General features: G+C 35.5%; 3 protein-coding genes across 9 annotated transcripts in view; 1 reads left to right on the forward strand and 2 right to left on the reverse strand.

The window, feature by feature from the left end:
• The window catches only part of LOC121417213 (inactive phospholipase C-like protein 2), an 82,729-nt gene extending 70,675 nt beyond the window's left edge, over positions 1–12,054 (reverse strand). For both annotated transcript variants that reach the window (XM_041610834.1, XM_041610833.1), the window contains exons 1-4: positions 11,347–12,054; positions 3,501–3,650; positions 2,578–2,784; positions 1,129–1,168 (exon numbers count right to left, since the gene is read on the reverse strand). In XM_041610834.1, coding sequence (XP_041466768.1) covers positions 1,129–1,168; positions 2,578–2,784; positions 3,501–3,650; positions 11,347–11,611 — 662 coding nt within the window. In that variant the 5' untranslated portion in view covers positions 11,612–12,054. The remainder of the gene's footprint in view (positions 1–1,128; positions 1,169–2,577; positions 2,785–3,500; positions 3,651–11,346) is intronic.
• Positions 12,055–15,159: 3,105 nt separating this feature from the next.
• Positions 15,160–19,758, forward strand: LOC121417214 (integrase/recombinase xerD homolog). The gene is made up of 4 exons (XM_041610835.1): positions 15,160–15,670; positions 16,027–16,090; positions 17,235–17,334; positions 18,294–19,758. Exons 1-4 carry the CDS (start codon positions 15,265–15,267, stop codon positions 19,242–19,244), a joined length of 1,521 nt encoding a protein of 506 aa, XP_041466769.1. The 5' UTR covers positions 15,160–15,264; the 3' UTR covers positions 19,245–19,758.
• Positions 19,759–37,554: 17,796 nt separating this feature from the next.
• Positions 37,555–58,178, reverse strand: LOC121417215 (zinc finger protein 107-like). 6 transcript variants are annotated; one of them, XM_041610839.1, is made up of 6 exons: positions 58,037–58,178; positions 52,283–52,384; positions 50,629–50,708; positions 48,270–48,735; positions 40,352–40,837; positions 37,555–40,093 (listed from the first exon to the last, which is right to left on the reverse strand). In XM_041610839.1, the coding sequence occupies exons 1-6, from the start codon at positions 58,044–58,046 to the stop codon at positions 37,752–37,754; spliced, it is 3,486 nt and encodes a 1,161-aa protein (XP_041466773.1). In that variant the 5' UTR covers positions 58,047–58,178; the 3' UTR covers positions 37,555–37,751. The 6 variants fall into 6 exon arrangements, with proteins under 6 accessions (XP_041466773.1, XP_041466772.1, XP_041466774.1 ...); XM_041610838.1 differs by having other exon boundaries at positions 37,555–40,837; positions 48,270–48,329; positions 48,420–48,735; positions 58,037–58,177; XM_041610840.1 differs by having other exon boundaries at positions 37,555–37,792; positions 38,921–40,837; positions 58,037–58,177.
• Between the last annotated feature and the right edge of the window lie 840 nt (positions 58,179–59,018).

The raw sequence follows: 59,018 nt of genomic DNA on the forward strand, positions 1-59,018 counted from the left end.
CCGGCACAAACAGCCGATACCAACACCGTCACTATTACATGTACTTTATAGTAACACCAATGCCAGCACAAACACCTGACACCAACACCATCACTATTACATTGTACTTAGTAACACCAATGCCAACACCAGCACAAACACCTGACACCAACACCATCACTACTACATGTATAACACCAATGCCAGCAATGAAAGAGTGCACCATTAAAGGAGGTAGGGCAGGGGTAGTCTGCAGGCACAGACCCTGATTACAAATTTGATCAACAAGTGGGTTTCCACAGAAAGACTAGCACACTTGCTGTTTCAATTGAGCGAGAGAGCCATCAGTACACAAGGCATGAGTAGGCTGCACATTCAGACCCTTTAACCTCAAGTGAAGGGTTCACACAGCAGACTAGGGCAGGGGGGTGCTTTACGGTCTGGGGCCTGTTTCACAAAGAGTTGCAACTGTTGTAACTTTGCCATTCTGCCAAACAAACCTTGATTATGATTGGCTGCTGAGCCCTGTTGCCATGGTAGCTGCCATTATGGCAAAGATACAAGTTGTAACTCATTATGAAATGGGCAGTGTGGCCCAGTGGATTAGTCTTCGGACTTTGAAACAGAGGGTCGTGGGTGCGAATCCCAGCCATGGCGTAATTTCCTTCAGCAAGAAACTGATCAACATTGTGCTGCACTCAACCCAGGTGAGGTAAATGGGTACCGGTAGGAAGTAATTCCTTAAAAAGCTGTGTGCGCTATGAACGCCTAGCTTAGCCGGGTAATATAGGAGCGCCTTGAGCACCTAACAAGGTGGATATGTGCGCAATATGAATACCCTATATTATTATTATGAAACTGGCCTCTGATGAATCTCTTAAAATTGTGACAAAAACTACATGCATAAAGTCCAGAAAATCAATGTAATTTTCAACATCGAAGTCTTCACTCGGATTATTCAATTCAATCATCCATTCAAGAGCAGCACCACAAATGAAACCACCAGCCACCCCTCCCCCCCTCCCCCCTCCCTTCTCCCCCTCCCTCCCAAAAGGCAGAAAATCTGGACTGAATATGTACACTGTATGTCAATCAAATATGTGATACCAATATATTGTACACCTACAATGATGAAAATGAAAAGGATATGAATCTCGTAATTCTTGATTCCTTTCTATAGCTTCCGGTGCTGAAATGAATGAAAGTGAAATAAGGAGAATAATTCAAGTTGCAATATTTAATTTTAATCAGTGGGGGGAAAATGGAAAGTCACTTTAAAAACTTGGTCAATTGTAGCTACCAGCGGTAATACTGCATACTGAGCTTCTATATTACAATCAAAGGATTCCATTTCCATATAAGTTTGAAAGACACACATCTGAATATCAATAAACCACACAGAAATATCAATAGTGAGAATTACATGTGCTAGGTACTTTTGGCCCACTTTAACACCAGCAAACGTTTAAACATTTTCAAAGGTAATGTGTAAAAATAATTTCCAAGAAAAATTAAGTGTATCAGCGGATCAGTGTTATTTGACACCCCGCCCTCACCTCAAACCCCATGACTGGTCAATAACTACCGGTCAGTCATTGGTAATTTTTTTATACAATGCCTACCAAGCTTGTTGAACATACACAAGCAAATGAGAGGCTGAATATTAAACATTCACACCGTTGCACAGCTACATGTACCATAAACATTGTAACGTTGCACTGTCTGAACATCATAATGTATACATGTACATACTAAACCATGCTTGGTAAATTGTTGTTGCAGATCAGATGCGTGTATATGTGGGATTTTGCATTTTGCTTTAAACATTTTTTTTCTCATTTTCACAAAAACTGGAAAAACAACCAATTATTGTTTGTATTTCCAAGATATTGTACAAACAAATTGCGAATGTATTCGTATTTGTGCAATGGAGCAACATTTTGTATTCGGTGAAAGAAAGAGACACTCTATTCAACCTTGTGTAAAAAAAACCTTGTACCATCAAACTCATGCCCATTCCCTATTTGCATACTGTTTATACATGTAGCTAAAATAAATTGCTTGTTCAGCATAACATTTGATGAGGATCCAAATCACCATTTTATAATGGTAGGTGGTTTCAGACCGCCTTCAAGTTCGTCAGTTGCAGGTATTTTCTGATCGGGAAATCTACCCCGATCAGAAAATACCAGGTAATATTGGCAATGTGAAAGCAAATTTCGCATAATCTCCCCGAAAAAAACAACCACTAAATTACGAGAACTTTCGTGGAGATTTTTCCAAGGTCGCAGATATTTTGGCAATGTGAAAGCAATTTATGGGAACTTTTAGCCCAGCATGTAATTAGGCACGGGCGCCATGGGTGGCTGCTGAGCTAGTGATTTTGAATCTCGCGCCTTGCCTGCTTATCAGACCATAACGCACATGCTCCTAACTTCAGGAACTTATCCCAAGGGTATGTTTCGGGGCGGTGTCGCCGGTGTGAATGCAGGAATAATTAATGGGTATTTTTTAGCCTAAAAAAAGTTCTAATTTAACAGGAATTCTTATGTTTGAGGCGGTTTGAAACCACCTAGTGACTCAATAGCAGATACTTACTTGTATTTCCTCCTATAAGATAAGACAAACCAGTCACCCATATATTGGCTTCGTCTGGTGTGGCAGCTACTAGATCCAGAGTCTCATATGATTCACCAAATATCACAGAGAACGCGCAATCTTCAGGGAAATCCATTGCCATGTTTTGAGACCTGAACATCTCGGTCGTCTTCCCCAGTCGTACTTCCTTTATACTCTCAACAGAAACTGAAATGAAGACGGAATAAAATAAATTGATTAGAGTAATTTGATTTTTAATAATGATAATAAAAATCAAAATAATCACAATAATGAAAATCAAAATGGTGATAATGATTTATAATAATAAAAATGATAATATGGGGGTGTTGTGGTCAGGTGGCTTATGACTCTCGTCTTTCAAGGTGAGGGACGTGGGTTCAATTCCCAGCCATGGCATGTTTTCTTTCAGCAAGAAATTAATCTAACTTGAGCTGCATTCAACCCAAGTGAGGTGAATGGGTAACCTATACAGGAGGAAATTCCTTGAATGCTTCAACGCATAAATAGAAGAACAGCTAAAGCCAGGCTAATAATAGTAACGCTTGGTATCCTCAGGCAAAAAGCGCTTAATAAACCCATCAGTTTTAATATCAATAATAATAATAACAGTAATAATAGACAAAATAGTAATTATTAAGACTTCACTTGGGTGGAGTAGTTTTTTTAATCAAAACTGTTTTGGTTCCTTTATCCCTCCTCCCCCCAAAAATAATAATGATAATAAAATAACTAAATGAATACATAAACAAACAAATAAATAAAGAAATAAATAATAAATAATAAATTAATTAATAAATAAATAAATATATTACAAATTTGAACTCTGCCATTTTTTGATGGTGGGGACCTTTTAAAAAATACTGGAGTCTCATGAAAAGCTCAGGTTTTAAGACATGACTTACTTCTTGCTTTTTCCGGTTTCTTTGAAGATGAATGCCACCGAAGCTCGGACCGGTCTTCACTTAGAGCAAAGAAACGATTGTATTGTCTCGAGGGAGACCTTACTTTCACCAATTCACTTCCAGCTTCCATTATTGACAGACAATCAGAGGCTGTAAGACACAACACATGTAGAAACATGAATTACAGCAATGTGGCAATAATATCAAAATTAAAGCAATGTGGCAATGGTAAAAAAGTGAAATATAAACCCAATAAAGGCTTTAGACCATTTTTTTTTATTCCACATCTGCTTTTAGTAGAATTTATTCTGTGCAATACATGATGAATAAATTATGGTTGGCCTGTTTAAAGATCTGAGCAAATATTTTGATACGATTGACAATTTTATTTTATTAGAAAAACGAAATTCTTATGAATTAGAGCAATCACATTGGATCTTTTCAAAAGTTATTTAGGTAATTGCAAACAGTTTGTAGCTATAGGTAGTGATACATGTAAGTCTGATCTTTATTGTAAAATGCGGAATTCCGCAGGGTTCAATACTTGGCCCTCTGTTGTTTTTATTGTACATAAATGATTTCTATAAGGCTTCTGATCTTTTAAAATGTATTCTATTTGCTGATGACACTAGCACTTCTATTTCTCAACAAAAAATTCAGTGCTTGAGGTTGTTTTTAATTGAGAAGTTGAATTAATTACTCATTGGTTAAAAGTAAATACATGTAAATTGTCTATTTACGAGAAGAAAACACATTTCATGGTTTTTACAAAAAAGAATTTGATTGACAAAATTAATATTGAAGTGAATGGCTATGTTATTGAACAAGTACCAAATTTGAAATTTCTTGGTGTCACTATACATGTACATGTAGATGACAAATTATTATGAAGAAATCACATTAGGGAAGTGTGCAATAAATTAGCAAAAACAAATGTTGGTGTTATGTTTAAAGGTAAACATGCTAGTTTTTGGTAATGATATCAAAATGAATTTGTACAGAATCCAATGAAATGACCACCAACATGTCTGTTTGTATAACACATGTGCCAAAGGATTCTGGAAGCAATTGTGTAATTGCGGAGAAATCAGCAAATAAGCACAGGATTCGGGTCAAGCGTCGGGCCCGACATTCAAAGCAATAATTATACTGTCCCATGTGCGCTTATCTGTGTTGGGAATTTTCAGTCTGAACATTTTTCAGAGTAGATTTCAAGATTTCATAAAGTTCAGTTTATGTGACCTTACCAGATCTACATGTAGATCCTCGATGATATACTGACAATTAAGCCTTGTTTTACAGACTTTCTCATGAAATCAGTGTTTACTGCAACTACTGGAATTTCTCTTTAAACTTGAATTCCTCCCAAAACAAGTTCTGAGAGTTATAATTCCATTTTTAATCCATACTTGCATATTGTATCATAGCATGGGGAAATGCATCTTCAAACCATACATGTACATGTAGATAAGATCGTCAAATTACAAAAACATGCCTGAATTTTGAATCATTCATCTTTTCTTTCACACAGTGGCCCTATTTTTCACTCCCTTAAAATTTTACCTTTTAAAGATCTGTATTTATTTCAAGTTGGAATATCTAATATGTAATAAACCATGATCTCATTCCTACATGTACAATGTACATCTCCTTCCAATCTTTATATTCAATTATTGGGTAAATGGGAATAAAACAAAATTTATGGATAATTTTAAATTTATGGATAATTTTAAATTTACCACATGTCCACACATTATTATTTAAAAAATCTATTATCTACCAAGGTCCATTTATATGGAACTCCATCCCTTCTGAAATAAAAATTTCTAAGTCATAAAATATTTTCAACATAGGGGGACATTGTAAATACTGTTGGAATTTGATTTCAATGGTTCCTAGGTACAGGCTATTTTCTTTGTTTTATCAATTTTTTTATACATGTGTTTGTTCTTCTTTGTCTTAATATTTACAATTATCTTGAGAATATCATATTTCATAATAATATTTTGAGTCTGCCTATAGATTCATAAGGGCAGTTCCTCTCTGGACGCAACCCACATACATGGATCCTTTCTTTTTAGTTTCTATTTTTTTATTGTAAAGTTTAATCAATTTGAATTGAAAATAATAATCATAATGACTGGAATAACAATTTGCTTACAGGTTCTCAGCTTTCTGACTATCAATCAATTAACAGGATTGTAAAAAAAAGTAATTAATAAATGAATTGAAAATGAAGGAAAACAGGAATATGGAAATTAATAACAGCAATATACATGTAGGCCTACTACTGAATCATGGAAAACATGCACAGGTCTGGTTATAATCATATTGTAACTGCCAACTCGATAACAGCCAAGTAATGGGAACAAAATACTACAACAAATCTGTGAAATAGGATCATTCCTAAATTTCCTACAGTAAAGACAATTTAGTACAAAATATCATTTTCACAGAATATAGGAACACATGGGGTAGAATGATAATCTTCTTTTCACATAGCTGTAAATTGGAATATTCCAAATATAGGAATATATGTACTTGGCAGCTACATGTATATGTTTACGCTGAACATTGCAGAAATAGATCAAGAAAAACATGTACCAGTATAATACAGGGATGTACATGCCCTGTTTTAATTGTGCACAGATCAAGGAAGACAAACATTACAGCAATGTAGAAATAAATTATACAGCAATAGAAAGTAGATTAGTATATCAATCAAGGAAATTGTGTAATAAAGCAAAATAAGTGTAGGCCTGAGATAAGATAATGAAAATGTACAGCAATATATGATAGAGTCATGTTCGTATTATGAGTACATCTTGGCGGACTTTTTTTATCAAAAAAGGAGATAATCATTAGGCCAATGAAAATTATGCTCAAACTTATTATTTGATGGTTAATGAGCAATTATGGGGATAATGAAAATTAAATCATTACTGCCATAATACATTTACATAGGATATCATAAAATTATGAATTTATTTTCTAAACTTTGTTTTTTTTATGTTTTTTGGGGGTGGGGCATATCTTGGGGTGACTACAGTCTACAGTACAATTTGAGGAATTGTAGTGTGGTTAAGGGGCAAACCGCCTGCTGTCCTCATGTGTATGTACATGTAACAGACCAAAAGCTTTGGTCTCTGTTGTATTGGTTGTTCCACTGTCAACCTCCGTAGGCTCCACTCACCAATTCCAGAGAGTGAAGTTCTACATGTATCTCGATCTGTACAGGGACTCAATGGCCATATATTTAGTTTAGATAAACCAGGGAAGTGGGAGTTGCGTGACAGCTGCAGTAAGTCACTTTTTTTTCTTTTATAAAAGTTTTTTTTCTTCCTGTTTTAGTGTATTTCTGGCCAGAACAAATTAATAATCTGTATTTTGGTCCAGTTCTTTTTATATATTTTTGTGAAATAAAGACAAAAGTCAATGAGCCCCGTCGAGGGGATTTTGCATTGTTAACCCCCTAATGGTGGCTGCACAATCGCAACCCATCTGCGTACAAGGAGAAAAACAAATTAAAATGTTAAAAACTCCTATAAGAACAGACGGCTGCCAGCTGTCTAGGATTTTATATGCTGCTTACATGTACTGTACATACTATAAAAAAACAATTTTTAATAAATTTTGTTTGCCTGTTATTTTTGGACTAAACTGTCATGGTAAAAGAAAATGCTACATGTACACACAATCTGAGTGCAAAAATACAGCTGGCAAGCTGTGTCAATTTTTCTAACTGCCTCATTTTTTTTAATTCATCAATGTTTTATTCATATTTTATATGCAACATGACTCGCCTTTCTTTTATAATTATATTTTTTTTGCATTTTGTACAATTTACACTATAATTTTTGAATTATTCAATCAGATCTTGTAAGTTGTATAATGGGTTTATTTTATTGATTTCAAATCCAAACATAAATAATTACAATCAAAGAAAATAACATTTTTTTAAACAATCAAAGAAATACATTGTAAAAGAACATTTCTTCTAACAATGTAAAAAATCGTAAATTAAACAAAACAAATAAGAAATTTGATGATTTGATTTATAACATCCCCCCAAAAAATAATAATAATCATAATATTATATTATGGGTGTTATTTATTCCCTAGATGCAAACTGTCAACATGTTACAAAATCCTAGTATTAATATAGAAATCAAGAAAGAGACAATACTTTTGACTTTGTAGTTTGTACTAACAATTTTTAATGAATGAAATTTAAATTTCATTAAAAGGAAAACAATGTTGCTAAAACAGAAAGCTTTTTTGGTGAATGAATCCAGAAACTGAGAAAGGATGACACAACACTGTTGGGTGTACTCCAATTAGTCTGCAGGGACAGACCCTGATTGAAACTTTGATCAGCAAGTGTGTCTCCACGCAAAGACTAGCACATACAAAACTTGCTGAGGGCCTCCAGGGGCCTGTTGCAGAAAGAGTTGCAATCAACCGCAAGTTCGTAACTCAAAATCATGCGCAACTTGATTTTCAACCAATCAACAGCTCCATTTGGGACTTGCGATTGATGTTTTGGCTTGCGTTTAAACGCAACTCTTTCTGCAACAGGCCCCAGTACACAAGGATAGGCTGCACATTCAGACCCTTAACTTGAATGAAGGGTTTGCACAGCTGACTACATGTACACTCCAGTTGCACAGTGAGTTCACGGCAACAAGTACTCATATCTTAATACTTTTAGCATATAATTTTTACAAATACTGTAACATTATGTAGGCTAATTCTGTGTTTTAGGGGGATGGTTCTGTCTGTTGCCTCTCATTCACTGTGTGCTACATGTCTTGAAATATTTTTATGTGAATAAAAAATTACAATGAATGAATTATCCTACAATTTCATTGGTTTAGAGAAACTTCATTGTTTTGAGAGGAAAAGTACTTGTTTATAATATAAATAAGTACTTTTCCTCTCAAAACAATAACGTATTGTGAGTTGTAAACAGGGAATTTGGGCCTAAATACACTGCTCAGGATGTATGGGTTTAGCAACGTGGTCAGATTTGGGTAGTCATACTAGACGTGACATGGCTGCTTAAAGAAAATGCCAGTTGTGGTAACGATCTAAAAGCTCGCATGTCATAAGGTGGTCCAATTTCGCGAACAGGGTAAAAATGGTCAAAAATTTTATTTTTTGATATGTTATAGCTATTACCATTCTCTAAATAACGAAAAAGTTTTAAGTCTCGAATACCTTTATTTTTCCTTAAAATGACTAATTAACAGCTAATTATTACATAGATGTCAATGTAAGTGAATTTTGAAATGTGTTTTTCTCAAATTGGACCTGCTGCACATAAAATGGTGTCAAAAGTTAATGCAACATTGGATCACCCTAGTATTTTGCAGTTATAATCTTGAAACTTCAATAATTAAATCTGTACCCAAAATCGAATAATTATTTATTATTGTATGAATATTAATTATACTAATTAATTACCAGTATTTAATTTCACATTTTTGCCCCCAAAATACCTGTCACTGTATTTATATGCTTGGCAAAATGACAATATCATGGGTAGAAATGTTTGTTGCAATGATACACAACATTTGTACTAAAAATTAAGATTACAAGTTAGATAATTAACCAAATCTCTCCGGTTTACTAATTGATTAAGTTGCAGATCAGAGCTGACATACACATGCATTCCATTGCTGCATATTTTCAAAATTGTCAAATTTTTATGACATTTAGTTCTTCCCTGCTTTAAAACACCCAGAAATATGATGATAACAGTCATATTACACATTATAGAAAGTTGTTAATTAGGTTTAATTAATATTTTATCATTTACCGCATCCACCGGCTCCGCCACCCCTGTTACTTCAAACTTAATGTCCTATAGATTTTGTTCCTGATATTGTATTGATCTAATTCATAGTAATATATTTAGCCTATAGTTCTAGCTTCAAAATGAGATATTACTCAATAAATTTGGTCAAGATGCTGTGATGTAGCAACAATTTATCCATGGCACCGTGTGGAAAATTGTTCATACGCCACCCTTTTTGCATACCCAACTTATGAAATGCGACCTAAAATGTCTTTTTACAGAATCCAATATTATGACCACCCAAGTGTCTGTTAAATATGGATAAAAAATATGTGCCAAAGGATTCTGGAAGAAATTGTGTAATTGCTGAGAAAAAAGCAAAATAAGCACGGATTCTGGCACTTCCGTCAGGTCCTTATTCCAGCAATATAATATACTGTACACTGTCCCACGTGTGCCTATCTGTGTTGGCGACCTTCTCTGTGATTGTTTCTCAGCTTAGATTTTATGATTTCACAAAGTTCACTTCATGTTTACAACTGTACCAGATCTAGATGATATAGTAATACTTAACCTTGGTTTTACAGACTTTCTCATGAGTCAGTGTTTTACTGCAACATTTAGCTTTAATTAAGACTAGCTATTAGTCAATGAAAGACTACAGATACATGTAGTACAGTATTGGTCATCCCCCCCCCCCCCCATAACATTTCAAATTGTTTGATACCTGGGCCCCATCTTACAAAGAGTTACCATTGATCCATTCAATGAATCTAAAATCTATGGAAATCCATCAGTGTCATAATTTTTTCTACAGGAAATTTGCAAACTGTACTATGTAAACAAAGGCGAACACACCAAATTGTAAAGAAAACGATTAATTTATGAATATACATTATATCTGAAAAACATTTTGAAATAGCATACATTTTTAGATCTTGATGTTGCTGGCCGTCCATAGTTGTGGTTGATTGGATCAATTGCAACTCTTTGTATTAAGACGGGGCCCTGGTGTGATTGCATCATAAATTACTCATCAACGCGAGTTCTAGTATCTAATGTGGTTCAAGAGGATGACTGCAGTGTGATCCAATAAACTTAATTCTGTTTACTGATCATAAAACACAGGTATTTTGCTGCCTAATGTAGAGGAATGTCTTTTTTTTATACAGTCACTGTAGTACATGTTGTACAGGGGAACCTTGGTAATGAATGATATTAAAAGGCAAGTCCATGATATTGCCCTTCCTATGGCATTCAGAAATTTTCAACCTCTGAAAAATGATTAAGAAGTATTCAGATTTTGCTGTCATAGTATGACTTTGAAAAGAATATTGTTCTCAAGTTTGATGACATTTTGAAAGATTTGAAAGATAATGAGGAAAATCTGAAAATTTGTGTACAAGACAAATGGAGTTGTCCACAAAATCAGCCATTTTGAAGCACGTTCGCCAATTTAAGGATCCCCGTAAACCTCAACAAGAGTTTTTGAACTTGCTTTAACATTTCATAACCAATTTTGATGAAACTGTTTTAAATTGTTCCTCTCATTTTACTCTTTCCATTTTCCAAAAAGATTGTTTCTCAATCTTGGTTTTGGTTTCCTTTCATGGCACCACATCATGTCATCAACCACATCTGACAATGTTTACTTATTCTGTGCAGTGTAGTCTTGTAATATAGGCCCACTTTAATGATAACACGCTATGTTAAATGTTTCTTACATGTACACTGCAGAATGTAAGTAGTGCAGAAACAATTCAAAACTGAACTGAAAAAACAAAGTTCCAACAAAAATAGATCTTTCTAGAAAAAAACATGTTTAAGTTTTAACAATAAAAAAATTCACCCACCATGGCGCCATCCCGGCCCGTTGCATGCAAGTTCTGCCAAAGAAATCTTTGGCAGAATGTTTAATAATCGCTTTTCAACAGTCTTCGTTTATGGATAATGATGGTGATAAAAAATAAAATTAGCCTAGATCTAGTTTGACACGTTAAGACTTAATATAATCTAGATCTGCCGGTAATTTAAACTTTCATTTACCTTTTGAAATTGGCCTTTCTTCAGGAAAACTCGAGAATGAAACCGTCTTTTTACGTGGCTTTTTCTTTGCTGAATCCTTGATAAGACTGGACCGTCGAGGCAGGATAGAATTATCTGATTCCTCTCCTGCTGGTGACGTCACCTTTTCAGGGAGGAATTCATCTTCTTCTTGATCTTGTTTTCCCTCATCTTCCTTAATTTGATCTGAAGTCTGACTGATGTCAGAGGTTTCTGATCCATTTTCAGCCATTTTATTACCATTCATATGCCTAATGAGTCCACTACAGTGAAGCAGAATTAGTCTAATGTCAGGGCTAAGCCTAAATCTAGTAGTCTAGACCCAGAGTATTAGACCAACAACAGAATGCCTAGGGCGGTAGGATAGGCGCGGGGCGATCTTTCCTCTTAACGATCAATCTCATTAATTTCCTTCACACAGGTCCAGGCAATGATAAAGCGAATACAATACCGCTACCAATAGCACTTGCGTGCAAGTCGTTGACCTGCGCTGCACTGCCAGTTGGCCTTGGCTTGGATGGAAAGTTCAAGATAGGGGTCTATCCTGTTTCCTAACGCCACGACAGTGAAAATACATGATCTCGAGGTTTCAGAATAACCAACAGTGCTAAAAATGTCACAAAAAGACCGCCATTTCCCTTGTTAATTCCATTCTTGAGTAGCCTTGGTTCTTCTTCGTCTTGATCTTCCGCAGCGCAGCGTAAACGTTAAACCGGCTCGTCTTTTTTCTGTGTATGGTATCGGCAATCAGTCATATTGGACTATTTTTGCAAATTTGCTTATAGTCACATTTCCGCTATCTTCCAATTTATTGACTTTTCAAATACTCGGATTTCAATTTCAGTTCAGTTCAGTCAGTTTCGGTTTATTTTGTAGAGCATATTATTGGCCATTGGGTTAATTGCACACTGTTTTAGTACACATTCACAGATTATTTGAAACTTTGATATGAAATTACGATTTTATTAACTGTTTTTAAACTGCAAAATTATTTCAAAACTTCACCACTCATAAAGTTACCATTTTTATCATTATTGTTATTATTTTTATCATTTTGATCATAATTGTTAGTGTTATTAATATCATTATGGTCATCATCATCATGGATTGCCGTCTTTTCTCATCAGTAGTTTCTCGGCAAAACTAGCAGGCAAATTAGTGATGGGGGTATTCCTGCTTAGAAAGGGTAAGCTATTTGGCTCTGCAGTATATGCGGTCGGCCACACACGACTGTGAAGTTCGCGTTTTGCAATTTTAGTCATGAAGTTCACGACTTTTGTTGCAAACTTTACAATTTTAAACCGCGAATTTCACGACTGAAAATTGCAAAATTTGCAACCGTTTCGAATGAAGTCGAAATCCAGTCGAAATAGGCTCATGGTTTGATGGACCGTATATAGGCTAACTATAGGGCCTATAGTTAAAGAATCAAAGTTTAAACCACTGATCTGAAAATTAGTTTAAACTTAAGTCACCCACAAGAAGTTTTATAGTTTGTTTTGGAAAGAAATAAATTTAAGTTGGCAAATATTTGCATCGTGTTGCTAAAACTCGAAGTGAATTTCTCTCATCACTTTGGTTCATGATTTATCTTTTAATAACGTTTTTCTCCATCCAGTGGATATATCTTTCATTCTTTCATTTCATTTCATTCTTTCATATCATCATATCATTCATTTCATTCTTTCATATATATATATATATATATATATATATATATATATATATATATATATATATATGTTTTTAAAGGGGAATGAAACCTTAAGAACAATTAAGTTTTTGTGGAAACAGAAAAATCAAAGAATAAAATCAAAACAAGTTTGAGAAAAATCAGACAAATAATGAGATAGTTATGAGCATTTGATTATTGCAATCACTAATGCTATGGAGATCCTCCCATTGGCAATGCAACAGATATTTGTGATGTCACATGTGCAACTTTATCTTTGATGGACTATAGTACCCCGTTAATGTATATTTTGCTCTTTTTTAGAGTGATACAAACTCTTTATCCATAATTTATTCTTCGAAAAACTTTATTACAAGCCCGCTTATATACAGTGCGTATATTTAAAAAAAAGTTCAGAAAAGTCTGTCAAAATTTTGTTTCAAATTATGTCTTTATTTTGATGTTAATAGATGCTCTGATGTCTTATCTTTCAAATACTTTTTGAAAGTGAGTTTCGTTCATGCTTGAGCGAACACAAGACACTTTTGAGAGGGTTTCAAAAAAGGACTTGCGCCAAATGTCAGAAAATATTGATAATCAGACTTCGTTTGTTTTAATCAATTTCCTGTCATTTCTTTATTTTTACATCAATTATTTTCATAATTTATAAATATCATAATTGGATAATTTAAGATTTCTCTTCATGAGGATGATGAGGTCAAAGGTCGTCTAGAGGTCAAATGATATGTGGTCACGTCCATCCTTTTTTGAAGTTTTTGTTCAACTTGCTCTGATTTCTTTATTTCTGCATCAATCATGTTCATACTTGACACATGATCCTTGGGCAATATGTTTCCATGAGGATGATGGGGTCAAAGGTCTTCTAGGGGTCAAAAGATTGTTATAATCGTTTCACCACTTGAATAGATGAATGTTTAATGGACCATATCGCATGGAATTTTTACCAGTTGTACAAATGCTAATTAACTTACGATAATGATTTGGAAAGTTTTTAATTATAATCTTAGAGGTGTTAAGCATTTTTTGTAAGACTCGCTGTATAATCTTCTCCTCTGTCTGTCTCATGGGCGGAAATCCTGGGGGGAGGGGGCAGGGGACGCGCCCCCTACCGAAAATAATAGGGGGTACAATATCAAACGTCCCCCCTACTATTTTTGGTATTTTATGATGGAACGAAATGCATCATTCAAAATCGAAATAAAACATGCATTTTGGACGAGATGACCTTACATTTTAGACTAGAAACATTTTGGAAAAAGTGGCCTATATAAACTTTAAGAAGCATTTTGGGGTAAAAGTTGGGAACCGGACTGTTTAACACAATTCAAATATGCTGAATCTGATAAGATCGGTTCCCAAGCTGATTTCTCATGTTTTGACCACCTAATTTGCATAAACAAAATGGCTACCAATCTGGCCATTCAAACTATTATTTTTACAGTGTTCTCTAATTATATTCGCTTTCACAGACATGGATACTGCAAAATCTTGCATACATAGCATGTACCATTTGGGAAAATTGGCTATTTCGGTTTGCGGCTAATTAATTATGCAAATTTATGCATAGAATGATGTTTCCTATTGTTGGTTACGTGCTTTGCATTCCAAGTATGCAAATCAGTTGGAGAGGCGGGAAAGTTAAACTGTGTGCAGTCATGTAAGAGTAGTTTGAATCATTGACCGTTTTCAGCACGCAGCGGACGAGTCACGCTTCTATCCTCCTCGCTGGACATGTTTTATTGTAACCTTTCCTAGCTTAGCGACGTCGTATAGCTGTAACTGTACATTGGGTAAGAACCATATTATGGCGGAATCCTCCGACGCATTTGTTTTGGGATCATTACCTTCCTCTGTTAGAAAGCCTGATAATAACTTATCGCCTAATGTGGACTCAGTCCCAGTAACTAACAATTCGGTAAATCATAACCCACAAGGGCAACAGTTTCAAATCATCAGCGCCGATGATATATCGGCCATTATAAAAGAGGCTGTGGGTGGATTTAAGGATTACGTTGACCAAGCAATAGCTTCTCAAAAAGAAGCTACCTCTAGAGTAATTGAATCAGTTAAAGTGAATTTCAAATTCAAAGCTAACAAGCTTCAATTTGAATTTAACAATTCCCAACTTGAGCGTGTCCAAACTGCGACGAAGGCGATCAAGAAGGGAGATAATGCTTCCGCGATTTTAGAGCTTCAGAAAGTAGAAGATGATATCCTCAAGCGTAACAAGCTTATTAGAATTGCAGACAAGTCTGAAGATGGTTGGAAGGTGGTTGATGAGTACCTATCGGAGGAACTCGCAAGTGATTCCGATGACGACAAGAAAATCAGAGCTGCTCAAAACAGAGCAGCTTCAAAACGTAGGAAAGCGAAGATTAACAGGTCCAAGGCTACACCCTACAAATCCCAACGTCGGCCTCAGGAAACTTTCCCTAATCCTGATGCTACTTTTCGTAGCTATATGCAACAAGGTCGACCTCAATTTAACCAGGTTCATACATCGAGACCATTCGACTTATGCTTCGGTTGCGGCAAGTCGGGACATTGGAGGAGGAATTGCCCGAATACCAAACCCACCAAAGAAGGCACAGGCCTCTAAAGATACCGGATTCGGTAAGCATAATTTTGACAATTATAGACATGTTTGAAGCATTTCTCTGGATATAATCCTATAGCATTAGTGTGAGTACGTGGTACCATTGGTGTGAATTAATTGTTTGAATGTAGTGGGTCGAATCGGAATCTCAGATAATCATATGGTAAAACCTATATCTTTCATTTTAAAATGATTATTGGATAGACCTTAAGAAGGCAAATCCTTTACTGAGAAATACTGTCACGTTGTATGGGTCTTATAGTAATCATGAAAATTGTCACTCTTATAAGAATTAAAAACATGCATGCAATGAGCACAATTTATTTTGCTTTCATTGGATATCAGTATGTTTGCTTGGATTCTTGTCTTTCAGCAATACCTGAATTAAGCGAAAGAGTCGAAAGAGATCTGGAATCGGAGAGGGGAGAGATGAATCGGTATGAAATAGAAGATTACAGAATCAACTATTTTGAATACGAACAAGGTAGAGCTGAACCCATAGTTAGAGGAAGAATGAAAGCCAACGTTGACTTCTGGAAATTAATAGGAGCCACAGAAGAAGTAGTGAAAATGATTCAATTTGGTTATAAGATACCCTTTCTTGAGACACCCCCTCCAAAAGTGTTTCAAAATAACAAATCAGCCCTTGAGCACACAGACTTCGTTTCTGAAGCTGTTCTTGAACTATTGAATAAAGATTTGATCTCCGAAGTGAGTTCTGTTCCAGAATACGTCAACCCTCTTACAGTTTCTGTTCAAAATTCTGGCAACAAGCGCCTTATCTTAGATTTAAGATATATTAATCAATACGTTTGGAAACAAAAGGTATGCTTTGAAGACTGGAATGTAGCACTGGAATACTTTCAAAAGGGTGACTACATGGTTTCCTTTGACCTTAAGTCGGGATATCACCATATTGATATATTTGAAGAACATTGTAAAAATTTATGTTTCAGTTGGAACTTCAACGGAATTATTAGATATTTCTCTTTTAATGTACTTCCTTTTGGATTGTCCTCTGCTCCAAATATTTTCACTAAAACAATTAGACCTCTTGTCAAGCATTGGAGAAACAATCATGTTTTTGTAGTTGTATTTCTAGATGATGGATGGATTAGAGCATCCTCCTTTCAAGAATGTGAAGATATTGCCACAGCAGTCAGAAATGACTTATTGAATGCAGGTTTAGTGCCTAACGTAGAGAAGTCAGTATGGATACCTACTCAGAAAATTGATTGGCTTGGTTTAACTTGGGATTCTAAAAGTGGCACTTTACATGCATCAGATCGTAGAATTGTCAATATTTTGGATTGCATAGACGATATGATCACAGAATTACCACACACTACCGCTAGAAAGTTAGCGGCCTTTATAGGTAAAATTATTTCCTTGCTACCTGTAACTGGGCAGATCGCACAGTTGAGAACTAGATTTTCTTCAATTGCTGTTGCCTCATGCAAACACTGGGACAAAGAAATTAATCTATCCACACGAAATGATATCATAAAAGAACTGTTCTTCTGGAGAGATAATGTGAAGTCATTAAATGTACGAAATATCTTGCATTATTCTATACCGCAGATACTTGTCTTTTCAGACGCCAGCCACATCGGGTGTGGAGCTTGGTCAGCAGAGTGTGGCGGACTCAAATTCCAACACATCTGGTCAGAAGAAGAGCAAGGTAAAAGTTCCACTTGGAGAGAACTTAAAGGTGTTGCACTGGCAGTACATGCATTTGGAAAGAGTATAAGAAACCAGACAGTAAATATTTTCACCGATAATACTGGAGTAGAGAAGATCATAAAGAAGGGCAGTATGAAAAATGATCTCCATCAGCTGAGTATTGACTTAGCAGATTACTGTAATCAAATGAATATAGTAATGGAGGTACAGTGGATACCGAGAAAGCAAAATCAAGAGGCAGATGCCTTGAGCAGAGAAATAGATTTTGATGATTGGGGTGTTTCAGAAACCTTTTTATCTTTTATGGATAAACTTTGGGGACCACACACAGTTGATAGATTTGCAGACGATCACAACGCTAAGATTCCGAATTTCAATTCCAAATTTGCATCCCCTATGACTAATAAAGTAGATGCATTTTCAGTGTCCTGGGAACATCACAATAATTGGTTAGTTCCCCCAATCAAATTGGTGCCAAAAGCTATCAGACACACTAAAGCAAGCAGAACAATAGCTACTCTTGTGGTTCCTAATTGGCCTTCTGCACCCTTTTGGCCTTTACTTTTCTCAAGAAATAGTAAATTTTCAAGCATTATCCGTCAGATCATCAAGTTTTCTGATCCAACTAAAATTTTCGTTCAGGGTCGAAATAGAAATACAATTTTCGGATCCGATAAATTCAAAAGTGGAGTAATTTGTCTACGTTTAGACGGTAGATAGAATGAGTGACAGAATCTCACTGGAGATGATTATGAATGACACTGTCTCACTGGAGAATGTGTAAAATTAAACACTGGTTTTCCTTAATTGTGAAGTGTTGTCTGTTTGCATCTGCACTGGCAGTAGCAACATGGATATATATATATTATTAGTGATTGCACTGGCAGTTTTTCATGGAAAACTCATCTTCACAGAGGAGGATGTATCCTCTTTGCTTTCATTTTGTATTTTATACAGGACATTGACTTCAAAGACACACTCACGAGAGTTTTAGAAGCTTCCCGGGCAGAGAGCACGGTCAAGAAATATAAACGTGCAGTAGAAGCAACATGGAATGCGTGGTGTAGAAACAGTGGCACGTCATGTCAAGACTTATGTCAAGAAAGCATTGCAAGGTACTTTATATTTTTGTTCAATGGAGGATCTCCATATAGCAAAATAGAGACAGCTTTTTATGCTTTAAAATGGCAAGTTGATTGTTCAATTAATACAAGGAACAGAAGTAACCCTTGCGAATCTAAGTTCTTGAAATTGATTTTAGAAGGGATCAAGAGGATCCTAGCAAGACCGGTGAATAGGAAAGAACCTATTACCCCTGACATGCTTTTGAGTATCGTTCATAAGTTTGACTCTGGATCTGTGAAAGATCTTCGTAATTGTTCTATGTTATTGTTAGCATATGCAGGTTTTTTAAGATTCGATGAACTTTCCAACATTAAGCTTAGTGACATTGAATTATTTGACTCTCATATGAAAGTTTTCCTTGAGAAAAGTAAAACTGACCAATTTCGAGAAGGAGCCTGGGTAATCGTTTCTACCACTGGAAAAGCGACATGTCCAGTTAATATGATGCGCAGATATTTAGAGAGTACACAATCTGTATCTAGAGATGAAAATGATTTTGTGTTCAGGCCTCTTACCTTTTGTAAATCTCAAAATTGTTACAAACTCAGAAAAGGAAAGATGTCCTATTCGAGATGCAGGGAGATTTTCAAAGAAGTTCTAGAAGCTATCGGGGTAAACTCGAAACAGTTTGGGTTACATAGCCTGAGGGCGGGTGGTGCTACGGCAGCAGCCCAAATCGGAGTACCAGATCGCCTATTTAAAAGGCACGGCAGATGGGCATCAGATTCTTCTAAAGACAGATATGTAAAAGAATCTCTTAAAATAAGATGTTTGTTTCATTAAATTTGGGTATTTGAAATTTATGCAAATCATTGTAATGTTTTAAAGTTGATCTCAACATATCATTCCAGCATTGATACCCCAGTAATAAATTACTGGATAACTTGATAATTTTGTTTAATGATTATCTATATGAATTCAGAATGAATAACTAGCAATATTGATATCCTTTATACAACATACCCGTTCTTTAGTCTTGACTTAGAGAGAGCAGAGAAAATGTCTTGTCCCTGCAGCTGAAGTACGGTGCCTCTCAAGGTAATATAATTCTAATTTATTAATTATATAATGTTTGTTTCTTTTGCAAAGAAAGAGGCTCAATAGGAAAATATTTATTTCCGGTTGAGCTAGCGAATTAGGAAATAATGATGTTTCCTATTGTTGGTTACGTGCTTTGCATTCCAAGTATGCAAATCAGTTGGAGAGGCGGGAAAGTTAAACTGTGTGCAGTCATGTAAGAGTAGTTTGAATCATTGACCGTTTTCAGCACGCAGCGGACAAGTCACGCTTCTAAAAAGTCATTTACAATTTCCCTTCAGTTTTTACACGAAATTCGTAACATTTGAGTGAGTACTGATGAATTGCAGTTACGTGGTTTGTTATTGCTGCCGAGATCAACTTTAAACGTATTTTTCCACAAAGTAGTGGATAAATGAATGAGCCTTAATGTGTAGAATGACTTCTTTAAGGTAACTGGAGATATAATTTTTATGTCAAAGAACATTAATAAACCCATGAATATGAATTAACCAATTTTGATAATCCAGATATATAACTTCCTTTTTTTCTGATTCCTGTTTTATTACAAATGTAAGTCAAAGAAGAGAGAGAGAGCAGAGAAAATGTCTTGTCCCTGCAGCTGAAGTACGGTGCCTCTCAAGGTAATATAATTCTAATTTATTAATTATATAATGTTTGTTTCTTTTGCAAAGAAAGAGGCTCAATAGGAAAATATTTATTTCCGGTTGAGCTAGCGAATTAGGAAATAATAGAGCCATTCTGGAAAAAGAGGCCTATATATAAACTTTAAGAAGAATTTTTGGGTAAAAGTTTGTAACCGGACTATTTCACACAATTCAAATATGCTGAATCTGATAAGATCGGTTCCCAAGCTGATTTCTCATGTTTTGACCCCCTAATTTGCATAAACAAAATGGCTGCCAAATTGACAATTCAGAATACTATTTCGACAATGTTCTCTAATTATGTTTGCTTTCACAGACATAAATACTGCAAAATCCTGCATACATGCGTGTACCTTTCTGGAAAATTTGTTATTTTTGCTTGTGGCTAATAATTATGCAAATTTATGCATATTTTGGATCATTATGCTAGAATTTGATAATTTCAGCTCAAATGTTAATATTTTTGGTACAAATAGCATTTGCATCATTACAAATAATTGTACGACCCTTAGAATATAATATCACAGTGAATAATAATGTATTTTATTGTTTTTTTTTTATTTCTCATGTAATTCTTTGTATTTTGTCCCTTGTTTGTACATGTTTGTTATGGGATCTGTCAAGGTATTGATTATCACTGGAAGAAAATAATCAGCTTCAATGATTTAATTATGTAATCACTTTTTTACATTTTTATTCGTATATATCCATGGGCATAAACAGATGCACCCCCATCTGCAAAGGTAAATTCGTGCAGGGAGTGCCTTCCCGTTAAAAGCACACTGGTGGAGACCCAACGAATTTCAGGAACCGATCAGTATTCAAGCGAGTGTCACTATTATAATTGCTTAAATTTTTCTTATAAAATGGTATCTTGAATTATGATATCAATCAATTTATTCATATTTACAATTTTAGATGATGAAACATTAAATTTGAATTATGACAGTACTGTAATTCTTAACTCCTAATAGTCAATTAGTTGCATTTAATATCCTTTGGAGAAGTTATGTTCCCCTACCAATAGAATCTGATCACACATACATGTATATATATTTAGTGTGTTTTTCTTTAGCAAAATGAAGTGAAAACAGTCTGGTGAAATGAGATGTCCTGTGTGTTTCTCCATTATGCTTGTCAAATAGTCCCGATTTTGAAAAAAAAATTATCAGAACTGAACCCACATATAGTCCATTTAATATCTCATTTTATCATATCAATTAGACCGTTTTCCATGTTTTAAAAGCCAGACTGTGATTTCCTAAAGTTCCACTACGAATTAGTCACTGCATATCCTTTCAATAAAAAAAATTGATCATTGGACTTCATTAACAGATTACTTGTGCATCTCCATAATATATATTTTCCAATGCAGCACTGCACCTGTCCTATCACGGTTTGTCGCTTCATCCAACTTAGAGGCATCCAGCTTCCCCCAGCTTGATATACACCTTTACCTTCGTGGTGTTGAATGATCAATGTCAGCTCCGTCGATTTGGTGTTCCATATTTCATTGATAGGGCAACCTAATATTATTAAAGTCATCTCTAATTGTTGAAATCAAACCAATTTAGTACAAGTATTCTGCGGAGGCAGTTCGTATCGAAGTCATCGTGTTTTTGTTCTTGAGGTATGTCCGATTCTCATGTCACAGATCCATATAGAGAAACATAAACTTTTGTCTTGAGAGAGATCTGCTGTCTGACCAGATCTTGTTTCAGGTGTTAAAATGCTCGGAGTGCACCTTTTTAATACCGCAGTGAATCATGTAATGTCCCTTTGGCCATTTATCAAACTTCTGATATTCACACATCTTCATATCTTCATAAGATAGCCTATTTCTAATTGATAACGAAGATATCTTTCAGAGGATGGTGGGTACCTGACATGTTTGGCGCTCCTGTAGGTTATTATTAATCCACTTCTTTTGATCGGTATTAAACTCAACAGCATCCAATAGCTTACAAAGCTCTGATAGGCATGCGAGTCTGATATTTCACCATCAAAGTCTAGGTCGAGAATTTTCTTCGATTGTAGAGCCAGGATATCTGTTTCTATGAGGAAAACAGTTGCCTAAGTTATTTTTAACTTGACAACCGGTTTTGCATACCACTGAACATGTCATTCTCTTTGGAAGACTGACAGTCTGTTTTGGAATTGATGATTCTGCACTCCAATGGCTTTCCTATTACCTTGCCAACAGAGCTGTATGAAGCTGTATTCATAACTGGCGTGCAGTATCCTCTGACTACCCTTTGCTGTGGAGTTCCTTGAGAGTCTGTCCTTGGTCCCTTACTCTTCAAACTGTACATCACTCCTCTTGGCTCTATAATGTGGCTTCATGGTCTTGGTATAACACTTCTATGCTGATGTCATCCAGCTGTATACCTCACTTTTGATCCAAAAGTTAAAGATACAGAGGTTCGTGCAGCTGCTGTTGTTGGTGCTGCCATTGAGGATTCGATTTTGGATGAAGGTCAACTTCCTGGAGCTTAACGATAAAAAGCGAAGTATCTTGTTCTGTCATCTCCATATATGTGTAATTATTATGACTACAACTCTAGTCTTAATAGTCGAGGAAGCTATATATCTCCAGTATGCAAGGGTAGATCTCTTGGCGTAGTCTCTGATAGAACAATGAGCATGAAGAAATGCACATCAGATGTCTGCCAATCTGCATATTACCAGCTCCACAATATTGCTGAGATCAGACATTGTCTTACATGAGGTGGTGCAGAAAATATCATCCATGACCGGATAACCTCTAGACTGGACTTCTGCAACTGTCTACATGCTGGTTTACCTTCATCAGGCATCCCGAGCACTTTTTAACCATAGGACGCAGTATGAAAATTTGTTCTGCATTGGGCAGTGACTGGGCTGGAAGCCTCCTCGTTTCGCCCATTTTTTTTTTACCATGGAGCTAATCTGTGTTTAGCCAAATGTTTTTATCATTTCCTCTTCTGTATTCAGTATCGTTTGTAAAAGAATCTTCCAAGGCAAGGATAGGATAGAAGCTGTGGTTTTCAGTTATCACTTTGATGGTTGACTTGGGGAAAATGTATCGTCGCCAAATAAATGAATAAATCGGTAATGACCAAACAAATTATAGCAAGTGATCCAGTAATACAGACCCTTTGCATTTGTCACAAATTGTTCTTTGGTTAACTACTTTGATTGTAGTTCTGATGGAGCTGAATCAAATGATATGATGCTACAACGATGTTAACAATGTATTGATACTTATATCAGATTGATAAACTACACTGCTTAAGTCATACATTTATTTGATTATTAGATCTGTTATAAAACATTATATTTCTCTTTCAAGAAATTTAATTTCAGCATGATCGATTTCAGGTTTTCGAACTCCTAATCTGTTTTTTCTTACTGGTTCATTGAATTGGTAATTGACATGATTATAGGATAATAGGCATCAAAGTGTTTTTATATTGGGCATGTCTACTATACCTTGCAAGTATAGTACTTTCTATATACAGGTGTGGGTGTGGGAGCATGTGTGTGTATTTGTTCCTGAGTACAATTAACATTTGTGGCAAAAGAAGTTTATCAAATGATTCAATCATTGAAGCTTAATATTTGTCTGCCATTGATATTAGTGTTTTAAAGATCTCATATCAAACAAATCCAAAGCAAATGGCAGAAAATACAGGAACATAAAAGAAAAATTAAAAAATGTTAAATACATAGAAAAAATGACCTAAATATTATATCTAAGGGCCAAACAAGTATCATAATGATACAAATGCTATTTGTACCCAAAATGATAAACTTTTAGGTGTAATTATCAAATTATAGCATAATATTACAAAATATGCATAAATTTGCATAATTAATTAGCCGAAAAAAGAAATAGCAAATTTTCCCGTATGGTACATGTTATGTATGCAGGACTTTGTAGTATCCATGTCGATGAAAGCGAGTATTATAAAAGAATATTGTAGAAATAAGATTTTAAATGGTCAATTTGGCAGCCATTTTGTTTATGCAAAATTAGGTGGTCAAGAAATTAAAAATTGGCTTGGGAACCGGTCTTATCAGATTCAGCACATTCAAATCAGGTGAAATAGACCGAGTCCCAACTTTTACCCCAAAATGCTCCTTGAATTCAAATTCTCCCAATATTGGTCTTGTCTATTTAGGGTGATAACCTATTTTTTTCCTGTTTGCTTGTCAAATTTCCCAGCCCCTAGTCCCCCTTTCTTTGGGGGAGAGATTTCCGCCCTTGCCTCCTCCTCCCTTCATCTATGACATGTGGAAGAAAAGGTAAAGGACAAGTCCACCCCCCAAAATAGCTTATTTTAATATAAACAAGTGGAATGCCTCTGGCCGTCTCACCTGCATCACGCGGTTCAATATGGCATCAGTGCTGACTTTGAAAACTACTGTAACTCGCACAAGATGTTCAGTGATACATGGTTACTTTTAAGTCCACTTTTTATGAACTAGACCAATAAACTTACAGAGATCTGATGGCCATTCAACAAAAAAACCCAACATGGCCAAAGTTCATTGACCTTACATGACCTTGATCATGTGACTTGAAACTCGCATAGGATGTTCAGTGATACTTGATTACTCTTATGTCCAAAATTTATGAATCAGATCCGTAAACATTCAAAGTTATGACGGTAATTCAACAGATACACCCAATTCGGCCAAAGTTCATTGACCTTTGACCTTGGTCATGTGACATGAAATGCGCACATGATGTTCAGTGATACTTGATTACTCTAATGTCCAAGTTTAACGAACTAGACCAATAAACTTTCAAAGTTATGATGGTAATTCAACAGATACCCCCCATTCGGCCAAAGTTCATTGACCCTAAATGACCTTTGACCTTAATCATGAGACCTGAAACTTGCATAAAATGTTCAGTGATGCTTGATTACTATTATGTCCATGTTTCATGAATCAGATCCATAAACTGTAAAAGTTATGATGGGAATTCAACAGATACCCCCAATTCGGCCTAAGTTCATTGACCCTAAATGACCTTTGACCTTGGTCATGTGACATAAAACTCACGAAGGATGTTCAGTGATAATTGATTAACCTTATGTCCAAGTTTCATGAACTAGGTCCATATATTTTCTAAGTTATGATGACATTTCAAAAACTTAACCTCAGGTTAAGATTTCGATGCTGATTCCTCCAACATGGTCTAAGTTCATTGACCCTAAATGACCTTTAACCTTGGTCATGTGACATGAAACTCTAATAGGATGTTCAGTAATACTTGATTAACCTTATGGCCAAGTTTCACGAACTAGGTCCATATACTTTTTAAGTTATGTCACTAAAAACACTTAACCTCAGGTTAAGATTTGATGTTGACGCCGCCGTCGGAAAAGCGGCGCCTATAGTCTCACTCTGCTATGCAGGTGAGACAAAAACAGAGAAAATCCAACAGCATAACACTGAGAACTTCATGATAATCGGATGTAAAATAAGAAATTTTGATTTTAAAGTTTCGCTTGATTTCACAAACAGTTATATGCACATCCTGGTCGGTATGCAAGTGAGGAGAATGATGACATCATCCACTCACTATTTCTTTTGTATTTTATTATATGAAATACTGAATATTCTAATTTTCACCTCATTGTCAAGTGAAATTTAAGATTAATTCCTCTCTGAACATGTGGAATAAACATTATTTCGATACTATATGGTTCAGTCAAGTTGATCTTAAAATAAATAATTCACACAACAAAAAACAAAAGATATGGTGAGTGATGGACATCGACTGATCATTTGCATGCCACTGAGTTGTGCATATAGTTGTGAAAAATAAGCGAAACTTTAATGCCATAAGGCATACCTTTCTTATTTACACAGATTTTGATGAAATTTTCAGCGTTATGCAATGTTTGATTTTTCTCTATTTATTCAAATTGAACATTTTTTTCTGGGGTGGACTTGACTTGTAAACGAGAATAAAACCTATTCCACAGGCTAGTTTGTGTGAAAGCTGAAATATGAAAGAGCAAGATACACGAAAGTTTGAGTAAAATTGGACACACAACAAGAAAGGTATTAGAATTTGAAGATCATGGATGTTATCGGGATTCTCCCCCTTTTTGATATCCGGACTTTTCGCATTTATACTGGGAAACTATCTACGGCTCACCAAGTTCGTAGTTCCATTCTGCGCATGATCAGAGGAAGTCATTTGTACCAAAGTGACATGGTGGTTTAAAATTTATTGACATAAGCACCAACGTCGATGTCTTGATTATTCACATATTCTTTTGAATTGTGTTTTTCATTCACATCCAACCCCCCCCCCCCGCCAAAAAAAAAAAAAATGCGTCCACGAATGACTGGTATATTTCACATTTTACCAAGTACATTGTACAGCATCCTCTACTATATGCATTCAAAGTAGGAATGTAACGAATACCTTCATAAAGTGTTCATTGGTGTATTATTCTAGTCACCTGGTCTATTCAATTTCTTCATCCTGCTATATGTAAGGCATGCTTACGTAATATCTTGCTTTGAAAATGAAAGGTCATTTGACCAAAATTGTCCATGAATTAACCCGGGGGGGGGGGGGGCACTTACATTGACGAGTGGATACCATGCTCGACCAAAAAAACACGTAAAAAGGATGTCCTTTTCACGATAGGGCACGTTACGTACGTAACGTGATAAGGGTGTCAAAAAACACAAAAAAAATTAAAATGGGTATCTATTTCGCTAGGAAAATTACGTGTTTAGGGTCGAATTTGCGGGGATGATAAAACAAAATTAAAATGTTTTATAAAGGATGTCCTTTTTGCCCCCATACTACGTGTTTAGAGTCCTATTTGCGCGAGGTGTAGAAGGTAGGGTCGTACTAAACCAAATAAGGTAAAGCCGACGACCGAAGGACCCGTAATTCCTGTACTTGTTTAGGGGTTCATTTCAGGGAATATTTGCCAAGAGTATCGTTATGTTTCCAATACTTGTTAAGGGTAGGGTTTCACACGCCAATACTTGTTAAGGGGTGCATTTTCAGAATGATGGAAATTACGTGTTTAGGGTGCTTTTCGAGACCCCATGGTCGCGCATGGTATCCACTCGTGAATGGAAGTGCCCCCCCCCCCCCGGGAATTAACTACGAACTGGTCTATTCCTTTAAAAATGCCATTCAAATCACAATGGAGAGCTGAGAGGGTTTTGTCGAATGTTCGTGTACCGAAACAGCATCGGAATCTCTTGACTCAGGACCATGACATATTTGCAATTGTTCGTCCGGTGCAAATCTTCGGATGTCCCAGTCCACCAACAGAAGTCTCTCAGCTCTCCATTTTGATTTTAATTGTATTTTCAAAGGAATCGATGCGCTGTAGAGAGTTTCCCCGTTGTAAATGTGAAAGGTCCCGAATGTGAACAAGATCTGTGATGTCACACAAGTATATGTTTCACCTTTATGCCCCCGTCACACTTATTCGGAATCAGTAGGAATCAAGCAGAACCAGCAGGAATGAAAATTTTTCAAAATTCGAGCAACATTCGGGAGGGAATTTCGAATCGATCTAAATTTGTAAAAATGCCGTTAGATGACCTCAATGCTCATCAGTGACTCCTCGGTGCTGACTGACGTTGCAGCAACGGCTAGTCGTGCTTTTATGCGATTCTATTCTCCCACGAATGCGACTGGAATGCTTCGAATGTTGTTGAAATGTCAGAATATTTGGAATGCAGTCAGATTGCTGTTGGACTGCACTTTGAATGCCGTTCGATATTTTTCCAGTTCGAATGCACCTCGAAAGTTTCGAGCATGAGCAAAACATTCTGGCCGGACACAAGAATGGACCCGAATATTTGGAATGCACTCAGAATTTTTAGAATGCACTTCGAATATCCAAGAATGTGCCAAGAATTTTCATTCCGACCGTCCGACGGGATTCCGGCCTATTCCGCCTCGAGTGTGACTAGGGTATTAGGACACTGAAAATACACCTAAAACATCAATCTCTGCTCATTCTAATAATATGATAAACAATAATTCATCGATGTTATTTGTTTTAATGCTTTTTAGCCTTTATTTAGATAACATAACATTTTTCATTCAACCAGGTTAATAAATAAAATATACAAAAAAGTGAAGTACATGTATACAGTATATGATACACTGTGATATATATTTTTTGAGAAAAAAATATAACCCATAATACAAAAAACAATTTCACTTGCATTTACTGTATAATAATGCAGTACTGTATGATGAAAAATCCTAAGACTTTGGAAGCTCTCGGCAGATAATAAAATTGATATATAAAATATGTTAAATAAATATATGAATACTCTATTGGGTATCCCATAATGAAAAAATATTTATATCTCAATATTTTGAAAGACAATGCAAAAAATTAAGTCTCTAAGTTTATACTTAGAAAGACATAGTGTACAACAATCTGAAAAAAGTTTTTATAAATAAAACACACACAAGGGGAGAGCAGCCAAACTGAAACCCATCTACTTCATCTTTTACCCATAATGGCATATTTTATATTGAATTTATAATGATTCCAATATTATACTATATTATAATATTGAATTTATGATGATTCCAATATTATACTATATTATAAATCATTTTATGCAAAATTAGCTTTGTATGAGGAGAGTCATATATTGATGTTTTTTTTTAATTTAAATTGATGAGTAGGGATCAGTGGGAGAAAGAGTTTGAAGAAAGAAAAAAAAAATAAACACTTGAGTGTAATGTTGTTAAACCTGTTATTACATACACTCTCCTTAAAAAGAACCCCTGATTCTGAGGAGCTAGAGATAAAAAAAGAAAATTAATGAAAAGGTTCTATGTGTTTGATGTGGCAGGTCTTGGTCACATTCCTAATGGGAAGATCAGCAAAGCATGATCAGTAATTTCAAATATCCAAAATGCTCTAAAAATCATTAATTCAAGTTTTTGTCAATTTATCATGTTTCTCTTCATATTTCTCTTTTATGAATTTAACTGGTTTCAGAATATTATTCTGGATTAACATTCCTTATCTTACAAGATATGACAAAAATAATGTACAACAAAAATATTTTACATACATACCACTATTTTTTTAAATCCTGACATAAGTATTCAAAATCAAACAAAATGAACATAGGAGTATACATATAATAAAAAGAAAACAAATGACAATTTTTACAGGATTTGCGAAACATTCTCATTTCAACAACATATTTTTTCCCTAAAGACTCTGCATAATATCCCTGATGGTAAGAACACAAAGTCACACAACATGATCAAAGTGTGTTCACAGTTTGGACTATGTGAAAGTATAATTCACACTGTTAAAATGCTCAAATTCAACAGTGTGGAGATAATTTCACACTGGTGACACCTCTTTTCACAGTATCTTCACATGGTTGACTATGTGAATATGGGAATCACACTGTTAAAGTGGTCAAATTCAACACTGAAGATATTTTCACACTGTGGACACCTCCACAGTGTGACTGTTCACAGCATGTTCACACATGATCGACTATGTGAATATGTGATCCACAATGTTCAAATGGTCAAATGTAACAGTGTGAATGTGATGTTACATTGTTCTACACTGTGAACACGCTGTGGCACAGAATGTGGGACGCTGTGTTATTTCCAACTGGAATCAGTGATTTCAGGAGACAAAAATTCTCAACATCGACACAACCATGTTGAAAAAGCAGTGTCCCACAATGTCTTCACAGTGTGAAACACCATGTGAAATCACCGTCGTACGGTTAAATTTGATTCGACAGTTTGAATCACATCGTCCACTATGTGGACACACTGTGAACACACAAAATGGGAAAGTGTCCCACAGTCTAAAATCACTTTCATACTGTTAAATATGATTGTTTAAACTGTGTACATCACATTCAAAATCATGGTCCACTAGCAATGTGAACACACTTGGAACACCCGCACTAAGTGGCCACAGTGTGAAATCACATGCACACTATTAAATATGGCAATTTTAACAGCGCAGTGATCGTTTACACAATTTTAACTTTCCACTATGCGACCATAACGTGACCATAATGTCCCACATAGTGTGCCACTCGTATTGCCAAGGACTCGGAGTCCACAGTGTGAAATGACTTTCACACTTTTAACGAATGATCGTTTCAACAGTGCAGAAATCGTTTAAAGTGATCATTTAACTTTGTTTTGATTTAAAAATTAACATTTTGGTTCTACGAAATGGGCTAAACATTAGGCTTATATATTGAAAAAATACCAGCCAAAGTTTCAAAGCATCATATCTACAGGAACAATTTAAAACTTTGGAGATGTAATCCAAAGTTTTAAATAATGGAGGGGGGTGGTTTCAATGACTATGTGTAAGGTACACCGATTCAGATTGTACAGTCAAGCTTACAATGTCTGCATAGGAAATACACACAGCAGATGGCATTCAACACAGCCAACAGGCTTTTCGAATTTCGAGAAATCTGGGCATAAACTAAATGCGTCTTAGAGACAGTCATCAAAGTTGAGCTAATAGATTGCTACTTGTGTCTAAATTGGAGTTTTTCATCCTATATTGTGGTCTGTTTCAGGGAAGGGGGGGGGGGGTTGACAAATACAAGCACTCATACATAAGTTTCTTCTTATAGTTTGAGAATTTTTCTAAATAAGCTGATCATACAGTGAAGGGATACCTCAACATTTAAAACTTTCACACTTTTAACGAATGATCGTAATATTTATACATGTTTTCCTCCTTCAGTTCCACCCAATTAATAGCTTTATTTTTTTTCTTTTCTACAAAGCAAGTAATTTCATACAATCCTCTCTTCAATCTACATGTATTGTTATTCATTCAAAATTGGTTAAATATATATTTATGTTAAAATGTGCATTATGTTAAAGGTATATACATCTAGTCTACTCCTAACCTTTCCCCATTCCTGTATTTGACATTACTTCTCCCTCTCTATGCTTTTCTTTTTGTATCCCCTTTCTAGTATTATACATTAGCATACTTTGTTATTTTTTTTACTGTTTCGCTTGTTTGTTTACTAAGATTTTACTATGTACAAATTCATGCAATTCAGCCTTTGGCTGCTAATTGAATTTTTATCACAATAAATACCATTTATCTATCTATCTATCTTTTAGTTTTCCACATAGTCCACTATGTGAGCATAATGTACCACTCAAACTGTAAAGGAGTCCAGAGTGTGAAATCACATTCACACTTTCAAATACGATTATTTTAACAGTTTAACATGCATAGTCAACGATGTGAACACACTGAACACTCAACTTATCTTTGAGTACACAGTAAATTATCAAATAATAAAAACTAACATATTATTAATAAATAATAATATATTACTTCTACCTACCCAGTGGCGGACCGTGACTCGGAGGTGACAAAGCATTGGAGGGGCACTGTATTGTTTGTGAACAATGCTGTGCCTCTCCATTGCTTTGTCTCCTCCGGGTCAAGGTCCGCCACTGTATCTACCCCTACTCGAGGTATGAGAGTATAACAAAATAACATGATTTATAATGATTTGAAATAAAATAGAATAAATATATGTAGTACAAAACTTTTTCCAAACCTAGCCTTTCTGGCTGCTTTAATACTCTACCACTATGAGTTCTTACAAGTTAATCTCTCCTATACTTACTTTCTGCATTGTTTCAAAGCACCTTCACATTATTTAATAAAATAACAACATGGTCAAAGTTCACTGACCCTAAATGACCTTTGAAATGAATCATGTGAAATAAATGTACAGGATAATAAATGATACTTGAATACCCTTACGTCCAATTTTCGTGAACTACTAGTAGAACAATATACTTTTGAAGTTATGATGATCTGAAACTTAACCTTGGTTAACGCTGAATACATTTGGCTATTTACCATGTACAGGATAATAAAAAATACTTAAATACCTTTGGGTCTAATTTCGTAAACTACTAGTAGAACAATATACTTTCAAAGTTATGATGATATAAAACCTAACCTTGGTTAACCCTAAATACAATGGGCTATTTAACATGTACAGGATGATAAATAATACTTGAATATCTTTAGGTCCAATGTTCCTGAACTACTAGTAGACCAATCAAAGTTACGATGATCTAAAACTTAAAATTGGTTAACCTTAAATGCACTGGGCTTTTTGAGGTATTAACCCTTATTAAACTGGGGTGGGGGTCGATTTCACCCCCATTGACATATTTCGCCACTACGAAAATGTACAAATCTATATGTACACAAAAACAATAACATTCTACTAGCTTTATAAATTGAGTTAAAGGCAAAAACAAAAACAAAAAAATTAGGGCAATCTCATACGCTTATTTGCATAATTAATAAAAATTACAAGCAATTGATTTAAGAAAATGATACAATAAGTCTTGCATGTTACATCTGGTTCTACATGCAAAATTATGCGTGAAATCTGAGGGGGGGGGGGTTAAATTGAAACCCCCCTGTATAATCTCCCAGTTCAGATAGGGTGTATGGTCTTGGCCGATGTTTGCACCAGAATTTGGCACACACATTCTCCACTACATAAACTGCAAACCAGAATTTTAACAAATTCTAAAATAATTATTCTTTATATGTTATAATAAGATTATGCAAATTTATGAAAAACCAGTATAGAAAAGTCTGAAATAATGATATTTGTATGTAGTATGAATAAATTATGCTAATTTAATCATGAGAAATATTTAATATGCAATTTTATTTAAGATTTTCATTTTTTTCCAAATGGTTTTCACCAAAAAAAATTGCAAAAACCCAAATTTTCTTGGTTTTTAGAATTTCTTGTATATTTCTGTGTTTGTTCATTGTTGGTTTTTCATTATTTTTTTGAACGGACATTACTGAAGACCAATTACACACTATTTTAAACCTTACATTAATTAAGCAGACCAATAAGAAAGAAACACAATCACTTATTTGTCAATTTCGTCTCCCATAGACTTTGTATGCAAAGTATAACAAGGTGGTTCACAAACAAGTTTTGCCTGATTTCGCAATCAATACACTATGCAATATGATCTTTTGACCTTTGACCCTATGATCTTCATAAACACATGTGTGGTATTATGATTATTTGTAAGTGTAAACACAATTGAAAATGACAGAAAGTTGAACAAAAACTTAAAAAAAAGGGAGACATGACTTTATATGACATTTTCACCCCCAGATGATCTTTGACCCCATCTACGGACGGATCATTTGAACCAAGTGTGATTAAAATCTATGCAGAAATAAAGAAATGAGAGCAAGTTGCAGGAAAAATACTGTATGATCAATAAACATTGAAAGTTATGATGGCAATTCAAAAAATACTACCTATTTGGCCAAAATTTATTGATCTTAAATGACCTTTGACCTTAAACTCAGATAGAATGTCCAAGTTTCATGAACCAAGTCCATAAACTTTCTTTACGAACATATTTCAAAAACTTAACCTTTAGTTCAAGGGGAATCCAACCCACATAAAAACTTGTTTTATAAGAAAAAGAAAAATCAGAAAAGTAGTAAGTGAAAGTTTGAACAATATTGGACAACCAAAAAGAAAGATATGAATTTTTAAAAGTTGTAAATATTGGTAATCACTATACCCATGGAGATTTCAAATTGGCCGCATATGGGATGTCATAGTGATGTAAGGCAAGGACTACTCTTCCATGTACTTCAATACATATTATGGTTAAAATGTCATTTTCCCCAAAAGTTTTATTTAAAATTATATTTTTCTTTCATGAGGACATAAAACAATATACTACATGTGTTATATTTAGATTACTGCCCCAGGGGAATGGGCAGTAGGAGAAAACCACACATCCCTGATAATAAAGTACATGGCCTATGGGAAAGTTGTCCTTGCCCCTTGTCATAATTTACTTACCCAGTTGCCAATTTGAAATCTACATAGTATTAGTGATCTCAATTTTAAAGCAGCTATAACTTTCTTATTGCTTATCCAATTTCTTTCAAACTTTCACCATTCTGTTTAATTTATTTTTCTCCTTCCCAACACAACATTTCATGGCCAAGGCTGGATTCCCCTTTAATTCCCCCAACATGGTTTAAGTTCATTGACCCTCAATGATCTTTGACCTTGGTCATGTGACCTGAAACTCAGGAAGGATGTCCAGTAATACTTGATTACCCTTATGTCAAAGTTTCATGAACTAGGTCTATAGACTTTCTTTATGATGACATTTCAAAACTTAACCTTTGGTTAAGATTTTAATGTTAATTCCCCCAACATGGTCAAAGTTAAAGAGAAATTCCAGTAGTTGCAGTAAACACTAATTTCATGAGAAAGTTTGTAAAACAAGGCTTAATTGTCAGTATATCATCGAGGATCTAGATCTGGTACAGTTTAATACATTAACTGAACTTTATGAAATCTTGAAATCTACGCTGAAAAATGTTCACACCGAAGATACCCAACACAGATAGGCGCACATGGGACAATGTATAATTATTGCTAAGAGCATCAGCCGCGACGCCCTACCCGAATCCTGTGCTTATTTGCTGATTTCTCAGCAATTACACAATTTCTTCCAGAATCTTTTGGCACATACATTATATTTATACAAAGAGACACTTTGGAGGTCATTTCATTGGATTCTGTACGAACTCATTTTGATATCGTTACCAAAACTAGCATTTACCTTTAATTGACCCTAAATGATCTTTGATCTTGGTCATGTGACCTGAAACTCAGGAATGATGTCCAGTAATACTCGATTACCCTTATGCCCAAGTTTCATGAACTAGGTCCATATACTTTCTTTATGATGACATTTTAACTATTTGTTAAACAAACATTTGTTAAAATATCTATGTTGACAAATTTCATCACTAAGCCAGCCCGCAGAATTTTTGGATCACTGAATTTATACTTTCAAATCTTGCACATCTTTTGAGACCAAATTTGTGACGCTCAGGGATGCGATTCCGAAATAACCCAACATTTTTTAGCACATGTCAGGACCCGGAACTGCTCAAAAATTGGATTCTGTATACAAAGTCAATGCAAAGCATGTGTTCCAACCAACAAGGCAAAAGCGATTTTTTGTCTCGCCCACTTATGAAAATAACCAGAAATATCGGGATTTGGGAGGGCACGCAACAGAATTGTATCAAAACTTCATTGTGAAATGACTGGGATCATAACACTTGTCATAAAAGCCTAGCACGTAAACTTTAATGTTGACCTGAAAATGACCTTTGACCTTACCATGTGACGTCCGACTGCAGCATAACATTCAGGTCCCCCAAATCCATCTACCAGCCAAGTTTGGTTGAAAAGTGACTTACCGTTAAGGAGTTAGGTGTCATAAGGGAGTCTTGCAAGTAAACTTTAACTTTGACCTAGAAATAACCTTTTACCTCACCATGTGACCTCCGACTGCAACTTAACATGCAGGTCCCCAAGTCCATCTACCATCCAAGTTTGGTTAAAAAGCGACACACGGTTGCAGAGTTAGGTGTCATAGAGAGTCTTGCATGTAAACTTTAACTTTGACCTGGAAATGACCTTTGACCTTACCATGTGACCCGACTGCAACTTGACATGCAGGTCCCCCAAGTCCATCTACCATCCAAGTTTCTTTGAAAAGTGACATACGGTTGTGGAGTTATGTGTCATTAGGTTTGTGACCGACGACAGATGGACAAAATCTTTACAAGAGAACAATGGTTACACTTCGTAATTCCGAAGGTTCTTTATTCCGAAGGTTCGTAATTCCGAAACAGGTAAATTGCCTATACCTCAATGTTTGTTAATACGAAAACGAAAAAGGGTTCCTCAATCCAAACAATTGTGGCGTAATTCCGAAAACGAAATAAGGTTCGTTGTTCCCAAGGTTCGTTAATCCGAAAACGAAATAAGGTTTGTTAATCCGAAAATTAAATAAGGTTCGTATCTCCGAAAATGAAATTAAGTCATTTTGGTAACAAGAACGGTGCTGTTCTTGCAAGATAACAGGATATTATGCAATGATAAACTAACGAACGATGATATATGAGTGTGTTGTGGCCAAAGCATGTATTGATTTAAGTGCACTTATATGCCAAAAAGGGTATTTTGGTGCAAAAGGATATTTTAACCAATATCATCTGTGTAAAGAAGTTGTGTGTTTTGTAGTAATTAAGTTGAGCAAAGTTTTTTAATTGATTTCTCATTGAAAACATATATATTTAGGTGTTATTTTTTGCGAGAAAGCGTAGCAAGCAAGCGGTTTGGGAAAAAAAAATCAAATCTGAAGTTATAAAACTCAATCTTTGGTCAATGGACTTAATTACTGTTAAAAGGGCATTATTGTGAGATGTTGCAAGCGAATCACAAGCTCAAACTTTTGGAAATTTCATCTAGGCCTGAGACATAATAATAACATTGGTATTTTTTACCAAGGTATTGTTTTTATTTTTATTACTAGCAGAAGCTCTTATTAAGAATGACATCCCCTGCAAATTACAACGAAAACTATAGCTCGCGCTTTGCGCTTGCATTATTTAACAAGGGTTTATGATATTATTACATACTTTATTTTTTAATAATTATTGGCTATTAGGAATACCTTTCAAAGAAACAAAAAAAAATCAACTTTAAAGCTGCCGATCCGGAAAATTATGGGTGAAAAAAATTTGCCCCCCCTCCCCATTGGCAAAAGTTGGATCGCCGGGGGGGGGGGGGGGGGGGGGGGGTAGCAGGGGCTACTGGTACCCCTAAAGAAATAACAGGGAAATGCTATTTTTCCAAAATGGGAAATTCCTTTTTTTTTTCAAAATCAATACTTCATTTAAAGTATGCATTTTATATCAATTTTCAGGAGAAGCTCTCATTAAAAATGCCATCCCCTCCAATACAAATATTATTATCTGGAGGTTACTCGCAAACGACCAACACATTTAATCCCCCAGCTGCATCTTTATACCATTAGCTTGGGCAACATTTGCTCAGATAAAATCGAAATTAAGCGTATGTTTGATCCGAGCGCTTATTCTTAAATCAATACATGCTTTGGCCTCAATATCATCGTTCGTTAGTTTATCATTGCATAATATCCTATTATCTAGCAAGAACAGCATCGTTCTTGTTACCAAAATGAATTAATTTCATTTTCGGAAATACGAACCTTATTCACTTTTTGGATTAACGAACCTTACTTCGTTTTTGGATTTACGAACCTTCGGAATTACGAACCTCATTTTGTTTTCGGATTAACAAACCTTCGGAATAACGAACCTCATTTCGTTTTTGGATTTACGAACCTTCGGAATTACGAACCTCATTTTGTTTTCGGATTAACGAACCTTCGGAATTACGAACCTCATTTCGTTTTTGGATTAACAAAACTTCGGAATTACGAACCTCATTTTGTTTTCGGACTAACGAACCTTGTTTCGTTTTCGGATTAACGAACCATCGGAATTACGAAGCTTCGGAATTACGAATGTATGCAAGAACTATGATGTCTAAATTCCTCACATTCATCACTTACATAAGGTTTGTAACCAGTATGGATACGTTTGTGTACGGCCAGACTTAATTTTCTACTAAATGCCTTACTACAAAGATCTCATTCCTATTGCTTCTCTTGCTTCTCACTTGTATGGATTTGTTTATGTTTTACGAAGTAACTAGGATCTCTAAATGCCTTACCACATTGATTACATACATAGGGCTTCTCACCTGTATGCCTACGTCTATGTATTTGGAGATGATCATTACGATTAAATGCTTGACCACACTGATCACATACAAAAGGCTTCTCACCTGTATGGAGTCGTTTATGCACTTTTAGATTCCATTCCAGATTAAAAGCCTTACCACATTGATCACATACATAAGGTTTGTCACCTGTATGGATACGTTTGTGTATTGCGAGACTTGATTTTCTACCTAATGCCTTACCACAAACATCACATTCATATTGCTTCTTACCTGTATGGATCTGTTTATGTTCTACAAGAGAACTAGAATGTCTATATGTCTTACCACATTGATCACATACATAAGGTTTGTCACCAGTATGGATACGTTTGTGTAGTGCGAGACTTAATTTTCTACTAAATGCCTTACAATAAAGATCACATTCATATTGCTTCTCTTGCTTCTCACTTGTATGGATTCGTTTATGTTTTTGGAGATGATCATTACGATTAAATGCTTGACCACACTGATCACATGCAAAAGGTTTCTTACCTTTATGGATTTGTTCATGCAATTTTAGATTCCAATTCAGATTAAAACCCTTACCACATTGATCACACACAAAAGGTTTCTCACCTGAATGGATTAGCTTATGTCTCTTGAGGGCACTAGCGTTGTTATATGCTTTACCACATTGATCACATAAATAAGTTTTGTCACCAGTATGGATACGTTTGTGTAGTGCGAGACTTAATTTTCCACTAAATGCCTTACCACAAAGATCACATTCGTATTGCTTCTCTCGCTTCTCACTTGAATGGATTCGTTTATGTTTTGAGAAGCAACCAGGATGCCTGAATGCCTTTCCACATTGATCACATACATAGGGCTTCTCGCCTGTATGCTTACGTCTATGTATTTGGAGATGATCATTACGATTAAATGCTTGACCACACTGATCACATACAAAAGGCTTCTCACCTGTATGGATACGCTTATGTACTGTGAGATTTCCTTTGTGATTAAACGCCTTGCCACATTGATCACAAGTATAAAGCTTCTCATGTGTATGGATATGTTTAGGTGTATGGATTCGTTTATGTTTTACGAAGTAACTAGGATCTCTAAATGCCTTACCACATTGATTACATACATAGGGCTTCTCACCTGTATGCCTACGTCTATGTATTTGGAGATGATCATTACGATTAAATGCTTGACCACACTGATCACATACAAAAGGTTTCTTACCTTTATGGATTTGTTTATGCAATTTTAGATTCCAATTCAGATTAAAACCCTTACCACATTGATCACACACAAAAGGTTTCTCACCTGAATGGATTAGCTTATGTCTCTTGAGGGCACTAGCGTAGTTATATGCTTTACTACATTGATCACATACATAAGGTTTTTCACCTGTATGGATACGCTTATGTGCTGTGAAATTGACTTCCTGATTAAACGCCTTACCACAATGATCACACATAAAGAGCTTTTTACGTGTATGGATATGTTTATGTCTACTGAGGTGTGTTGATTGATTAAATGCCTTTCCACATTGATCACATACATAAGGTTTTTCACCTGGATGGATTAGTTTATGTCTCTTGAGGGCACTAGCGTTGTTATATGCTTTACCACATTGATCACATACATAAGTTTTGTCACCAGTATGGATACGTTTGTGTAGTGCGAGACTTAATTTTCTACTAAATGCCTTACTACAAAGATCACATTCATATTGCTTCTCTCGCTTCTCACTTGTATGGATTCGTTTATGTCTTTGGAGATGATCATTACGATTAAATGCTTGACCACACTGATCACATGCAAAAGATTTCTTACCTTCATGGATTTGTTTATGCAATTTTAGATTCCAATTCAGATTAAAACCCTTACCACATTGATCACACACAAAAGGTTTCTCACCTGAATGGATTAGCGTATGTCTCTTGAGGGCACTAGCGTAGTTATATGCTTTACTACATTGATCACATACATAAGGTTTTTCACCTGTATGGATACGCTTATGTGCTGTGAAATTGACTTCCTGATTAAACGCCTTACCACATTGATCACACATAAAGAGCTTTTTACGTGTATGGATATGTTTATGACTACTGAGGTGTGTTGATTGATTAAATGCCTTTCCACATTGATCACATACATAAGGTTTTTCACCTGTATGGATACGCTTATGTGCTGTGAGATTTCCTTTCTGATTAAATGCCTTACCACATTGATCACATGTATAAAGCTTCTCATGTGTATGTGTATGGATTCGTTTATGTTTTATGAAGTAACTAGGATCTCTAAATGCCTTACCACATTGATTACATACATAGGGCTTCTCACCTGTATGCTTACGTCTATGTAATTGGAGATGATCATTACGATTAAATGCTTGACCACACTGATCACATACAAAAGGCTTCTCACCTGTATGGATACGCTTATGTACTGTGAGATTTCCTTTGTGATTAAACGCCTTGCCACATTGATCACAAGTATAAAGCTTCTCATGTGTATGGATATGTTTAGGTGTATGGATTCGTTTATGTTTTATGAAGTAACTAGGATCTCTAAATGCCTTACCACATTGATCACATACATAAGGTTTTTCACCTGTATGGATACGCTTATGTAATGTGAGAGTGCCTTTCTTATTAAACGCCTTGCCACATTGACCACACGTATAGAGCTTCTCAGGTGTTTGGATATTTTTATGTGTTATGAGGTGGTCTTTATCACTTGCTTGGTTATTCGGAGCATCTCCAATATGATCACCAACTTGTTTGAGTTTTTCATCACCCTGATCACAAGCATATGGTTCAACTTCATCGTTGCTCAAAGGTTCTTGTATTCCTTTATGAGTGAATGTCAAAATATGTTCTTCTGATGCATCTGCAGGCATGTAAATACTGCTTATTCCATGTTGGTAGTCGAGATGCCTTGGTACGGTGGGAGGAATAGCATATGGTGATCCATGGTATTTGCATCTATAGATTCCAGAATCTATCAAGAAATAAAACAAGAGGAACGCCTCTGGCAGTCTCGCCTGCATTATGCAATTCAATATAGTTGTAGTGCTGACTTTGAAATCAGCAATTTATTTATTATTAAAAAAATACTATGCCCATTGACCTGACATGATCTGCAAAACAATTATTCATAGTTGATTACCCTTATGTCTATTTATCATGAAATACAGTAAATTTGTAGATCCAAAAACTTTCTATTCAAGTTATACCAATTCAACAAATACCCCCAACAAGGCCAAAGTTCATTGACCCTAAATGACCTTCGATTTTGGTCATGTCACCAGAAACAAGCACGAGATATTTAGGGATACATGGTCACTTTGTATCTCAAATTTCATGAACTAGATCTATAAACTTTAAAGAGAATGACAATTCCACAAATACCCCCAACATTATCAAAGTTGTTTGACCTTAAGTGACCTTTGACCTTGATCATGAGACCTGAAACTCAGGCAGGATCTCCAATGATACACTATCACCCTTAATTCCAAATTTCATGAACCAGGTCTATACACTTTAGAAGTAATGATATTTCAAAAACTTAACCTTGGTTAACATTTTGATAGTGATTCCCGAACATGGTTCATTACTCATTGACCCTAAATGACCTCTGACCTTAGTCATGTGACCTAAAACTCAGACTCTATGTTATTATGACATTTCAGAAACTTGATGTTGGTTAAGATTTAGATGTTGACGATACCGCCGTCGGAAAAGTGGCGCCAGTAGTCTCACTCTACTATGCAGGCGAGACAAAAATTAAATTGTTACGATCATTTGATTAATCAATGTAACATAAAGGCCATGCTTCTGCTCGAGATGACTTGCTAAGATAAGAGGAATAACATATGGTGATCCATAGTACTCACATTTATAGATACCAGAATCTATCAAACAAGAGATTATTTGTTACTATAATCATTAGATTAATTTAGGTAAGTTAAAGGTCATGTAATGTTTGTACATTAGATGATTTGCTAAGATGTGAGGGATAGTACACCAATAACAGGCATTCATGAGGGCAATGGTGCAAGATTTCGCATGAGGTAAAAGAAAGATGCTCTATTACACTCAGCTACACCCACAGTGTCTTTCACTGGATGGGAAATGTTGCTCCATTGCACAAATAGAATTCGTGTTGAACACCTCGCAAATAAGCAAAAAGACAATAATGTCTTTTCCAATCTATGAAAATAATAAAGAAATATTGAAAAGATTTTGACCGTGCTAGTCACTGACTTTTTACTTTTAAGTCTTGCGCAACTTCTGAGACTAATTTTGCATCACCCAGGTTCACGGTTCGGAAATTACGCAACGTTGTGTAAGTGCATGTCAGACCAAAAATTGCTCAAAATCGTGATTTTGTTTACAAAGTCAATGGAAATTGTGTTTTCAACCAAAAATCATTATGTATGATTACTTTTAGTTTTGCTGGTCTAAATGTATGTATTTTATGCTGTTTATGATCTTAGAAGAGTCCCAATGAATTTCATTGAAACAACAATGAAAAACAATGGGTCCAAAAACAAAGAAATACATAAGGAATAGCAAAAAAACAATAAGGAATTGATCTGATATCACAATATTTTCATGTAAGCTTGCTAAGACCATCACAAAGAGTTTCTATGCCAAAAACTAGAACATTTGGAGCTTTATTTATGGAGTTAGAGGAAAAAGTATGATTTTGCTAATTACTAATTACACATAAATTAGGATAATTAGTTAATAACAATTCGCATGAAATAAATTACTATACAATTTTATAGATTATATCCTAGACAACCTGCCTGCCAATTTTCGGCGCAATTGCGCGGTCGACAGCCGAGATCTCAACTCCCAGAATACCCCGGCCTAGATAGGGTTAAGGATATTCATAGCATAGAATGATTAAGAATAATCCAGAATCTAAAGCTTTGTTACACATGATATTTAATGAGATAGAATAATCTCTGTTATTTCTTGAATGCACAAAGAGAGACAATAATAGACTGCAACACAAAGGATTTCCTATTGGTAGTGGAAATTAAAAATAGGATGAGTTATGTTGTTTACATTGTTAATTTCACTGAGATCATTCAAGAGTCTTCTAAAACTAGACTGCTCTAGAAACTGGCAGAATGTTCTTTTTGTAGACAATACTAGAAACTTCCAGAAAAGTGAATAACTTAGATATATAACTGGCAGTTTCATCAAATAGAGTTTCACACCAGACTTTATGTCAGAGAATAGTTTATTTCCAACTGGAATACAACATTTACCTTCTTTGGAATTATGTGCACGCCATCAATGAACTGTTAGTTATTTTGAGAGAGGAATTCTCAGTTCTCATCGAGATCATCAACCTGTTTAACCCTATCTAGGCCGGGGTAATTTGGGAGTTCATATGGTTAGTGAGTAATTATGCTAATTTATGCGTAATTAGTATGCGAAATCACACTTTTTCCTCTAACTCCATGAATAAAGCTCCAAATGTACTAATTTTTGGCATATAAACTTTTTGTGGTGTTCTTAGCAAGTGTACATGAAAAGAATTGCGATATCAAATCATTTTCTTATGTATTATATTGTTTTTTGCAATTTCTTATGTATTTCTTTGTTTTTTTTACCTTTTGCTTTTCATTGTTTTTTTTCAATGAAATTTGTTGGGGACTCTTCTGTGATCATAAAAAGCATAAAATAAATACATTTAGACCAGCAAAACTAAAAATAATCATAAATTTATGAATTTTGGCTGAAAACACAATTTGCATAGACTTTATACACAAAATCACGTTTTTGAGCAATTTTCGGTCTGACATGCACTTACATAATGTTGCATAATTTCGGAACCACGTACCCAGGTGATGCAAAGTTGGTCTCAAAAGTTGCGCAAGACTTGAAAGTAAAAAGTCAGAGAGCGGCGCGGTCAAAAAATTTCGCGTGGCGAAAATATTGCGCGATACGTTGAGGGGTGGGGCCTCCGAGGCCCCCGGCCTAGATAGGGTTAATGAACGCTTTTCAACCCATGGATTGCTGAAATTGACTGTTAATCATCATCAACATCGTCTTCACAGATATTTCAACTCATTACAGTAACTGTTATTTATCTTGCTTCGACATCAATCTCATCATCATCGCCATCATTGTGAACTTTAATTTAAGGAATTTTCACCAGCCAACTTGGAACTTATCCGGATTATAATCAACACTTCAAGAGATGTAAGACCATTATTTTTTTTTAATTGTGTATGGTTAATTATTTCCTGTAGTAAAAGAACGGAAATCAAATCTAACACATTCTTGCCAACTTTAGAAAAAAAAAGAGGAATCCATTTTCCGGAGTAACGAGCGTGTGACATTTTGCGGCAGAAGGGTGTGGGGGTATCCCGCTGCCACGCCCGCGGTTAGACATTTTTGGAATTTTAGAACGTGAAATGGGGGTTTCATTCACTTTTAGAGTGCCTTTTACCGAAGACAAAATAAAATCTTAATTTTCTCCCAGTGAAATGGTGCAAACAGGAAAATCAACAGGATTCCTTTAACACAAGGAGTATTGTAGACTTCAAAAACATTTAGATCTATTTCCATTCCAATATTGTACTGACTGGATATATCCTGAATAAAAATTTGGAAGAGATTGATAAAAGTGAAATAACTGGATATTTCTCAGAATACTCCTTGTATTTCTGATCAATTTTAATTGCAAATGCACCGGTACGGTACTCACTCACTGTCATAACCCAGGGAGCTCCAACCCAAGAAGCATGCCAGAGCTCCCGGGGTTTACACTGTCACTGTGTTGTACTGCCCACTGCACTATCTGTGTAACGATCGGAATCACAGTCACAATCACAATCCAAACAAAGCATTGGCAACGTTATCCATTTTCCACACACTAAATTTGTAATATTTGGCTTTAAAATTCCACGGAAAAACTATATCCTTTGGCAATTAGCATTAGTCCGACGAATAATGCTATTTGTGATATCACGATATCCAGGTGTCTGCAAGCTTCAGTTTTGTTTAACCTTCGCTGCAGCCGGTTTTTTTTTAATATTATCAATGTAAAAATTAATGAAAATCAGAATTATGGGGTTAATATTTGTTACGATCCTGCAACAAATAACAAAGAAGATTTTAAATTTAATTTCCCTTTTTTATTACAGGAAATATAACACTCACAAACTAATAAAGCATAAATAATAAATAGTCTTACGTCTCTTGAAATCAGTTCTGGTGTTATTCCAAATTTATGGTCCAATAACAAAGAAGATTTTAAATTTAATTTCCCTTTTTTTATTACAGGAAATATAACACTCACAAACTAATAAAGCATAAATAATAAATAGTCTTACGTCTCTTGAAATCAGTTCTGGTGTTATTCCAAATTTATGGTCCAAATTAAAGGGGAATCCAGCCTTGGCCATAAAATGGTATGTTTGGAAGGGAAAAAATAAATTAAACAGAGTGGTGAAAGTTTGAAAGAAATCGGACAAGCAATAGGCGGTTTCAAACCGCCTCGATCACAAGAATCCCCGTTAAATTACGAGAACTTTTTAAGGCTAAAAAATACCCGTTAATTATTCCTGCATTCACACCGCCCCGAAACACATCCTTCGGGATAAGTTCCCGAAGTTACGAGCATGCGCAGTGTGGTCTGATAAGCAGGCAAGGCGGGAGATTCAAAATCACTAGCCCAACAGCCACCCACGCCGCCGCGCCCAACGACACGCTGGGATAAATGTTCCCGTAATTTGCTTTCACATCGCCAAAATACCTGCGACCTTGGAAAAATCCCCACGAAAGTTCTCGTAATTTCGCCAAGTACCTACTATTTAGCGGGTATTTTCTTTCGGGGAGATTACGCGTAGTTTGCTTTCACATTACCAAAATACCTGGTATTTTCTGATCGGGGTAAATTTCCCGATCAGAGAATACCTGGAACTGGCGAACTTCGAGGCGGTCTGAAACCACCTAATGAGAAAGTTATAGCTGCTTTAAAATTGAGATCACTAATACTATGTAGATTTCAAATTGGCAACTGTGTGAGTAAATTATGACAAGGGGCAAGGACAACTTTCCCATAGGCCATGTACTTTATTATCAGGGATTTGTGGTTTTCTCCTAAGTACCCATTCCCCTGGGGCAGTAATCTAAATATAACCCAGGTAGTATATTGTAGTATGTCCTCATGAAAGAAAAATATAATTTGAAATAAAACTTTTGGGAAAAATGACATTTTAGCCATAATATGTATTGGAGTACATGGAAGAGTAGTCCTTGCCTTACATCACTATGACATCCCATATGCGGCCAATTTGAAGTCTCCATTGGTAAAGTGATTACCAATATTTACAACTTTTAAAAATTCATAACTTTCTTGTTGTTTGTCCAATATTGTTCAAACTTTCACCTATCAACTTGTCTGATTTTTCTTTTCCTTATAAAAACAAGTTTTTTATTTGGGTTGGATTCCCCTTTAAGAATCCCACTTGGCTGGCGAAAATTCACAATGATGGCGATGATGAAACTGATGTTGAAGTACGATGAATAATAAGAGTCACTGTAACAAGTTGAAATGTCCGTGAAGACGATGGTGATGATGATTAACAGTCAATTTCAGCAATCCATGGGTTGAAGCGTGTTCATTGAACAGGTTGATGATGTTGATGATCTCGATGAGAACTGAAAATTCCTCTCTCAAAATAACTGCAAACAGTTCATTGATGGTGTGCAAATAATTCCACAGAAGATAATTATTCCAGGTGTCTGTTCTGACATAAAGTCTGGCGTGAAACTCTTAGCTCTGATCTGGTGAAGTGATCTCATATGATGTGATGTGATGATCTCATATGATGTGATGATGTCCTTGTAGAAACTGCAGCTTTATATACTAATTACAAGTATTCTAGATCATTCTAAAATTCACCACTCCCGAGGCTTCTATATAGTATTCACCATAATGGAAGGTTCTAGCATTGTCTTCCAAAAGAACATTCTTCCTCTTTCAGGAGCAGTCAAATTCCAGAAGACTCTTGAATGACCTCAGTGAAATCAACACATGTCAACAAAATAGCTAAGGCTATTGTTTGGCAGTCTCTATTCACAAATAACAATAAAACTCCTTGGCCTTTAAATAGGCAAGGCCTGCACAATAAAAAGACATTCTGGAATGTTCTTTACAATTCTTGGCTATCCTTAAAGGGAAATAACTAATAGATGAATGTAATTGCTTTTAAAATTCTTCTTATATATAATGCGGAATTGGCAATAAAACATCGGGATGATTCCTCTAAACTCAGGATGATTGGCAAGTATGCTATAACTAAATTTTCATTGTTCTTTGTTGCAGTATCCGTGACAAGGGTATGAAATATGTATATATATATTTTTTCCATTTTTAGGGGCTTTTTCTTTCTTCCATATTGGGATGATTGCTGAAAGTCTTAGGTGCTAGTCTAGAAAAGATGAGAGGTCCCATGATATACAGCAAAGATGCTGATTTATTCGTTAGCTTAGTGGTTACTAATTACGATTCCATCAAAATTTTACCCGAAAAATATCCCACATCAGGTTCAATAGCAATTTTATAATCATTTTATAGTTTATATAATATTTATATACATTCGCCCAGCCCACAAAAATTCAGCCCAATTAGGTTTCGTATATCACGTGACCATTTATGACGTCAGGGAAGGAAGCTGCTGAGTGTTGTTGACATTGGGAGCATGAAGTGCACGTATGGATTCAAAGTAAATAAATTGAATTGCTGGAATAATATTCAGAACCTGAATCTTCAAAGTCTGAAGAATCAGACACAGCTGATGGCGGTGCTGCAGCCATGATAAAAACTCCTAAAAATCTAAAAAATCCGCAAAACGGCAACTACACGAGAAACTAGGGGTCCGGCTGCACAGCTGAGAAAGCCTTCCTTCTACGACGTCACAATGACTGACAAATCGATCGGTCGACTTTTTCAAAAATTTTAGTGGGCGTTCCTGTTGAAGTTCATTTCCATGGAATAATTAAATACCTGTTCATCATACACAGAAGCCGATGGCAAATTCGTATTTTTCAAGTTAAACTACCTAGATGGCCTTTGTGTCATAGAACCTTGAACATCAATATCTGGCAACATTATTTGTAAAAAAATAAATCAATTTCTTTCTATCCTATTTTAAAGCCTAAAATCCTACATTTTTGTTAAAATTTTGAAAAAAATGCCGATAATATTCATTCTTACAAGTTTCAAAAATCTTTAGTTCTAGGGCAAATCCTATTCACTGGCACTTTCCCTTTAAAAATCCTACTACATTGCGATTGACAGTTTTTAACACCCCTAAGCATCAAATTAGGGGATTTTCTGGGGCACATTGAGAAATTGAGAGTGAGAGCATTACACTAAAACATAACTTCTGAACACTTACCTGGGAGAGAATGAATATTTCCATCAGCTCCTCCAACTTGCAGTTGATTCTGGTTGCTTCCTGGAGCTTCTTCTGTCAAAGTGTGTTCCGCTTTCTGATCACATGACCGAGTGTTGACATCACCTGATTGCTTGGGGGTCTGGTCGCCTCCTGAAGCTACTTCTGTCAAGGTTTGTTCTGCCTTCTGATCACATGACTGAGTGTTGACATCACCTGATTGCTTGGGGGTCTGGTCGCCTCCTGAAGCTACTTCTGTCAAGGTTTGTTCTGCTTTCTGATCACATGACTGAGTGTTGGGATCACCTGACCGAGTCCACTGATGACCTGATGTTGTTGGATTAGTTAGTGTTTGGATGTCTCTTTCAAAGCCTTTCAATCCAGGGAGATCATTCATTCGCACTCCTCCAATATGGTACGCATCATCTATTAGATTGCCATCATCACCAGTCTCAAATTTAATAGTATACTGATAAAAAAAGTTTGAGATTATTACAAGACTTAACAAAGTAAAGATGGGCCATTCCATAGAAAATTTATCCCCCCCCCTCACAATCATGAAATGAGTAATTTGAGAATATATACAGTTGAGGCCAAAAGTTTATACACAACGTAAAATTTGCTTAATCTTCAAAAGTATACATACTACCATAATGAATTTGGTATCAAATGAAAGAGCGTATTAAGCTCTTTCACATGATAGGGATGACGTTGGGATTGGAGCATATTTTAGGTGAAATTTCCTTTGAAAAAATTAATATTCGTATCAAATGTATTCTATTGTTCGTTATATTTTCAAACATTGATTCACAGAAATATATTTTTGTCAAATCTATTTATTTTCCATCATGAAAAGTCACCATTGAACTAAAAAGTGTAATCCGAAATGTCTGTGTTGAAAAGTAACTATGAAAGGTTTTTGTCCAAATTTTATTATCAATTCATCTCAAATATTTTTTTTTGGAAAAATGACACCTAAATGTATTTCAGCTCCTGATGACAAAGCGATGTGATAAAGGGGCATGACATACTTATTTATTTGATATCAAATTTGTCATGATAGCTCAAATATTTATTGATATAAAGTAAATTTTATTTTTGGCAAGTTTCAAATTTTCTTTGAATTTCCTGGGTGTATGTAAACTTCTGGCCTCAACTTTACATGTACATGCTACGTACAGTGGCAAAGTAAGTATTATACATGTACATTGTAACCCATCAAGGTAGCATTGAAAGGAAGAAAATACATTAATGTGAAGTTTTATTTACCTTAATATTTGGCTTCATGTGCTAAATTCCTCTTTAGTATTATTAAGAATGTGTATTCATTTTCAATATCCCTATATGAAGTTACATTTAGGGATTGAGAAATGTGACATAATTTTCAGCATATGAACAGTGAATGGAATTGATTGCTTGCAATGCACAAGTGTGTATTTTATGAATATTCTTTCGAGAGAACATGCCAGACTGCCCATTTGTTATGTAAGTAGGAGGCAATTATATGCCTAAGTATATGAAAAGAGGTTACCTTTCTGGCTAGATATCCATCCCTCCACCCGGACAATCCCTCTATAGCCTGTAATCCTTAATCAAGTTTCAATAGCACTATGGTACAAAATTGTACACAATTACGCTTGTATTATCGCACACTAGGTAAAAATCCAACGAAAATCCTGCTTTTGGCAAAAACTGCTAAAAGGGAAGCAAAATAATAATAATAATATGTCCATTTATATAGCGCAGTAACTATGTGCATATACTCAACTGCGCTTTGATACTTGGTATCATATTATTGATATGAAGAGAAATCTGCATACAATTTAAACCTCTTTACAGGTGGGCATTTCATAAAGCTGTTAGTAAGAGTTACTTTATGAGCGACTGGTGAAACTTCCCTACCCAGTAAATAATCACCATCGAACATTTAATGGTGAATATCATTTACATCTAAAAAGGATAGCAAGCCGTTCTTAAAGTCGCTCTTAACACATTAACAGCCTTATGAAACGGTCCCCTGAACAACATGGGTAGCAGAGGTTGCAGCTCTTGGCTTTGATCTTTACAAGTCTGATGCTCTTGAAAAAAATGTCAGCAATATGTCTGATGACTATGAAACCACTTAAACACTACAACCTTCAGTAAGTTTCTTTTTATCAAATAATCGTCCATCAACGAAAGATCAGAGTGCATCGGCAGAGCCACGGTTCATCGTCTTTCCCATCAGACCTATTGTGTATCAGCATCAGAGTCGTAAGGCAAAGACAAAATCTACAGCCTGAGCCTTTATCATAGTCTACTAAATGGTAGGAGAGTTGAAAAATGATCAAGAATCTCTTTTCCAGTGCATTTCACTACTTACAGGTTTTAAAATCTCTCCATGTATCTCTTTCTCACATTGATGGATGTCACGCTGATCCTCCGATGTCGAATAGGGCGATTCTGAAACAAAACGGATTGTTTAACATGATGAATTCCCTACTACGCAAAATTGAAACTAATGCCTCCCCCATGACCAAAATTGAAACTAATGCCTCCCCCATGACCAAAATTGAAACTAATGCCTCCCCCACTACTAAACAGAAACAATTGAGGGAAGTTAGAAAACCCAACATGGTCAAAGTTTATTGACCCTAAGTGATGTGACCTGAAACTCAGGCGGATCTTCAGTGATACACTATTACCCTTGGCCCGTATTCTGAAGTCAGGTTTAACTTAAACTCAGGTTTAAAGTTGTGGTTTAAGAATGGGAAGCCAAAAGTATTAACATTTTTATTAAGTTGTATGTTTTTTATGTTTACTGTGATCTTTCCTGATTCATCGATGGTGAAGACAATCATCTGATATACTTCTTAGACAATTATGAATGATTTGAGAGCCAAATGAGCTGAAGTATGTTGTCTCTACAGTTAGTGATTTATGTAACAATTGGCTGTCCATACTTAAACCACAACTTTAAACCCAAGTTTAAGTTAAACCTGCTATCAGAATACAGGCCCTTGTGTTTAAGTTTTATGAACTATATATAGGTCCATATACTTTCAAAGTTAAAACATTTAAAAAACTGAACCTTGGTTAAGACTTTGATATTGATTTCCCAACATGGTCTCAGTTCATTGACCCTAAACGACCTTTGACATTAGTCATGTGACCTGAAACTCAGGCAGAATGTTCAGTAATACTTGATTAAGCTTATGTCCAAGTTTCATGAACAAGGTCCATATACTTTCTAAAGTTATGATGAAATTTCAAAAACTTAACCTTGGTCAAGATTTTAAATTTCCGACGATGCTGCCGTTGGAAAAGGGGCGCCTATAGTCTCGCTCTGCTATGCAGGCAAGACAAAAACTCAAACATATGAATTGATTTCTTATGTAATAAATTATAAATCCATATGTAAAGTGCATTGAGATCATCAACAATATGTGCTTTTGTAATTCATATTATCTTTAAAATGAGGGTTTGGTTGATATCTCACTTTCACTGGCCCATCAACTGCCTGAGACAAAACAGGTTTGGCCCAATAATTTCTAGCTGGTACCTTGAGTTTGCTTCCCCCCCCCCAAAAAAAAATATTTACAATGCTTATCACAAGTCTAGGGTCAAAAGATGCCCATGTGACTCAAAGCGATTGGTTAACATTGGTTTGACTTTTAAAAAATCTGAGCTAGAAGGTCACACTTGTCACCTGTGTCTGTGATATGTTACAAAAATGAAGCCCAGAAAAAATTGCATTCGAAAATCATTTAGTGCTTCAAAAACTGAAATATAAAGTGACCGGAAACACCATCTTAATTTCATCCCATACACTTATGTGTACTATTTAGGCGTCTATAAAATGCCTATTTACAAAATCGGGGTTTGCCTCGTAGTTTTAGCTTTTCATTCTCAATAATGGTTGTTTCCAGGGTTTATTAGTTCTAATACATGCACTTGTACACATGTTTCATCTTGGTTTGAGAATTTTTTAAATCGGCTGCTCACAAAGTTAAACAATACCTTTAAAATTCACAAACCTTTTGCCTTGTAGTACTCATCATCACTCCCCTCTTTGATCTTTATCTTTATCTTTATTCCTTGCAGATGTTGCATGGGCATTGGTGGACCGACCTCTAATCCTGTATCCAAAATAATTGCGTTGAAAGTTTGGAGTTTTAAAGGTAAAGGAAAATAGTTCCTGCAACCAATCGGTTCATGAGAAAGTCTTTAAAATCAAGGATAATTGCCACAATGTTATCATAGATATATGTAGATCTGGGGGTGTTTCACAAAGATTTAAGTATGACTTAGAGTCGCGCTTAAATACCGAGTTGCGTACGGTATGAAAGGCTTGACCGCATTGGTCAGATCGTGTCATGAGGACGCGCACTAATGCGTATCTATCAGTAAGATAGCGCGTTGCATATCATGTACGCGTCGGCATTTAAGTGCGACTTAAGTCATGCTTAAATCTTCGTGAAACCCCCCTGGTACATTAACATAAACTATCATTCTTTCAATCTTTTCATTTGTTATCTTGTGGTAATTAGTTGACAAATTTCATACCCATGAACTTCCGATAATGAATGTCTCAAATGAGAGATCAACATCTGGCTAATATCTAATCAGTGTAAAAAGTAGTTTTTGCTTGCCTTCTGTTGGAAAGCAAGTCAAATGCATTCATTATTCAAGTTTTACTCCCAGGCTTAATGCCTAAATGACTTTAAAATTCACAAACCTCTTGACTTGAACTCATCTTCACCATCACTTTCCTCTTTGATCTTTATTCCTTGCAGATGTTGCGTGAACATTGGTGGATTGATGTCTGACCCTGTATCCAAAATAATTGTGTTGCAAATTTAGAGTTTTAATCAAGCATAAGAATAAAGACTACAGGAGCGGTGCATCAAGGACTGTGGCAGATTTTTCTAAAAAATCTATTTAAAAAAATTATAAGCATCCATGCAAGATCCTACATGTATGTGATATGCAGAGTTGTCAACCCTTATGGAATATTATATGCCGAAGAATACGAAAACGCGGGTCTATGACAAGTAACTATTCTCAAACCATATTCTGTCAAATCATGAAGTGTCACTATTCAACCTTAATCAAGACAAAACAGTTATTTTCTATCACTGTTTTATCACTGAATTTTATTGAGGGCGCTTCGAAGATAATGTAGAATCCTAGAAGGATTTTATTGCTCCAACAAAAATCTCTCCAAATCCACAATAAGAGACCTTCTTTGAACTTCTTCTTTGTATCATAAGGTAATATAATATTTGGGGCCTGTAACACAAAACTTAGCAATGATCGTACAACATTTTTCTACAATTGATTCCATTATTTGTACAATCAATTGTGAAAATCAAGACTTAAGATTAATTTCTAACATTCGTGTTATGGGACCCTGACTGGAAAAGATTACACAAGAAGAGATACTCATTTCCTTGTCTAATTTTCATGACTATTTATTCAACCGTGTACCAGTAAAACCTAACTTCCCAGACTGAAATACCTTGTGTTCTCTCATCTATGAAATCAGACTGCATTGCAGCAAATGTTATCAAAGCATGTATTCATTCTATTATCAACCCACTTTGCTTTATATTCAATGAATCAATGTCACAAGGTACTGTCCCTGATCAACTTAATAGGGCAATTCTATGCTAGAGAAATCAGCCATTTTCACATTTTTCAACCTGCTGTCCAAACGAACGAAAATCTTCAATTTGCTTTGTGGTAACATTAAAGTACTACTGGGTAGACATGTAAAAAACTGACAACCAACAAATATGTGTTGGCCATAGATGAATTAGAGCTTAAAATGTTTCATTTTGTAAGGGACATTTCTGCGCCCCGTATGACACACAACATTTTCACCTATAATTTACCCACAATCATTTTTTGGTGTTGGTTATTAGTTTTCACATGGCTACCCACTACAGCTTTTTTATCATTGATAAAAAAGAATATTCTATTGCTCAAGCATTCGGCTAGGAAACTAAAAATTGTTGTCAAAATGTCCCTCACGACGCGTATGGAATCGCATAAGACTGCTATAGTAGTACCCATTTACGAAAAGGGTGACAAATATTGCCTTTTTACCAAAAAAGCTGGCATAGATCATCTATAAGCGGCTTTCCAAATTCCAAATAGATCAAGATCTATTTTGGTTTCTGCAGATTTAGACACTTTATGCCTCAGACTATTTTGACTTCTTCATATTTAACAGTATTATTCTTCCACACTTCAATTGTATTATTGTCTGGGGTCACACATTTAAAACTCACTCAGATAAATTATGCATTCTAAAAAAAGGAAGCAATCCGAATTATATGTAATGTTGCTTTTAATAGTCTTTCCAAACCGCTACTTACCCAATTAAATTGTTTTCCATTAAACGAGTTAATATCACTGAATACACTTGTTTTCATGTACAAATTCCAGACTACAATTTACCTCCTACCTTGAGAGATATTTTGTACAAAATTCATCAATTCATACTTACAATTCTCATCAGAATGATCTCACTAACCTCCCTCAAGTTCGAACTTCTGTTGTGTCTAACTCATTTACATTTAAAATGAATTTCCAAAAACTATGGAATAAACTTCCTTTTGATATTAAAAGCAGCTTCACTATTTTGAGATTTAAAAAGTTGTGCAGGGGAATTTTAACATCCCTTGAATTTACTTTACTGTAGTTCCTGTGTTGTTTTGCTGCATGAGTATTTTTCTTTTTTTTTTAAAGGTCAAGTCCACCTCAGAAAAATGTTGATTTGAATCAATAGAAAAAATTCAGATAAGCACAATGCTGAAAATTTCATCAAAATCGGATGTAAAATAAGAAAGTTACGACATTTCAAATTTTCGCTTATTTTCAACAAAATAGTTATATGAACGAGCCAGTTACATCCAAATGAGAGAGTCGATGATGTCACTCACTCACTATTTCTTTTGTTTTTTATTGTTTGAATTATACAATATTTCCATTTTTACGAATTTGACGATTAGGACCTCCTTGCCTGAAGCACAAAATGTTAAACTAATGGAATTCCACGGGTTCAGGGAGGAATGAAACTTCATTTCACATGACAATGATAAGAAAATAAAAATATTTCATATAATAAAATACAAAAGAAATAGTGAGTGAGCAATGTCATCAACTCACTCATTTGGATGTAACTGGCTCGTTCATATAACTATTTTGTTAAAAATAAGCAAAACTTTAAAAAGCCATAACTTTCTTATTTTACATCCGATTTTGATGAAATTTTCAGTGTTATGCTTGTTGAATTTTTTTCTTTTTATTCAAATCAAGTTTTTGTTGGGGTGGACTTGTCCTTTAAGGGGCCCGTTGCATAAAACTTTTTACCTGAGAAAACTCAAGTTGTTTTAACCGGAGTTTTTGCCCTGTGCTAAAGTCAATGGCGGAAATCAGACTAACCTTAGTTTTCAGTTTTTACCAGAGTTTTCTCAGGTAAAAAGTTTTATGCAACAGGGATGTTTTTATATTGGATAATTGTTGATAATTTTGTGAATACTTGGTGGCCCCTTTTTATAAGCCTTGCTTCTCCGGGGTCAACTTACCATGATTGTCTATTGTAATTTTCCTTTATTATATTGTCAACTTGTGTGTATTGTTTTTGTAGTTAATGGTTAAACAATAAAATTGAATTAAACCAGATTATTTTTGGACTGGCAATCTTTCAAAGAGTTGTAGCTGAATGTTAAAGGGCTGAAAATGATTTGAACAGATAGAAAAAAAATTAAACAAAACAATGACAATGACAAAGATCACATAACAAGATAAAAGGTATTCTGAAAATTCTCTTATCTTTGCATTCTGTTAACTTCTTTGCCAAATACAAGAAAATTTACTAGAGGTAGGGGGCTATTGTAACTTATTGTTGCATGCGATATTTGTCCGTCTGCAATAATTTCTTCTTGCTGCATCCTGCAAGAACATCATGTTTTACAAAAGGAGACATTATAATGGATTGGTAGACTTTTCAGCGATTAAAAATTTGTGTTCGAGACAATGAACCTTTTCAGAGAAAATATATCTTTAAAAAGAGCCTCATGTATTTTTAGCACAGAAGCATAAGCGTCGGGGTGCAAGGAAATTACGTTTTTTCAGAAGAAATGCTTCTATTATTAAGCATAAAACAAAAAACAAACTTTATTGGTTGATGAAGAAATATTGGGCGTGTCAGAGATAAAATAGGGGACGTCCTTACTGAGAGAAGAAAATTTTCAGAATACAAATTCAAGAGAATTTTAGTGAGCTGTTATCTTGCTAACTTAGAAGAAAAGTTAAGACAATTTTCAGAATACCACCCTCGGTGTATTTTTGCTCTAGACCAAAAGCTTCGGTCTCTGTTATGTTGGTTGTTCCGCTGAACATGCTGAACTCTGTTGGCTCCACTCGAAATATCAAGACCAAAGTTCTAGCTCGATCTGTACAGGGACTCATTCAATGAACAAGGTTATAATATAACCTTGTTCTCAGTTATATCTCCATGTGTGGCAAAATAAGGGTGGCAATGTTTGGCTTATTTTCTCTTTTTCTTTGGGGCAAATGCTTGATTTTTTTACACTGACTGTTTCCATTACACCTATTATTCATACAACTTGGCTCTTATTTAAATTTGATTCTTTAAATCATTTTTTTCTTAATTAAGAATAGAGATAAAAAAATGAAAATTTTCTTGCCATATTATTACTTTCCACCAATAGAGGGCGTACACAAATATATGCCCAAAATTCAAGTTTTTGAGCGCTCTGGTGAATGAAAAAATTATTCCCAAGTTACTAATGAAAAATAAATTGCAACTGTGTGGAAATTAGTAATTTTAATTGGTCACAAAAGTGATATTTTAATTATTTTTTAAAGTGTGTGCTCTGTACAACATTGGCATACCATAGTCCTACCTCTAGATTCCCCACAGGCAGGGTGGTAGCAGTGAACAAGTGGACTCAATGGCCGAATATCAAGTTTATGTATCAAGTTCGGATAAAACGGGAAGTGAAGTTGCGTAACACTAACAGCCGAGGTAAGTCACTGTTTTTGTTCCTTTTAACTTGATGTTTTTCTGTTTTTTGGCAATAAATGTCAAGCAAGATGAGGGATTACCGTCTCGTTAATTTTCAAAAATTTGATTCATTAAAGACAAAAATCGAAGAGCCCGACGGGGGGATTTTGCATTTAAGTCCCCAAATGGTGGCTGCACGATAGCAAGCTGTCCGTGTACGAGGAGAAATTTTAAAAAATTTATAAGAATGTGAACTAAAAAAACTCCTCGAAACAGACGACTGCCCGTTGTAGTACGGTAAGTGCTCCTGCATGTTTTTTTATTCGAAGAACAAGCTGATGACATAATATGGGCTAGCGTAGGCCGTAGCGCGTGTGTGTGCGAAGAAAGAAATTGTGTGTGTGAGACGGTACGTGTGTGAGTGGATGTGTGGCAGGGTAATTACTAATGGCTCAATTACATTCCTTACTACATTCCAGAGAAATCAATATTAAGACAAGGCAAGACTGAATGAGTGCAGCCAAGCAAATTCAAAATTAGCGTGGAAAAAAAAGACCCAGCGGTTAACCTCCGGCAATGGACTTGCTGCCCGCCAGGCGGCCGCTCGGGCTCCGATGGAAACGATGAGCATACCGGAAGTAACGCGGCTGCTAAGCCTAAGCCAAAGAAGGGGAATAGACTTAAAGTTAAAACGTTAAAAAGACACTAATACGTACCGACTAGCATCAAGTCAAATTCAATTGAGACTTACCAGAAGTCATATTTGAATGACCGATTATTTACAATCTGGCAATTTAGGGCAACATCTAGCCTGCTTGGTTGGGGTACAGACCCCGCACAAACACATGTATTACGTAATTGGAGAGACAGGTCAGCTGAGGCCGGGTAAAGGCATGCATCAGCTGGAGCTGTGTGTTTGTTTATCGAAGAACAAGCTGATGACTATTGGGTTAGCTTAGCGCGTGTGTGTGCGAAGAAAGAAATTGTGTGTGTGAGACGGTACGTGTGTGAGTGAATGTGTGGTAGGGTAATGGTTCATTTACATTCCTTATTACATTCCAGAGATGATCCAGCTATACTTACCAGCTTCTTATCAACTTGAAAATTTCTCATTGGTCTTGGGCTTAAACAGGTTATTGTATTTTTAATGAAAAGTTGGTCATGGATCATCTCTGGAATGTATTATTTAGGAATCCTGACGTGTGGGTGTGTGTGTGTGCGGGGGGTGGGGGTATCTAGCAACAATTGACCTGCAAATTCCTCCCCTCGCCCCCACATCACTGTTTATACGTACGACCCATACTTTAAACAGTTTTCTTTCATCTAACGTACAACTCAGAGTCGTGTTCAGGATTTTTGTTTTCAATATGACTATAATTACAAATTCCGTTGACCATGCAAATATATAAGCCATGAAAAGGAGCGAAGCAAGTGGGATACTTTTCAGTATATGGCTAAAATTCTTTACCAAAGCAGTCTTTTTTTTAATCAATTATACAAGGAAATGAGGTAAAGTCATTTCTCACTGCATATTATGAAAGATAATCATTTTTTTTTCAACATTTCCTTTATCTGTCTAATTACCACATCAGCAACTCTCTATCTCGTTATGCATCGATTTCTCTCCTATTCTCAAACCCTACTTAATATTTCGTCTATCAAATTGATCTCCCCTCTTTTCCACCTCATCCCCATCACTAGCTGGCCTATAGCTTTACCTCAGGGTTCTGCCA

This window comes from Lytechinus variegatus, chromosome 6 (genome assembly GCF_018143015.1).
Source record: "Lytechinus variegatus isolate NC3 chromosome 6, Lvar_3.0, whole genome shotgun sequence".
In the NCBI taxonomy this organism is placed as follows: Eukaryota; Metazoa; Echinodermata; class Echinoidea; order Temnopleuroida; family Toxopneustidae; genus Lytechinus; species Lytechinus variegatus.

What these genes read in the sequence shown, in the direction of transcription:
- LOC121417214 (XM_041610835.1), top strand. Translation starts at nt 15,265, where the DNA reads ATGATATCCTCAAGCGTAACAAGCTTATTAGAATTGCAGACAAGTCTG. An exon ending in CTCTAAAGATACCGGATTCG is followed by an intron (nt 15,671 to 16,026) that starts GTAAGCATAATT and finishes CTTGTCTTTCAG; the next exon opens with CAATACCTGAATTAAGCGAA. An exon ending in CTGGTCAGAAGAAGAGCAAG is followed by an intron (nt 17,335 to 18,293) that starts GTAAAAGTTCCA and finishes TATTTTATACAG; the next exon opens with GACATTGACTTCAAAGACAC.
- LOC121417215 (XM_041610836.1), bottom strand. An exon ending in TGAGTACTACAAGGCAAAAG is followed by an intron (nt 50,709 to 52,282) that starts GTTTGTGAATTT and finishes GTTTTGTTTCAG; the next exon opens with AATCGCCCTATTCGACATCG. An exon ending in AAATATTCATTCTCTCCCAG is followed by an intron (nt 40,838 to 48,269) that starts GTAAGTGTTCAG and finishes ATTTCTTGATAG; the next exon opens with ATTCTGGAATCTATAGATGC.